This window comes from Bos indicus x Bos taurus, chromosome X, assembly GCF_003369695.1.
Source record: "Bos indicus x Bos taurus breed Angus x Brahman F1 hybrid chromosome X, Bos_hybrid_MaternalHap_v2.0, whole genome shotgun sequence".
Lineage (NCBI taxonomy): Eukaryota > Metazoa > Chordata > Mammalia > Artiodactyla > Bovidae > Bos > Bos indicus x Bos taurus.
This window is the reverse complement of record NC_040105.1, coordinates 141,052,328-141,113,275: the sequence shown is the minus strand read 5'-3', so window position 1 is coordinate 141,113,275 and position 60,948 is coordinate 141,052,328. Positions and strand designations below refer to the sequence as shown.

Below are 60,948 nucleotides of genomic sequence, written 5' to 3'. Positions count from 1 at the left end.
GATAGTAAGTAGAAGGCAGTACCATCTCCATCTTACAAATGGAGAAAGCTAGGCTTAGAGGGGTTGAATAACTTGTCCAAGTTACTTATCACCCTGATGTGTGTCAAGAGCAAGGATGCACATTCTTCTCTGATATACCTGCCATGCTATGCTATGTAGCATTTAAAAAGAAGGAAACATGAATATTAAATACTGTCTGCCATAAAGTGGAAAATCATAGCCGCCAGACTTTTGTTTTTGCAATTGAAGAGGACACAAGAAGCAGTATGTCATACTGAAGGGAGGCTGTAATGGTAGCATGCTTATGGCTTGGCTCTGAATCCCAGATGCATTCAATGGATTAATGGTAGGTGTTATAATGCAGGAATAGTACTCTCCACAGTGCCTGATGGATATCAACTCTAAGATGTACATTTTTTTCACATTTTTGAAAACAGTAGGCCTCTCACAGTTTAACAAGTATTTATCTTACAACTGATAGCATCTTAGATTTGATAAAACAGGTATTGAGGAGTTAATGTTTAGCTATTACTACAAAACATGACCACTTATCCATCAGCAAATATTTATTCAGTGTGAACCGTGTGTCAGGCACTAGAGACTGGAACAGCCTAGTAAACATTGCAGATTCCTGCTTTCATGAAGTTTACCTTCTAGTGGGAAGCATACATGAAATACAGATTAGCAAGTAAAATAGTATGTCAGCTGGTAACGGCTGGTAAGTAATATAAGTGAAACAGACTAAAGGGGATGGGAAGTGGTGTAGGGGGGAACACTGGAGTTATAGAGTGGTCAAGGAATGCTTCCCTTGAAGGTGACATTTGAAGAGACCTAAATGGGACTAGTGGAGAAGGCAATGGCACCCCACTCCAGTACTCTTGCCTGGGAAATCCCATGGACGGAGGAACCTGGTGGGCTGCAGTCCACTGGGTCGCTAAGAGTCAGACACGACTGAGCGTCTTCACTTTCACTTTTCACTTTCACGCATTGGAGAAAGAAATGGCAACCCAATCCAGTGTTCTTGCCTGGAGAATCCCAGGGATGGGGAAGCCTGGTGGGCTGCTGTCTGTGGGGTCGCACAGAGTCGGACACGACTGAAGTGACTTAGCGGCAGCAGCAGCAAATGGGACTAGAGGATGAACCGTGAGGCTAGCTAGGGGATCTTTCCAGGTAGAAGGCGGAGCAAACACAAGGGCCTTGAAGGGAAGACACCCTTGAGGGTCTTTGAGGAGTAGCAAGAGGGCCAGTATGGCTGGAGAGGAGGGAGTACAGGAGAGCAGATAAGGTGGGAGTGGAAGAGTTGCACATTATGGCTGGAAAATAAGTAGGCGAATAAGGGCTTCCCTGTTGGCTCAGCAGTAAAGAACATGCCTGCAATGCAGAAGACGTGGGTTCGATCCCTGATCTGGAAGATCCCTTGGAGAAGGAAATGGCAACCCACTCCAGTATTCTTACCTGGAAAATCCCATGGACAGAGGCACCTGGCAGGCTACAGCCCATGGGGTCACAAGGACTTGGACATGACTGAGCAACCAACAACAAATGTCAATCAGGATTTCTTTTTTAAAAAAATTGTTTATTTAATTGGAGGCTAATTACAATATTGTGGTGGTTTTTGCCATACATCGACATGAATCAGCCACGGGTATACATGTGTTCCCCCCATCCTGAACCCCCCCTCCCACCTCCCTCCCCACCCCATCCCTCTGGGTTGTCCCAGAGCACCAGCTCTGAGTGCCCTGCTTCATGTATCAAACTTGTACTGGTTATCTGTTTTACCTATGGTGATATATATGTTTCAATGCCCTCTCAGAAAGGCTCTAGATAGTACGAGGAACTGCATACTGGGGCTCAGAACCACCCAGCAAGGACTGCCAAGTGTCATGGCTACACTGCACTTAAAGTTAGGGGATGGCTGGGGGGTAGGGATGACATTAATTTAGGTAAAGTGAGGAGACAGATCCATTTAGTCTCTTAAACACACTAATGCACGGTCAGAATGATTCATGGTGCAGAACACTTTGAGGACAGAATGATAATGATACGTGATCAGAATAACTAGATGAAGCTACTCTGAAGAACAGTGACATTCAGGGCTTAACATCTCTAACGAGGTGCAGCACAAACTGGCCTTGGTTTGATCTTTCACAACGCACACTGCCACCACATTCACTCTTGCGTCAACTGGGCTGAACTAAACTCAAGTTATTTTAAGAATACTGAAGAACATTTATAGGGTGACTTCATGCAGGACACAAGAGTATAGAAGTCAGATTTCTGTAACCATTTAATGTAAGGTATATGTTTCTTTTTAATCTATTCTTTCTTAGAAGCCAAGATGCATGGTGGTGAAGAGCACGGTCTTTGAAGGCAGAGAGAACTGGGTTCAAATGTCAGTTTCATCACTTACTCTTTGTGGGACTTTTGTTAAATAACAGCTCAAACCTCAGTTATCTCCTCTGTAAACTGGGAATGATACCACCCAACCTCAGAGAGTTGCTGTGAGGATTAAGTGAATGAAATGCGTGTACACAGTGCACAGCACTGTAACTGCTCAATACAACTATAGCTGCATTTTCCCACTAAAAATGAATTGGGTGCCAAGATTTTTCCTGTTCACGCTCTCTTGAAATAGAGGGACTCAAATTTACACTGCCATCAAAAGACAATAAAAAAGACAATAACAGTAAAGAGAAAGCAAAATGTTTCCTTAGAATTCTAAAGGCAGTTCTAGCACTTACAGTATACACACTGAACTTAAAAAAGATGGACCTCCACGTTGACTTTTTAGATAGAGAGCAACATATATGCAAACACTCTACTTCTTTCAGAGGTTTTGTGAGGTGCAGAGTTATGAAATATATTCAGCTGAGAGAAGACAGACGACCCCCTCCCCTCAGTCCCACAAATGCAAGGTAAGGCCATTTTTTGACTGAATTAAAGCCCATTAAACATTTAACAATCAGAAAATGAAACCCCGTTATTCAGAACTATGGAGAGATCCAAAGTTCAATCCCTTCTCCCACCAAAAATGTCTCAAGTAAAAAGGAATGTGCGCCATTTAATCCAGTCATGTAACATTTGAGCATTAGACTGGGTTATCAGGAATTCAGAGGAATTTTCAGAAAACGGATAGCTCTTCTTCTGCCCCTGTCAGATCCCTGAGGTGTTTATCTTGCTCAGAATGGAACCAATTTCAACAGTGAGTACAGTTTATCAATGCAGATAGATATATATATTAAAAGTACAATTATTATGAAGCTCTTAAATTTGATTTTTATATTTTCAATATCTTCTTGGAATTTTCATGACCATATAGGCCCCCATATTTGAGATGTCTACATTAAAGGTTCTAATGCCTTAATGACTGCCCTGTGTAAATGTGCAGACCTATGAGATTATGTAAGTCCTATTGACAATTCAAGAGACAAAAATTTGAGGAACTCAGTTATACAAACCAATCCAACCTCTAAATACTGAGATCATGGAATAAAAATGAAGTTATCCATAGTAATATAGATTGAATGATCTTTATTATATTTTAATCCACCGATCTAAAATTCACACATATCAGATGAAACAGGAGTGCCACAGTATGCTTTATTTTGTAGGTATTAATTAGTTCACTATATTGATATATCCAAAACTTTAGGTAGCAGCAAGCATCAGTTCTTCCTAAGAAGCTCAGGTGAAAATAATTCTTTATATTCATGAGTTCAAAGCCCCACTATCTGATCCACTGTTGTACTGACATAAAAATGAACCCAGTGAGCAAAGCTTATTGAACACTCAGTTCATAAATTTGGGGCTTCCTGTATTTTATTGGAATTGAAGCAGTTTTTGTTCTAACCATCTGATAATTTTATATTTTAGTTAATCTTAATTCTCAAGAATTAAACATGTTTGCTAATTATCTAAGATAAAACCATGATACTCATTGAAGAATTAATGTTAATCTCCTACCCAACAGGTAGAAAACTTTTAAATGAACCCATACTTCTAAATGTATCTGAATTTTCCAACCCATATACCTGGCAAGGTCACAAGCTGATTTAAATAACCTGGCTTTCAGACAATCATCTCAAAAATATTTATTGAAACGAAGCCACTGTTCTTCATGGTGCCATCACTCAGACTAAATAACAGCTAATCAACTGTTTTCACACACACACAAAAAATTTTTAAATAAAACATTCTTTATATACTTAGCAAATCGAGGAGAGCTCAAGTCTGCAAGTCAGAACTAGAAAGTTCTAAGGGAAGTATAGTTGAGCATTCTGACTTTCTACTCCAGTTTGGAATATATGCTTTTGAGGTGCACATATAAAGATAGTAAAGAAAGATGTTGATGATTTTTTTTTTAATGAAAGTTTCCAGTCCCAATTATTGGCAGAGTTCTGGCATCACTTAATGGCAGCAATACAGTGGACAGCATCTGCACTGTGCTGAGAGGTAGATGGGGATCTTATCCTTGGGTTTAATAACAAACTTTATTTAAGGTTTAAGCCTAATTTTTTAATCCAAGAAAGTTTTTAAAGTGAAGACAGATCTTTGGAAGACGCTTGTTTTTTAGTTACATAGAGAGAAAATAGCTTGATAAACTCGGCATCTGCCTTCATGGGAATCATGCAAATCACATGTGTGCAAAGCTGCACACTAGAGAGATACAGCACTGTGCTTCCAAATCACAGGGTGATTCAACAGCCTGGCCAGTCAAGCAGACACTGGGAGGAGAGGCCTCTAGTATCTGACTCCAGCAGCCAGAGCCATTAGAGGTCCCTACAGGGATACGAGTCTGTTATCAAGATCAACAAATTTACAGAATATTCCTGGTCCAGCTTTGGCCAGGCAGCCATTTGACTGATGATACTTCAGGGCCCACTAGTTTCTAGAGTTAGCACTTGCTGTTGTAAGAAAAAGAAACCAACACATTAAAAATTTATCAATTAGAACTTATTCATACAGGGGACTAGAGAGTGCAGACGGCACACAAAATAAAGCTTCATCTTGTTCTTTTTTAGTGGAGGATGAAGTAACTTTCTGAACAAGGCAAGCCTCCATGGGGGAAAAAAAATTCTAATTCATAACTCTAAAAAAAAAAAAAATTATAACCCAGGGAATTCCCTGGTGGTCCAGTGGTTAAGACCCTGCACTTCCACTGCAGGGGTCAAGGGTTCAATGCCTGGTGGAAGAACTAAGATCGCGCGTGGTGTGTTGTGTAGTATGGCAAAAAATTTTGGTATGAACACCTTAAAAAAAAAGGGGTTGTAGATCTTATTTCAACCTTCAGCATAAATGGTAAGTCTGAGATAGTCAATATATTCCAAACTCTAGTAGGAAAAAAAAAGACGTCCTTGTTAAAATAGAGTAGCCACTAATTGTAATTAAGAAAACAGCCAGACTTTTGCTATTAAATACAATATTGGGAAAACATTCCTTTCTTTCTAACTAGCAGAAAAATCAAGATTTAAATAATCTTGGGAAAACTAAGTCTGATGACAAACCAAATTTTATGTTTGCCACCAATGAAAATGAATTCCATTATGCTCTTGAATTTATTTTCTGAAGCAAGTTAAATTCTCCAACAGCTTTGATTTTGCAAATAATGTCAAAGAGGCAAAATACAAGTAACTGCAACATATAAAATTACCCTTCAATAGCAATGCTTTCATAATTGGAGTCAGAGGCTTAAAATCATTATTTACTAAAAAAGATACTGTAAGCCACAATTTTTCTTTCAATTACACTTTTACAAAGGAACAAAACATAGAAAAATAAAAAACAGAAATTGGTCCTAAGAGTGCTACTCATGCCCAAGTTAGCTAGCAACTCACTGAGGTTAATCTGCATATCCCAAACAATTGCACAGCATTTCCTGGCTTTTAGCCAATGGAAGACATAACTTCTGATAGCCAAAAAATAAAAATAAAAGAACCTACTAGATTTAATTGATTACACAGATTGATAACCAGTACGACTTTTCCTTCTTCCAATCATATAAGAGATAAAGACAACAATTATAAGGAAGCCCAAGGCCACACCCACTGCAACAGGAATAAGAAAGTTGAGGTCAGAGTCAGCAGAACATTCTTCAGCTGTCAGAAAAGAACAGACAGAAAGCAAGGAAAGGAAATTAGTAAGGAATGCAATTAAGCAGAAACAAGCAAACAAGAAACAAGCATTTTGAATGTATACATAGGTTAGTCTTTTAGAGCATTACCCCCATCTTCTATTTTTACTATACCCACCCAAATATTAACATTTCCAACTAACCAATCCTCCTGTATCTCACTGTCACTTCATCTTTAACCACACCTAATTCCTCAGTACAAAACCATAAGTTAAGGGGACAACGGGAAAGGGTCTGAAACAAAGAAGTGTGCTTGCCTAATATGGGAAGACTTTATGCTGAATTGTCTAATAGCACCACGGGAGAAGAGAATAAAACCACCACCTGTGTATTTCCCCACTCCCTTCCTACCTTGCCACAACTGTTGTGAAAATATAAATAAAAATTCTGAATGAGTAATAAAATTCAAGTTAAAAAGATTTACGATCAAGAAAATGCAGTGTAATGTTTTTCATACAAGCATTAGGTAACTGTCAGGTTATATTATTTTTCACTGAGCAGTGGCCTGGAATAAAAGCAGAATCCAGTGGACACCACTGGACCACCAAGAAGGCTGTGCACACACGCAGTGTAGATTCTGAGCTCTGGATTGAGACAGAACTGAGTTTAAATCTTGACTCCTTCAAGTACTAGCTAAAGGACCTTGGTCAAGTAATTTAAACTGAGCTTCACTTTCCTCATCTATAAAAGGGGGATGATACTTACATTATAAGGTATCTAAGGATTAAAAACAATTATATTTCTAAAATATCTGATACACATCAGAAGGTCAACAAGTGTTTACTCCCTTCTCTTCTCCTCCCATGTTTGTGATCTCATCCAAGGAGATTTTAGGCTTTGAAGTAGCGAACAGATCAAAATAGGAGGCATTCAAAAAGCCAACATTACCTTCAAAAATATTTAAGCAAAGTTGGTGTCATATATCATTTATTGGAAGTAATTAGTACAGAAACTCAAAGTGTCCAATGCTGATCTCATAGTTTCAAGTTTAAACCAGTTTTACTATTGAGTGATTAGATTTCATTGGGACTCTTTTAAATAAAAATGGTAATAGTGCTTTTGTTGTCCACTAGATATATAACCTCAGTGAAGTCACTTCTCTTCTTCTGTAAAAATTACGGGGTATAGAGTAAATAGTCTTTAAAAATCCTTTATAAATCTCGTGTACATAACAAATGTGGTATTTGGTGTGATTTATGATCAAACAATAACTTGCTTTTTTACTATAATCTTTTTCTCCTCTTGAATTTTTGTCATGCATAAAAAGTTGCTATCATTCTGAATATATAATATGAATTTCAGCAATAACAATAGCTTTTATTAAAAGGATTTACTGTATTTTACTGAAAGCTTTCTGAGACTGATAGCTGGGTGCCAAAATACTGATTAGTGAGTTATAAAAATTCTGAACAAGTCAATATATACATAGAATGAATTAATAAAATAATCACTTCAATGTGAAATTCTCAAGCTTCCTTTTTACTTGTCTATACATTCAGTATCTGTGCTGCGCTTCTAACATGGAGCATGCTTCGATAGGGGCTGATTCTCTAGTTCATTTTAATGCCAACAGCTTCTCTCTATCCCCCCATCTATGCTCTGCCCCACAGGGGCTGTCTTGGAAAAACTAAGAGCCTAGTTGCTATGCCTCACTGCCTGACTTTTGAGATTGCTGTTAGCTTACATTTCCTAAGTACCAGTCTGATGACAACACTAAATAGATTTTAATGCTCCAGAGATCAACAAGATGAGGTAGAGAAACACAACACAATCTCTCCCAATTAGTTCATAGAATATTTCTATCTTTCAATGCTAATTGGGCATCCAAGGAAGAGAAAAACACTAAAAAAAAAAGGCAAGTGGTTAAACATGTTTGAATCTTTTCAGTCTATACTGCTGAAAAAGAAACATTTTTTTAAAAAGCTCTTAATTCTGAAGCCAGTTTAAGCTCTGTTGTAGTCTCTTGGGTCTGTTTTATACCTAGGGAAAAATCACAAGCCTAAGATCCTGACTTCAGCTTCAAAGAAGTCAGCAAAAGTCACATAAAATGCTGACACCTGAGGACATTCAACCGAAAACCAAGTTTAAGCATATGATGGGCATTTATGCCACATCAACATTTATTTAATTAACTATATGCAAAGGCACTGTGATGAGTTTAAATCAGGATAGTTCTTATACACTGAAAACAGAACACCGGTAGTGAAACAATATTTATTAATTCCATGAAGACACAACTACACATTCAACCTCCATAATGGTCATGTTAATAAGTTTCAGGCATCTTAGGTTAGAATCCAAATTTGGCCAAGGCTTCTTAAGATAGACCTTGAAACACTGCACACCCACGTTCTTTCCAACAAATTTGTCTTCAGGACCAGTTAACACGACGCTTTTTCAGTTTTAAGCTGTTCTATTTACAGTTTTTACTAATAAAGAATGATCTCAAATGCTGGGACTGATTTAAGACTTAAAGTTTTGCTACCTTCACAAAATATTTCAAAACTGCAAAGGAAGAAAATCTTGTTATGTGCATGTATTTTTATATAATCAATCAGAATGCAGGTTTCTAAAATTGCTCATATCCAGCATGATGGCGCTTGAGACCAATAAAGTAAGCCAGCAACACTAGAATAAGCACTCCTGCCAAGGCTGCTCCCACCGCTATGGGCACAAGGAAGTTGTCGTCATCTGCACTGCAGTCTTGAGCTAGATGTGGAGAAAGGACAATTGAGAACAAAAACAGTGACAACATTTCTAATGTGTACACTTTAAGTTAAAATGACAGTTCTTCCCAACACACACATTCGTTTTTCACACCCAGGCAACAAATCACTGGCACTCATTACCAGCAGATGTGATGTCCCACGAAAGTGATTTTCCAAATAACCAAAACATACTTTTAAGTACCGCCCCCCCCAAATGCAGTCATTTTGGATGAGACATAAAACGATCACCTACTTCCCAGATTTCTTAAATGGAAGATAATGGATAAATATATTTAGCCTTTCCTTGATGATCAAGCTGTGAGCTTTCGGAAGCAAACTGTTATGAAGTTGAAGCAGCATAGTGCCAGGTGCCCCACAGATTGGGAAGCAATAATGAAATGAGCCAAATAACCAACTATACAAAGCAGATAGAAGACTCAATGCAGAGCAATACGGGGTCACTTAGTAGTAAGGAAAGGTATCAACCGGCCCAGATTAAATAACTGTTAGCCTCAAGATTTCAGTCTGGTATAGGAGTCAGACAAGAGAATCAGTGGTTACAATTTCAAAATGTCCTGTAACAAGGGCAGGGAACACACATCGAAATTTTTCAGAGGCGCACTCAACTCAGCCTTGTTACCCAAGACATAGTTTGAAAAAGGTGACACGAGAGCCGAGATGTTAAGAATGAGTAGGAATTAGCTGTGCAGGTACCGGGTCAAGGGCATTCCGGGTATAGAAAACAGCATAGACAAAAATACGGACCCATGGATGGTAACAAAACACAGGGCTTTGGGTGAAATGTAAGCAGGCTGGCATAGCTAAAACAATGGATTAAGAAATACTCTTGGAAAAGAGGTGGAAATAGGATGTTAGGACCAGCTTACAAAGGCATTGTATGCTCTAGGTAGTCTGGCCTTATACTGATAGCAAAAAAAAAAATGTGCAGAATTTTAAGCAGGATATTTGTTTCAGAAGTTATGGGAGATGGAAGGCTGGAGGTATTATTAGGAAGCAACTCTACTGCTAGAAGCCAGATGACCAATAATTTGATCCTGAACTCAGTTAGCAATGTGCAGATGTAGAAGGAATAGACTAGAGATCCAACGAGAAGACAGAACTGACCAAATGGATGTAGGCGGTGTGGTAGGAGATAATAGAATGGCTCCCAATTCCACGCTTTGGTAATTAGGTAGATGCTGGTGCCCTTCATGGTGATAAGGAATACAGAGGAATAATATGCATTTCAGTTTTATATGTAATTATTTTGTGAGGGTTAATTTTTTAATCTTTAAAATCTGTGTGTTGGGAGAGGGTAAAGAGGGATCTGTGTAAGAGGGAGACATTCAAGTTTCAGATACCTGCGTCTTAACCAAGTGGTTGATGTACTTAAGTGATAGGTCAAACCAGGGACAGAGGTATTTCTTCAGCAAGGGCAGACGAAGTAAGAGGGTCAGGGACAAAACCCTTTGAAGCATAAAGGAGTAGGGAAAAGTAGGAAAGGTAGGTAGAAAATGGTGCCTCAGAAGCCAAGGAAACAGTTTCCATTATCATAGGAGAATAGTGTCAATTACTAGAGATGCCTGAGAAATGTCCACTGGTTGAAGCAATACAGAGGGTGGGGGCTAGGAGTCATATTGTTGCAGGTTTAAGAGTGAGTGGGAAGTGATTGCTTAGGAGATCAAGAACTTGGGATGAGGAACACAGTATTTGTTATGAGAAGTTTAGAGGGACCAAAGAAAGGTAGACAGCAGGGGGACACGGGGTTAAGAAAGGGTATCTTCAGGGTGGGAGGGACTTAAGTGGTTACACGATCAAGGAAAAAGCCATGAGTTTTTTACAGGTTGAAGATGCCTCCTGGAAGGCAGGAGAAATGCAATTCTAGAAGCACTGACCAGAAGAAAACCTACTGAGACTCTAGAAGAAAGGAACAGTGTAGATGGTGGTATGTTTGCAGAGACATGAAGCAGCTAGTATGTTGAACCACAACTTCTGTTTTCCATTTCTTTGCCTCTTACTGCCCTAATTCTCCTCCTCACTTGCAATTTACCAGGGATTGATAAATCAGATAATTATGCTTATTAGAATTGTGCCCAAAAGAATGAATAGCTGCAAGGCAAATCTGTATTTTCAAGTAAGAAATGTGCCAGCCTTTCACTAGTCTCTGGAGCAATAACTGGGAACAATATGCAATCCTAGAGTTTATGGACTTTGTGACATCAACTTTGGCTGCCAGCTCAATGATCTTTTTCACTTGCTTCTTGGTTTTGTTAACAATCAGGATAGCTAAGATTGCCAGATGTGGCTTTTGTGGATTTATGGTGTTAAGATCACCCAGTGAGCTCCTCCCCTTCAATTTCCCAAATTACCAGCCAGCATATAAACACTTGGGTGACATGTACCATAAAGTATCATGCTTTGGATTTTATATAACTTGGTTTTTAAAAAATTTATTAGTAGATTAATTTATTCTGGAAACAAATTCAAACTCCTCTCTTTCCCAAATTGGGTATTTGACCCAATTTGAAACTAGTGAAATGACTTTAATAAATACTGCCAATAAGGCTTTCATGTAAGACAAATATTCTTAGATCAAAAAAGCAATTCCACTAATACAAAGATCTTTCTAGATGCTGTCATTTACCTAAAATGTTCTCAACTAGTATGTGAAGTATTAATTTATAATAACTATTGATTTTATGAAATCAACCTGCAAAAGTTCTTCAGGTAATGGAAAGATGTTTTGGTAAACAGAAATTTTAATAAAATCACATCTTGAAGAAAAACCTCCTTTTGTAAGTCATTCTGACCTGCTCTATCTGCCTAATGTACACTTGAGACCATACTGAAAATATTTCTGGAGAATGGAAAAGTGGAAGAGTTTAATGATCACAGAAGCAGTGAAGAATTTTAGAGGTAAAATTTCATGGCCATTGAAATCTCAAGGAAAATGTTCATGGAGATTTTAAAAATGCTGTTAATCTTCAATTTTCTGTTAGTTCAGAAATTTGTCAGAGACACTTTTCAGGGTGAGGGTTGAAAAGTCAAGATGTACATTTATAATAAAATAGAAAACAAACACCTCTTTAAAACCAATGAGTCAATTTCTCTTTGGAAGAATCAACATTAAGAAGCACATTCTTATGTGACATTTATCACATATCTTTTAGATATACAGTCAAACCACTTGAAGTTTATTATACGGATCTGAAAAGATACTTGAAGCTACTCTATACTAGTTTCAAAAATATGATAATTATTGATGCAGAAAATTAGGTACTAGGATAAAAGATCAGGAGATAAGTAGGAGAAAGGTGAGCCTAAGACAGTATAATATTATCTACTTAAATAAAAAGAAATAAAAATGCTATAATCCTAAAATTATCTTGATTCTTTTAAGAATTCCTCCTAAAAAGTTGCAATAAACTTCAGACGGTATGTTTTACACTTGATGAAAATATGCTTTTTATCCCTAACAAGTAGCTTATCAGGTTTCTTCTAAAAATACTCAGATGTATATTTTTCTTCACTGAAATGAAAAATTTCACTCAAAGAAATAAAAGTAACAAGACTTGAAAACCCTCAACCCCCAGATGAAAAACCTGAGAGACCCCAACTGAGTAGCCTGACCGAAGGCACATGGCTGCTAGTAGCGTTCAGAGCTGTGATGATTAACTGGTGGTCACAGGCTTAACTGGCTGAGCCAGAGGAAAGCCAGCCAGGCTGCTAAATGGTTGTGTGTGATACACTAAGGTAGACTGGGAAGTCATCTAGAAATTGGAAGTTTCATGCATTTTAAGGTGATCTGAGAGAAAGATTACATACAATCCTGTTTTGGCTTGGATCAATAGCTTGCTTTGTGAGGCTGCAATGTAGATATTAAATATCAGCCTCAATTTAGGTGTTGAGAAAAGTATACAGAGATATTCTGTTGCTTTTACTATAAAATATTCTAAATCATTGGTTTTCTAACTGGCTACACATAAGATTCAACTGGGGAACTTACACACACACATACATACATCCCATACACATCTCATCCCCGACCTGATTTTTACTCTGTAGCCACCCCAACATCAGTAAGGACCTATACACACACACACACACACACACACACGCCACTCTCCCAGACAGTAATACACAGAACATTCTGGAAATAACTTAGTTCTAGGCATTTCTGAAGTTTTTCCTTTTGGAAGAAATTGCCATTATATAGTAGACAAAATCTAGACTTTAGCCAACAGGAAAGAAATGTGAGCAAATTTCCTTAAGAAATAAAAGAATCTTTATTGTTTGTTTTAGAAGCAATATGTTGAGCAAGTGGACAGTCAAATAACCGAAGAGAAATACCATACATCAACTAGTGGTTTAAACATTTGAGGAAAAAAACATGAAAAGCATTTACATGGACCAGATTCTTTATACAAATGCTAACCCATGAGAAACACCCAGAAACCAAATAGAGTGTTAGACCATCAAGATGTAAACCCAGTAAAACAAAACTACAAAAGGTACAAAGAACACGTGGCTATACGAACTAATAGCGTGAATAATAGCATATAAACTGGCCCATGTAAAATACGAAAATAATCAATTAAGTCAGGTTCTCTATAAAACAGTGCTAATTAGAGGTATTTTAATATGAATCAGGTATATAATCTCAAGGTAGAAACTTCTAGAAACATTAACAGCATTAAGCCAGTGCCACTTGCTTGTGCTTCCAATTTTTATTTTTTAAAAAAGCTGCTTTGCTTTGACTCTTGAGAAATATCTAAGGCTCATACTCTTGGAAGCGTTGTCCATTCCTATAAGGGTAACAATCTTACACTAAAACATTATTTAAATAAAATTTTTAAAAAAAATCAGATTTCTATTTAGCCTTTAAAAAGTGCCTTAAGCTGGCAAAGCAGCTCCAAGAAGCTTTCTAGAGAGGGGCTCTAGACATTAGGTGGTGCAGGTGAAATGGACAATTGGTGCCTCTCCCCAGAGCACAAAACTTAACAAAGTACATGAATTGATGATGCTACTGTAATGAACAATAATAACGTAAGCTTTGATTAGCACTGAACTATTTAAATATGAAAGCCACATTAGTAAATGTAGCCATCAATGCAAGCTGGAAAGGAAGAACAGCTTTTTCGTCAACAAAGAGGAGACCAAGACTTTTGGGTTGGGTCCAAGTTCTTTATCTAGGTTCTAGGACATACTGGCATTTCTTCTTTAAGGAAAAGGAAAGATAAAACAAACTACCACCAACACAGAGATTCAAAGACTAAAGAGAAATCTACATAAATCTAGTGACATTAATATTAGCACTGTGCCTAGGGGCCAATTTATGGGTACAAAGAACTAACGCCGCAAATTGGCACTGCCTAGCAATTATCTCTAAAGCATCTGGAAAATGGATTGAAATGCCCAGTTGGAATAGTCTTGTATTTTACCATTTAAAAGGCTGAATTACCCAGGTTTTTTTTTTAAAGAAAGGATTCAACGGTAAGATTAACACCTATTCTAAAATTTTAAAAGCTTTTGTATCTTTTGTCACTACAGCCATATTAAGTACAAGTGTACTCAAAAGGCATTAGAAAAGCATGCATTGCTAAGAATATAATACTATTAGACCCTGTTCACATCTATTGGCATATCTCTCATAGTCAAATATGCAGCAATGCCAAAGCAGCTAAGTTAACCTGCAAACCAAATCACTAAGAAATGCAAAATGAGCAAGTACAAACCCACCACAGAATGTGTTGTCTCAATTTGACTACATACGAGGGTGGGGAGGGAGTTAAGCTCTTTTTCCTAAACTGGGTATTTCTAATCAGAATGTCTAAAGTGACAACAATGGAATACTAATTCAAGGCAATGTAAAACAGAATTTATAATCCATGCGATTTTGCACATTTGTGTGTGTGGGGGGGCGCTATAAAAATGTTTTAAATTCCTTAGTTGGAAAAGCCAAAATCATGTGATTAATTTATAGTTGATCATTTTAGGGGTGTTTTTATCTATTTGAGTTTGAAATCCCCCAATACCACCTGTTTTAAGATCAGCACTGTAAACTATATACACCTTAAGTTGAATAGTATTGCATGTTGGAATTTGTACTTGCTTTTATTATCATGTAGATTAGTGTTACAGAGTCTGATATCCAGCATAACTTTTTCTTCTGCCAATTAGGTAAGCAATCACTATAACGATAATCAAGCCTGAAAGACCAGCACCAACTATAATTGGTATTAGAATGGTGTCATCATCCAGCGAACACTCTTGGGCTGTAGGTGAGAAAAAGTGTGTAACAAAGAATGAGTATAATAAAAAAAGAAATGATGTTCCAAAAGTAAAAGATGTTCATTAAAAAGTCAGAAAATGCTCTTAAAGATCAACTTTAAGTAATTAAGACAGGTCTATTTTTATGATAAAGCTACATAAATTATAGATTGTTCTAGAATCAAAATCCAAAAACTTATTTGTCCTTTCATTCATGTGTTTGTATATATTAGATATATATGCATGTGTACTCATTTATGTAAAACACATACATGTGTCTATATTTCTTTGTTTATATATTCCAAGTGCTTTCCAAAATAGGAGTATTACTTTATCAGAAATGAAGGGAGCCAATCTAGCCAGATTTCTACATAGCCAGTTTAGACTCTTCATGGCAGAGTGATGTCTTTAGGGAAACTGGGAGCAGATTAGGAAGGTTTCATCACGGGATCAGAAGAGCCACACTATAGCCTGTGAACCAAATCTGTCCCAAAGGCTAAAAAAGTGCCTTTTGAACATTTTTAAATGATTGGTGGGGGTGGGGGGCCAAAAACAAAGAAAGAGGATTTTGTGATTCATGTGAATTACATGAAATTCGAGTTTCTAGTATCCACAAGGCAAGTTTTACTGGAAAACAGCCACGTTCACTTGTTTATTGCCTGAGGCTCTTTTTCATGCCTCAACGGCAGAGCTCAATAGTTGTGACAGAGACCATATGGCCTCCAAAGCTGAAACGCTGTGTGAGCCTTTACAAAAAAAGCCTGCAGATTCTCAACTTTGAGGAAACACTTCTAGTGGCTGCTAAAGCCCAGAAACTGAGACTTCTGACTAATTTGAGTGTGTTTACCACATTTATCAATCCAGTCACGGCTCACAGGGGCTATCTTTTCCATTGCTAGAGAGCAGTCTGATTCAGTAAAATCCAATTAACACTCTTACCTTACTGAAAGTCTATTTCCTCCTCCTATACAGTCAAGTATTACCAGTCAAGAACCTAGCTCCACAAATAGATTATACATTCAGTCTCAGTACTAAATGTTGTATACTCCTTTGGGTGATATTTTTAATTCTATGTATATGAAAACCAAAGCGGAAAATAAGAGAAAAAATACAGCTCATCTGTATTTTAGCTGACTAGATTAACAGGCTTGAGCTGACTGCACACTGCAAATAATCTGAAGTTCTAAACACAAATCTGGACTTAAAATTTGAAGGTTATAATGCAGAGGAGGAGTTTGATGAAGACTCAAAAGTAAAACCATGAAAGGATCAAAATAATTGAGAAGGAAATGGTAACCCACTCCAGTAGTCTAGTAGGGAAAATCCCATGGACAGAGGAGCCTGGTGGGCTACAGTTCATGGGGTCGCAGAGAGCCAGACACGACTGAGTGACTGAGCACACAAGCAAAATCTGACAAAGGGGAAAATGAATTCTTGAGACTATGTTTTAATTGTGATCAACCCCTCTAATCACAAGAATGGTAGGGTCAAGAGCCTAATTTATTCTGGCCTAACCAAGGCCGGCTAGGTGTTCAGCACTACTGCAAAACCGCTGAGCAGCTCGCAGCATATTCACTTTCAGATGCAGCTTCCACATTTCTTTCTAAACCACTGAATTCATTGTTGAAAAGGATGGGGATGACTGGTGTGGCTCTGCTCAGCAGAGCTGTGATCCACAAATCATCCATTTTATATAATCGGGTTTAAAAGACGAGTCAATTAAGGAATTTTATGTACTTTTCCCTCTTCATGCAGATTTTAATCTTGTAATGCCAAATGCATCTTTCATAATCGTATAAACACAGTGTAATGAGCCGTTCACAAAGCTTTCACTAAAAATCTGTTAAATACCACCATTAGCCCTGAGTAGACCTTCAAAAAGCCTCATTCACACTGGCACATGCTTTCAAAACTCTCCAGATCATTCTAGCTGGCCAAAACATAGGCCACATCTGAGGCTTTCCTACCGCAATCTTTTGTCTTAATAAAATGAGACCAAACTGCTTTGAGTATGAAAATGTTTCCAGTGAGAAGATGGCCCCAAGAAGGCAGTCAAGATGCTCAAAAACTGCTGTTCCCCAGTGCCATCCTTCCCACAAATGACAACCCATGGAGGAGTGTCTGCGTCTTATGTTCAGTTCAGTTCAGTCGCTCAGTCGTGTCCGACTCTTTGCGACCCCATGAATCGCAGCACGCCAGGCCTCCCTGCCCATCACCAACTCCCGGAGTTCACTCAGACTCACGTCCATCAAGTCGGTGATGCTATCCAGCCATCTCATCCTTTGTTGTCCCCTTCTCCTCCTGCCCCCAATCCCTCCCAGCATCAGTCTTTTCCAATGAGTCAACTCTTCACATGAGGTGGCCAAAGTATTGTAAAGCTCACTTAAGCACCTATCAGTTTTTAGCTTTAAGAATTTTGCTGCAAATGGTTTTGAGATTACAAAACACACCTAATTTGAGCAAAATGATTAGCTAATACAGTCATACTACTTGCTCAAGGGCTACAAGAGTCAAGAGGTGAATTCCTATTTCTCTATTCCAGGGCTTAAATTTCCACAACTCAAAATAAAAGCCACCTAGCAGTCAACCTATGAGCATAAATTATTAATAAAACTTGCTTGACTCTTACCAGTAGAATACTTTCCTTCTGTCACACTGAAAGGCTGAACCCTTAGATCAAAGGTATTTATCTGAAATGCTCCAGACACGGAAACGGTCTGCTCTTTGTTGCACATATAAGAACTTCCCAGGGGAGCATCCCAGTAGCTGAGATTGGTATTTGAAATGCTGTAAACTTTAAAGGAAAAAAAAATGTTAGTAACTTCTTATCCTGTCAATATTTTTTAAAAAGGGGGGAGGGGGAAGACAATCCTGAGGAATTTTCTGTGAAATACGGGAGAGCTCAGGGTACAGGGTCTGCCCACAAAAAGCCATTCTTAAGATCACTAACTAGGTTCCCTATCTCTCTTTGGATGTTGCGACAGTCTAAAACCCAGTCACATTCTTAACTATTATTCACTATGCTTTGAAAATACAAGATATTGCAAAAGATAAAACCGGTTCTAAGTTACGGTCAAAGCCCAATTTTGACATAGAATCTTCTGTTCCATAAAATAAGGCGCTTGTCATTAATTATGGTTTGTATTCTTTCAGTGAAACCTATATTCTTCCCCACCCCCCAGGCCAATGTTTTGCTTACCAGAGCCATTAACCAAAATCATGCTGACATTCACCTCCTTCAGATAGAATCGGTTTTCATTTTTCTGTGTGAAAAAAAGCATCCAGTTAGTCAATGCATTACAGCTGTTTACAGACACAGTTAACATCTACGGAAGAAGAGCAATCTAACACTATTACCCAGAAGATCCAACCAGGGATTAGACCTGGTTCAGTAGCACAAATTGCAAATAAGTCAAGAGACTCAAAATGTGACTGAAACCCTTTTCCTCTTCATTTTTGTTTCCAACTTTGGGACCAGAGATGATGTGCTCACCTGGTTCCCAGACACTCAGCAATTCACTCCCTCCGTTCTGATCTGTCACTTTCCAAGCCCTTACCACCTCTAGCCTGGATCACAACAGCCTCTTCACAGGGCTCCCTGCCTTTCTGCCTGTCCAGCTCTGTTTTTCCTCCAATGCTGTTTTCTTTCTGAAGCATTAATCTGATCAAACGATCCTTCTAATTACTTCACCGCTTACTATGTACAAGGTAACACATCAAAGTGTTCCAGGGAGCCAGCAAAATGGACACATTTGGATCCTGCCCCCATTGTGTTTACACTCTGCCAGAGAAGACAAAGAAAAATAAATAACCATACTACAAAAAAGAAAGTGATAAATTATGAATAAAAGGAGAGGAATTCCAACTAGGGAAGGAGCAAAGGCAACAGAAGGTTAGGGGCAGGCCATCTGAATGGGGTAGGATTCAATTAGGAAAGAAGCACAAATGAGTATTCAAGAAGGGAAGAGCCTGAGTAAAGAAGTCAGAAATGAGCATTACCGCAAGCACACTGGCATCTGAAAACTTTAAGTGCCAAGCACTGTTCCTAAAACTTTACCCAGGAGGCTTCATGGAAGAATTACAACACCCCATTTTGAGATGGGATAACTGATCCATGGAGGGTGTTGAGCAACTTCCACAAGGCTACAGAGTTAGCTGGGATTTGACGCCAGGGAGTCTGGCTGTGGAGCCTGAGGGTTGGTTCCTTGGCCACTCTCCTACCACAGCGGATGTGCACAGGGAACATGGTGACGGAAGCATGAGATTCACGACAAGGGAAAGAAGGAATCATAGAGCTGGATATGCAGGTTACTTTGCACAGCGGGGAGAGGAGGCTTGAGCTGCCCCAGGCATGGAATTTAGATGTTTTCTTGTTGGCAAAACAGAACTACTGCAGTTTCTGAGAAAGAGCTGAGCTTCAAGAAGATTCAGCTGATGCCGAAGTACATTAGGGGAGGGGAGGAGAAGGGGGGGACCAGTTAGGAGGTGGTCTGAAACTAGTTAGGAGGTAAGCAGTAATGGAGGCTGGGATCGGTAGGGAATGAAAACAAGGGGGCAGACTAAGAGAACTTCAGGAGAAAGCACACAGAAGTCTTGACAATGCCACCCCATCTCTCCTTGGTTTGCCATTCAAGGCTCTCCACAATTTGTCCCAAACACTCTTCCAAACTTATCATTCACTGAACACGCTCCATGCCTCATTTTCCACCTGGTCTTGATTGTGCTCCTTTATCCAGGGATATTCTGTACTTTTTCACTTACTCCTCTTATACTCCATGTGTACACATCTGACCCATTCTTGAATGTCCAGCTTTTATGTCATCTCTTCTGTAAAGCCCTCCTGACTCTCCTCCAGCCGGAATTAATGGCTCACTCCTCTATACTTCCATTGTTGTGTTGGGGCACTCAGTCATGTCTGACTCTTTGTGACCCCATGGACTGTAGGGCGCCAGGTTCCTCTGTCCATGGAACTCTCTACGCAAGAATATTGGAAGCAGCCATTCCCTTCTCCAGAGGACCTTCCTGATCCAAGGATCGAACCTGGGACTCTTGTGTCTCCTGCAATTGCAGGCAGATTCTTTACCACTGAATCACCTGGGAAGCCCTCCTTTACTCCCATAGCACTTTGTACTTTCCTCTGGTCTAACACTCACCCCACTTTGAATGCACCTCCTACAGCACAGTCTACTTTTCCACAGAATCAAATCCAAAAGCCAGCATGGCATTCAAGGCCTTCCATAAAAGTGGTGGTTATTTGTACACTGCTATCTTTATCACTTGGGGGCTTCCCCAGTGGCTCCGTGGTAAAGAATCCGCCTGCCAACGCAGGAGATGCAGGCTCGATCCCTGAGTCAGGAAGATCCCGTGGAGAAGGAAACAGCAACTTGCTCCAGTTCTCTTGCCTGGAAAATTCCATGGACAGAGGAGACTGGTGGGCTACAGTTCATGCGGTCACAAAAGTTGGATACAACTGAGCGCATGCACGCACACACCTTGACCAATAAATCATGGGCATCTTAAGAATATAGGCCTTCTTCTTTGTATCCCACCATAGCATCCTGTGTTGTTGTTCAGTCGCCCAGTCGTGTCCAACTCTTCGCGATCCTGTGGACTGCAGCACGTCAGGCCTCCCTGTCCCTCACCACCTCCTGGAGTTCACCCAAGTTCATGTCCATTGCAATAGTGATGCCATCCAGCCATCTCATCCTCTGACACCCTCTTTTCCTTTTGCCCTCAATCTTTCCCAGCATCAGGTCTTTTCCAATGGGGGGGCGGAACACACGCCTTGCCATGGCGAGTGGCTTGGGTAACTCAATTAAGCTACGAGCCTTGCTGTGTAAGGCCATCCAAGACAGATGGGTCATAGGAGAGTTCTGACAAAATGTGATCCACTGGAGGAGTAAATGGCAAACCACCCCAGTATACTTGCCATTAGAACCTCATGAACACTATAAAAAGCATCCTGTACATACACTGAATCAATTATCCTGAGAAGCAACTGCCATGATAAGATTGAAGGTGAGATGGGCCCCACTGAACTCTGGTGACACTGTAGATATTTCTAGACTTTTCAAAGTACCTGTAGCAGGGTTAAAATGTCACTATTTTGAACTACATTTTAGAATAGTCTTCTGGAATTAAGTATTACATATTTCCCCATGAGAGTCAGAAAAAACCATGTTCCCTTTAGGATCCTACCTCAGCTAGAAAGATCAAGCTTAATCACTCAAAAAGGAATGAATCTAAAATATTGCTTCCTTCATTTTTACTGACTAGAATATAATCTCTATGAGGTTAACTTGGGAAGCTTCCTCTACCACATTGAAGATGACAAGCTTAACTATACATTCTTAATAGCAGTTCACTGGTCATATGTGTACTGTAATGGAGAAATTATTTACATATTGGAAAAAGATTTTTATAAATCTTTCTAAAATATAATCATTAATTACTCCACTTACTTTCCATAGAGGAAAAAGGCTTTATACTCAAAATACCAAGTTTAGACAAGAAACAAAGGCATACCTAACTTCTCATATATCAGATGTTGAAGCTATTTCCCCATCCCTAGATATGAGTAATCTGATTTAAAAGCACAACTGTTTTTAGCCACTTATATATTAACTTTTGGTGGGTCAACAGGTTCCCTCATGGGTAGCTAGCCCCACTTCCCCATTCCAATTTGTCATAACCTGTGCACGCACATGCACGCACACACACACACCCTTCAAAAAATTACGAGGGTAACAACTGCTTCTGAGAAGGTGGAAATGAAGGTCCCCAATGATTAATTTCTGCTAGCTAGAAGTCGAACATGCATGAAAACTCCTGTTTAGGGTCCAGCCTTTGATAGGACCATGAACAAAGAAAACCTGGACGCCACCATTATAAACTATCCTGACGCAGTACATGCAGAGCCTTGGACTCACTGAGTACTCAGTAAGTGTTAGCTATCATCATTACTGGTACTCTGACAAGTAGTATAAGCCTGAAAAAGCCTAAATATTATAATACATAAACAGGAGAATTTTCTAACCAATAATGGAAAAAAACTATGGAAAGTACTTTGTCTTTTATAAATAGACTTTATTATTACATATATCTATTTGTACAAATTAGATTTTTTTTTGATATGGGTTAATTTTTACTCCTACCCTAAGGTCTATATAACAGCAGAAGAGGAGAATGAGCCCAGTCCACAGAACATGGAAGTGACCCTGCAGAATTAACAGGAATCAATGGACTACACTGTGTAATTAAGTAGTGTTGAAATGGAAAAGAGAGATAATTATCCCCCTCAACACATAAACATAACACACCCATTCACACAGAGACTTTCAGATGTGTTTCTGAGAGAATGATCCTAATTCTTGATGAACCAGTTACTCACCACAGCAAAGACAAAGTCGAGATACTTGATGTTGCTGCTGCTCAGCCTGAGCAGAGCAGTTTGAGGTTGGCAGCTGCCAGTAGCGTTGGTTGTGTTGGGATTGATATTAAAAACTGAAGCAACCTTTAGGGGAAGAGGAGGGGAGAAAGGCATAGATTAACCATAAAAATCTATAGCAAAACCTTATATTCCAATAAGATCAAGTTCATGGAAAACAAAAACTCCTTTTGTCTCCTGGATACTTAAATGTATGATGTCTTACTTTCAAAGCTGGCACAAGCCCCTCAAGCTGTAACTCAGCAGACTTTAAAAAAAAAAAAAAGGAAGACAAGAGGGAAGCTTCCTCAAACAATGAGCCAAATGAAAAGACATTTTTTATGGTGCACAAGAGCCATTTGTCTAGCTTGTTTAAGTCCTAAGACACTGGAAATGGGATCGGTTTGCCAGAACGCCCTCTGTAGGCCCAATAGAGCTTTGCAAGCAGAAGTGCCATCAGGTACTCCTTTCTGTATTTACCTACCTATACCATTCAGATCATCAAACAGCTGGAGAAACAGTTGCACTGTTCCAAGTTTACAGTGTTAGTCGCTCAGTTGTGTCCGACTCTTTGCAACCCCATGGTCTGACCACAGAATTCTCTAGGCACGAATACTGGAATGGGTTGCTATTCCCTTCTCCAGGGGATCTTCCTGACCCAGGATCAAGCCAGGGTCTCCTGCACTGCAGGCAGATTTTTTTACCATCTGAGCCACCAGGGAAGCCCTCACATAAAAGTGTGAAGGAGTTGTACTTTAAACTAACTGAAACAAAGATCAACTGCTTGGACTTCCCTCGTGGTGCAGTGAATAAGAATCTGCCTGCCAATGCAAGGGACTCAGGTTCCATCCCTGGTCCAGGAAGATCCCACATGCCACAGAGCAAATAAGCCCGTATGCCACAACCACTGAGCCCAGGCTCTAGAGCTGGAGAGTAGCAACTACTGAGGCCCATGTGCCTAGAACCCATGCTCCACAATGGAGAAGCCACCACACTGAGAAGCCTGTGCACAGTAACGATGAGTAGCCCCCACTCACCACAACTAGAGAAAGCGCACCCAAAGCAATGAAGACCCAGCACAGAGAAGAATAAGTAAAAATAAATAAACATTTTAAAAAAGACTACTCTTAAAAAAAAAAAAACTGCTCATATTGTGACCTGCTGACGGGAAAAGAATCTACACCCCAAAGAGTTCCTTAAACTAATAGGTTTCCTGCTGGCCAAGACAATCCTTTGACAGTGACATTAACTCTTTACGGTTGTATTAACTCAAATTAGTTACAACTCTACAAGACAACATCAGATCAGTATTTAAAACTGCATCAGTCTATTACACTACTCTTGGGCTGAAGGCTGGACCCACTACATTGGAAAGGAGATACAGAAAAGAACGTATCAATAAAAACAGGCAACTATACCTTATCATGAGTAATGTTCAGCTGCAGCCCCATGGTAGCCAGAAGACAGGTACCATTGCTATTTACAACTGAATAGGATCCGACCACTGGTTTTGTTGGAGATGGCAGCGTGGTGGGAACGATGGGCACGGCAGTGGTTACAGTTTTATCTTTATCACACAAAAACTCTAAGACATACAAAGGACAAAATAAACTGTTTAATTCATAAGGTCAGGGAAGAGCAACATACTTCTCAAAACAGAAGTCCAAAAGGATTATATTTGGGATAGGGAATGTCTTGAAAGTATTATTAGTATTTTAAACTAAATGAGGCAGAGGTCCTCAAACTGCTGCTTCATATGCAGACAATCTTAAAAAAGTTACGACACAGCACATGGGCTCCAGACACATCCAAATGCTTTATCTACTCACATGTGGCCACACACTCATCTTTTTATACACTTTGTTCCCCCCAAATTATCACCTGCTTCTGAGATGAAAATCAGAGATTTAAGTTTGAAAACAGTTCACCCCTACATTAAAAAAAAAAAAAAGTGTTTTTAACTAAAAAAAAAGTTTAAAAATTACTGAAGGATTTAAATACAAATGAACCTTTTCTCTGTGTTGCCCCTACAGCAAATCATAGGCATTTCAACCTCTTCACAGGAAGTGCTGGTCGTTTTCCAGAACTGGTGGCTGAGAAATTAATGTATTTCCAATAAAGTCATATAAAAGTTACCAAATCAATTTATAAAAGTCAAGATTAGAACACAAATCCAATTTCTCAGCTTTTGTCTGGGATCTTCAAAAGCTTAAAAGGTGAGGATCAAATGCTATTTGAGGATTTGTTCCAACCAAGATTAGGTTTTATCCACGGGGAGCACTAGAGGTAGGTATTTCAGAAGATCATTCCGCCACATGTCCATCAGAAACCTGTAAGTGCAAGTTCTACCAGAATCAGGATTGCTGTTATTTATAAAACTTTACAGTACAATGTAGCTGTCAGTCTTAACATATAAATGCTTCAGATGGTACTTCAACTAAAGCTTCTTGGTATACTGTCATCTTAAGTCAGGACCCAAGTACAGAAACGTCTTACCTGTTGTGCTCACTGTGCCATTCTGGACAAAAGCTTGTACATGAACGTCCCAATAGTGCTGGACAACGTCACGGTTTTCTAAGGTTGACAAACTATTGCATCTAAAGATGTCATTCAATGGAATCTTGAGTGCCACACGGTTATTAACAGTAAAAACTTCTGTAAGACAAGATTTAACAACAGCTATTTCCAAGAAGGTAGGAGGAAAGTGATCATATAAATACACAGAGTTTCACCTTTTCTGTGTGCATGCCCCACCCCACTCCTGAAGTGACAACAGACAAGGCCTGTTCAGGGACTGACCAATTCACTGTGGCTAAAACACAAGGGGTTAAGAGGAAAGGGGTGATGGAATTAGGAAGGAAAGATAAGTTGCAGGTGGTCACACTTTGCAGCATATTCTATGACCTAAGGACAGGTTGGGCATTGTTTTGTTAGCAATAGAAGGTAAGTTTCAGTTTTTAAAGCTGGAAATAACAAACATGTCATTTAAGGAAGACAGCAAAACTGTAGACGTCAGGCAGAGCAGAAAACTTTGTAAGCAAAGTCATTTAAGAGGTAAACTAGCTAGTACGCTAACGACCTGGTTAAGAGGAAAGATGAGGGCTCCCCTGGTGGCTCAGTGGTAGAGAACCCACCTGCCAATGCAGCAGACATGGACTCGATCCCTAATCTGGGAAGATCCCATATGCCGCAGGGCAACTAAGCCCACAGTTATCGAGCCTGTGCTCCAGAGCCCACGTGCTACAACTACCGAAGCCCATGCGCCCTACCATCCATGCTCCACAACAAGAAACCACCTCAATGAGAAGCCAGCACACTAGAGAGAAGCCAACTGGTCACAACTAGAGGAAAACCTGAAAGCAACAAAGATCCAGCACAAAAATAAAGAAAGAAAGAAAAGTATAAAAAAGCAGGGGAGATGAGGAGGAGTTGCCTAAACCAAGACAGTGAGGGGCAGTAAGAAGAGAGCATGCGTGCGCGCTCAGTCACGGCTGACTCTTTGTGACTCCACGGACTGTAGCCTGCCAGTTCCTTCTGTCCATGGGATTTCCCAGCCAAGAATTCTGGACTGAGTTGCCATTTCCTCCTCCAGGGGATCTTCCCGACCCAGGGATTGAACCCACATCTCTTGCACTGGCAGGCGGGTTCATTACCACACGGAGCCACCAGGGAAGCCCAAGAAGAGAACAGAGAGGCAAATTGCAAACACTTATCTAAGGTAGAAGCAACATGACTTAGCGACAAAACAAACAAGAGAGATGGAATAATCAAGGATTATTTTTGTGCTACAATCCCAAAGTAAGTGAAAGTAACTAAAATGAGTTTTTGAAACCTCTTCCTGGATAGAATTTAGAGACTATTCCATTTAGGAAAATCTCACAATATGAAAGCAACAAGTTACCGCCTTTCTGTGCAGTTATTATAATGCCTATAGTGAAATGCCAAAGGGAAAAAAAATTTAAACCAATGAACCACAACAGTTTCCTCCAAAACCATTTTTCACTGTTAACTAAGTGAACAGATGTCTGAACTGGCTGTACATAGACAGACCTCAAAATACAAATGAGTGCAAAAACAAGTCATAGACACACCGGAGTTACGTTATAAAACTGTCATTTTTAAAATGATGCATTGTGTCTGAACACATATTGACATATATATTAGTCAAATACAAACATATAGACAGGAAGGCTACACTCCTAACTCCCAAGAGTGATCCCCTCTTGGGAGGCAGGGAGGAAAATGGCTCTGAGGAGTGGGTACAAAGGAAACCTCTAGACTACCTGGTAAGGTTTTTTATTTCTTGAAATAAAACAATGAGGCAAATATGGAAAAAACGACATTAGTTCTGGGTAATGGGTTTATGTGTGGTTCTGTTATTTCCTGTACTCTTTTCTATTTCTACACTGTAATTTTAAAAAATTTTTCATTTATTTAACACCAAATACATTTTGTATTGGGGTATAGGTGATTAAGTGAAGGGACTTAGCCATACATATACATTGTGGCTTAGACAGTACAGAATCTGCCTGCAATGAGGGAGACCTGGGTTCGATCCCTGGGCTCGGAAGATCCCTGGAGGAAAGTGTGGCAACCCACTCCAGTATTCTTGCCTGGAGAATCCCCATGGACAGAGGAGCCTGGCGGGTTACAGTCCATGGGGTTGCAGAGAGTCAGACACGAGTGGGCGGCAAAGCACATTCTCCCCCCAACCTCCCATCCAAGTTGGCACATAACACTGAGCAGAGTACACTGTATTTTAATCATGAAAAAGAAAAATTTAAAGGAAACAGCAGGAGGTAATTCCCTGTGGTTAGGACTCCGGTCTTTCACTGCCAAGGATGCGGGTTTAATTGCTGGTTGGGAACTAAACTCCGAGAAACTGTGGCACAGCCAAAAACAATAAACAACTTCAAAGTCACTTCAATTACCAGATGCCTAAAAATAGGATGCTAAATTATTTCAAAAAACTATCAACAGTTTGTTTAAGGGAGTCATTTAAAATCTCAAATAGTTTCAAATAGTTTCAGTACAGCAAAAAAAAATGTTGTTGATGCTGTTTAGTAGCTCAGTCACGTCCCACTCTTTGCGACCTCATGGACTGTGTCCCGCCAGGCTCTTCTGTCCATGGGATTTCCCAGGCAAGAATACAGGAGTGGGTAACCATTCTCTTCTCCAGGGGATCTTCCTGATCCAAGGCTTGAACCCACATCTCCCACTTGGCAGGAGGATTCTTTACCATCTGAGCCACCTGGGAGGCCCACGGCCAAAAATAAATAAATAAATGAATGGGGAGAGAGATCGGTGTTAACGTTTCAAAGTCCACAGTCTTCCCACTAAATCTGTCAGATTAACCCCCATCTGCTTTTACTGCCGGAGAAGGCAATGGCACCCCACTCCAGTACTCTTGCCTGGAAAATCCCATGGACAGAGGAGCCTAGTAGGCTGCAGTCCATGGGGTCACTAAGAGTCAGACACGACTGAGCGACTTCACTTTCACTTTTCACTTTCATGCATTGGAGAAGGAAATGGCAACCCACTCCAGTGTTCTTGCCTGGAGAATCCCAGGGACGGGGGAGCCTGGTGGCTGCCATCTATGGGGTCACACAGAGTCGGACACGATTGAAGCGACTTAGCAGCAGCAGCAGCAGCTTTTACTGCCACCCCACCTTGGTCCAGGTACTTATTATATCATCCGTTGAGCTCTGTAACAGTCTCTTAAGCTAGTATCTCTGCCTGTAGTCTCCTCACTTCCCGATTAATCCTGCAGAACATTCTTTATAAACTACTGTCTCTTACTTTTGTTACATCATTCTCCTGCTTAAAAATCTAAAATGGCTCCCCAGTGCCTACCCCATCAAGCTAAAAGCAGTTCCTTGGCTTCCAAAGCCCCCTATTAATTTAGACTCACTGCACCTGGCCAACATGATTTTCCTTCTACTATGTATAGCCTCTATTTAACTGGGCGGCTCTCCAAACACTACTGCACATACTGTGCTTGCCCCTGCTGGAAATACTCTGCTCAAAATTCTCCGCTTACTCAAAATCTACCATTAGGCGAAGTTTCAGCTCAGGCCCTCCTCCTCTACACCAAGCTTTCTCACTCCTCCAATGCATGACGTCCTCTGCTTGTCATCAGGCCCTCTTGTCCACAGGTATCCACTGATTAGCTCAGGGACTATGTACCATAGGTAAAGTTCACTCTGTACGTTGAGAAGTCAGAAAAGATTTATGAACCCTCCACCCCAAAAACACAAACAATAACAAAACCACACAGATCTCAATGTTCTTTCCAATTTTTCCATGTATACTTGGGAAAACAACTTCACTCACTTTGTCTCTCCAACTAGTTCTTAAGCTCCTTGAAAGTTAGGGCCAAATCCTAATCCTAGTTCTGAAAGACAATATACAGCAGAAAGCTAAATATACAAAATATCCAATAACAAACTTGCTTCAGTTATCCTCTCAAACTAAGAGATCAGTAAAAAACAAAAAAAAAAAACAACAAAAAAAAACTAGGATTTGATTTCTGAGTCTCAGTTAGTGATACTGCCCATGTTTTACATGAGCTCACTCACTTCTGGGTCTTTAAAAATATAATCTTTTGATACTCCATAAATCCAAATGAATTACTCATCCCCCAGACCAGGCAACTGAAGCCCATCTACTTGTGTTTCTGGGGTCAGGATGAAATACTATCTGTGAGAAATGCTAAGCTACTAGGAACACCATGTTAATATCCCAATCTCAGTGGAAGGGGAAGAAAGGAGAGAATTATATTCCTAGCAAGACTAAAATCTCCATTATCCATGCCTTCAAAATATTTTAATAACACATTTCACTTCTAGTAAGTTACCAGAGCGGCTTTCCTGGTAGCTCAGTTGGTAAAGAATCCACCTGCAATGCAGGAGACCTCAGTTCGATTCCTGCGTCAGGAAGATCCCCTAGAGAAGAGAAAGGCTACCCACCCCAGTATTCTTGGGATTCCCTGGTGGCTCAGCTGGTAAAGACTATGCCTGCAATGCAGGAGACCCGGGTTCAATCCCTGGGGTTGGGAAGATCCCCTGCAGAAGAGAAAGGCTACCCAACTCCAGTATTCTGGAGTTACCAGAATGGTCTAATTCCCAATGCCTTCCCAAGTTCATTTTGACCTAAAATTGTCTCAAAATAGCAGCAAATGCTGACTTTAGTCACCTTACCTTTTTTTTTTAACAACTCTTTTCCCTTACGTTTTTTACTTTACAGTCAAAATCCTATATAAACGGTAACAAGATTCGAAGATGAAGTTTTTCTGATGGTCTCAGGTTACTAAACTTGTACCCATTTAAAATAGTTATCAGTAAAGGATTTTCTCATTCATTCAACACTTACTGACTGCCCACTATTGAATGAAGTAAATAACAGTAGTCATGTGCCACGGACACATAAGTTCAACAGACTTTGGTTCAAACACCAGCTTACCACTTACTAGCCTGTGTGACCTTTGGGAAAGATATCTCATCTCATCGGGCCTGTAAAGCTGAGATAAAATCTACTTCCCAGGGTTGCTGTAAGGCTTAAAAGTGAGATGCTGCTGGCAACATACTTAGAGTACTACATGGTACACAGTAAAGCATCAAGCAATGACATCAAACATCCTCACTGTATCAAATACTATGCTGTGCAAGAAAATCCAAAGACATGACATTTCCATTCCAATTAGGGAGACAGACATGCATAAGCACGGCTTTTAAATTATTTACATTGTTCATTATTAATGAAGAGCAAGAGAACACAAACACAATCCAATTCTTAAGGTTACCTTTTTCCTTCGCATCAGGAAATGTTTTGTTATCATTAGTGTTGTAGGAAAATGAGATGGTGTCGACTAAATAAGTAGATGGAGATGCTGCCTCTTTTGTAAAATTCACAATCCAGGAAAAACCGGACCCAAACTGCACTGCTATTTTAGGACCATTCTGGTCGTCCCCACAAAAGCTTCCATTGTAGGTTGCAGCACCAAGGTCTGAAATGGGTACAGTTTTCTAAAAGAAAAAGACACCTGGGGCTTAGTCCCAAACAGGCAGCAATGAGAACAAGCATTTCCACCGTGAGTGCCACTATGAAGTTGACATCACACCCCACTAGCCAGCCTGGCCCGTCTATGCTGACGGGTTTCCGATTCTTTACCTACACACCAGTCCCTCTGGACAAATTCATGTATGTCTAAAAACAAAAGGAAAACCAGTCTGAAGTTCAGCTATTGACTTAAAAAAAATATATATATCAGGCTGTAAGCAGGCAGGATCTCAACGAAAAGAAATAAGGCAAAAAGGATTGAGAGGATAAACCCACCTCCACCCAAAGGTGACTTTAATAGCAAGCTATTTAAAAGAGCTTCGATGTTAGTACATGTTGAAAATTATAGAAATAGTTAAACCTGAAACACCATAGTCTTCAGATCATTTTCCCTTAACTAATTCCAAAAAACCTCCAAAGAACTGATGAATTAAAATATTCATTCCTAAATAAATAAAAAAGTTCACTTCAAAACTAAATAGAATACCTTCAAGTGTACATGCTAAATAGCTCCACAAAATGTACATGGTGTCAGTTAACATGAAATCAAATTTGTATAAATGAATGCAAAGGATTAAAAAAAGAGAATATAATTAAATTCCTACTATAAAACCCAAAGAAAAATAAAAACACTTACATTATGCTTGTCTGTGGTCTCATAGCGTATTGTGAAATTCATCTGCCATTTTGCATAAAGGCAAGTGGCGTTTGATGAATCTGTCAAATTAAGTTCCAATGCATAAGACGAGACAGCGCCTAGATTAAAAACAATAAGATTTTTAAATTGGACTACAGAAACATATATAAAATAAAAGTAAGCTCTATTCATCCCTAAAGTTCAACCTAATAATCATTTCCACACTCGGTGCCTTGCTAGTTTTAGGCAATTATTACTTATTAAGACTTTTATTTTTTTAGGTAAATGAGGTGATGGGGAAATGTGGAAGGGGTGTTTTCTCAAACCAGCTGGTGGAACCTTCTCTATAAAAATAATGATAGCTCTGATTTCTGCGATCTTGGTGCTTTAAATCCTGTCAAACTACATGACCTATGACACTGAGAAGTCTTGGCAAACCCTTTTATTCTGATGTAAAAATGTGGGCCAGGTCTAAGCATGTGTATCACGTGATCAAAGGAAGAGTATTACAAAGGTTGTTAGATCCACAAGCAAAAAGTTAATTTTTATAAACACAATGTTTATCATTTCAGTTTCATTTTAAAACCCAATCGATTAGAAAGCCTAATTCATCTTTTGACGTGGACTCAAAAGTCCCTTCCTCCATTCTCAACCTGCTACCTCTTTTTTAGCAGAGAAACCTTTCAGGGACAGAAAAGCTTTGGGGATTTTCAGCTACCTCGACTCTGATCTTCTACACTAGGTTAAATGGGGGACATCACCTATTACATTGAAGAGCCCAAAGACTCAAAACACGATATGCCAGAAAACACACCAGCAGCATAAATGAGGGACCACCATGTAAGGATTTTCTTCATTGTCTCACCAAGGGGTGCACTGTTTCCTGTTGAGATAGGTGTACAGCCTGAATGATACCCAAGCATGCCAGCGTCACCTACAAGTGGGGACACGCTCTAAACTAGAGAGAATCGAGTCCCGAGAGGAATACCAAGAAGGCGTGCCTCAGCAACAGCTTTCAAGCTGTACACAAAGCCCGCGTCATGCTCTGGAGACCAAGCTGCCTCGCCAAGCCTGAATCTGATACGCCTAAGCTCGTGGTCACTGACAATACCTAAATGTACTGGCTACAGGCTCCAAAAGACCTGTGAGGCCTAAGTAGGTTTTACAGCCATTCTTTTCTCAGAACAATCTGGAATGGAGCTACCATCACTGATCCAAGGCTACCCTGCAGTAGTGGTGAGAACTGCAGCTCAGAATTCTGATCAGCTGGAAGCCTGCTTTCCATACACATTCTCTTGGTCTGTTTAAAGTCCCCCATTTTAACACATTCTCCTTGTATTCAAAGTATTCAGGACTTCCCTAGGGGTGCAGCGGCTAAGAATCTGCCTGCCAATGCAGGGGACATGGGTTTGGTCCCTGGTCTGGAAAGATCCCACATGCTGCAGGACCACTAAGCCCGTGTGCCACAATTACGGAAGCCTGCAAGCCCTAGGACCGGTGCTCCGCAACCAGAGAAGCCACCACAATGAGAAGCCCGAGCGCCGCAACTCGAGAGTAGCCCCCACTCATTGCAACTAGAAGCCCACGCAAAGCAAAAAAGACCCAGACAGCCAAAAATAAATTTTTTTTTAAATTCTTTGTTGATTCTGAATAAACTCATTAAAAAAAAAACACCAAAACATTCAAAAGAAACAACCAAAAAAGCCTGCCGTGTGTTAATCATTTTCTTTCCAAAGAAATCAGAGTAGCAAACAAAAGTACGTGAAAAAGCACTCAGTATCAAAGGATCAGTATCAAGGGTGGAGGACTCGGCTCTCTGGAACAGAAAGCAAAGGCAGTTGTCTGTATTTGCCGCTACACTAACATCAAAACGACAGAGGATGAGATGGTTGGACGGCATCACCGACTCGATGGACGTTAGTCCATCTGTATGTCCATCGAGTCGGAGAAGCTCCAGGAGTTGGTGATGGATGTTTTGGAACTGTCGAGTTTGAGGTCACAGGCATTGAGTAAAAGTGGCCCCTGGGCAGCTGGGGGTGGAAGAAGCCCTCTGAAAGCACAGTTCTCCCAGGGTGCTGGGTTGTGAAGTCAGAGAACAGAATGTGCTGGGCCCTTGGGTAGGTGGGTAGGCTGTTTTGATGTTAGTTTTGATGTCAGTTGCTCAGTTGTGTCCAACTCTTTGTGATCCCATGGACTGCAGCACACCACGCTTCTCTGTCCATCACCAAACTCGTTCCCCACTTCTCAGCCTCACTGGCTTGAAAGGAAAGGCAGCACCCTGTCCAGACACTCAGGCTCAAAAGGTTTTGGGAATTGGCTTCTCCTTCATTCTCTTTGTTGAGTCCTATTGATTTTTTTCCCTTCCAATTCCCTCTGAAATCCAATCTCTGCCTTTAGTTTCTACTCCAAACCCACCAGCATACCCCTAACTTACTACAGATGCGTCCTAGCAGCCCCTAGAGGTGCTGTCAGATTCATGGTCCTTAAACGCCTCTCCCTCTCAGGATACTGTCTTGTTCAAAACCTTTTACGGGCTCCAAAATACCCATGCTAGAATTTAATTCCTCTGCCTGACTTTCAAAGTAATCTTTAATCTTGCCCCACCCTATTCCTCAACTTCTCTCAAGGCCGTGTTCCCAGAACACACCCTGCCATCCGGCTGAACTCGTTCCACTGGACCCATTTACCGCGCTCCAGTCAACCTCTGTCCCAGGCTTCTACCGTTCCTACCATCTGAAACAGACTTGTTTCCCTGGGACGGGATTTCACTATTTCTGGCTGTCCCCAAATCTACAACACCCCCGCCCTTTTTTAAAAACAATTTCTGGCCAATCCCACCTCCCCCCACTGTAACAGCTGAAAATGCGCAGGGGCCAGCCAGCAGGGCATGTTGCTGCTTAATGCCTGGCGGCGGCAGTGCAGCTCAGTGGCATGAGTTGGGACACTGAACTTGGCTTCAATTCTGAGTAATCCACTGTACCTTTCTCACAACGTGAGTTTTTTTTTAATGTGTGATGTGTAACATACATACCGAAAAGTGTATACAGCATACATACAGAAGGGATTGCAAGTGCTTGAAGCATTTTCACAAACTGAACCCACTTGTGTCAGGACGCAGAACATTCCAAGTGCTCCCCCGAAAGTTCCCTCGCTTCCCCTTCCAGTTACCAATTCCCTTCCAAGGGCAGCCAACAACCTGACTTCTAACAAACAGCACAGTTTACTTTTGCCTGTTGTTCAACCTGATGTAAATGAAATCATTCACTATACTTTCTGTTGTATCTGGCTTCTTTTATGCAACATTATGTCTTTCGAGATTCACCCACGGTGTTGAGCGTAGTTGCCGTTTGTCATTTCTAATTCTGTATGTACAGCCTTCCTGCATTAGGTCAGTACTCCACTGCATGTCTATGCTACTGCTTATGGACATTGGGCGAGTTTCCAGTTTGGTTCTTTTACAAATGGACGCATCAGTGAACACAGGTGTGTGTGGTGTGTCTATTGGGTGTATGTTTAGGAATGAAACTGCAGGGTCTAAGTGTATGCACATGTCCCAATATCTTTTTAAGAAATTCCTTTTCTGCTTAAAAATTGATGAGATTTAATTTCTGTTGTTTAGAATTAAGAACCCAGACTGATAGGCTGTCCGTTTTTCAGCCACCATTCTCTCCTTAAAGATTTCCTGACTGTAACAGCCCTCAAGGAGCAGTCACAGTGCGTATTGCCACACTTCCATATACTTTATACTACCCTGAATTATTCACTTACTTTATGCCTGTTAATCCTGTCTCCTCTATTACTGTAAGCTCCAAAACAACAGTTTTCAACTGTAACTTCACAAGAAACTGAGGTGCCAGGGTGAATTATAGTATACAGCAAATAAGTTGTTAGCTAATACAAAAAGTACCAAAGACCGTGAATGAATGATACACACGAATAGATTCAAGATTCGCTTTTGATAAGGTCTCTGCTACTCATTTGAATTCTAATATTCTCCCTTAGGCAGATGATCTTATCTATGCACAGCCCCTAGGAGTGTGTCTTTTTTATGAATGTCATCCATCACAGGTGTCAGGGAAGGGGAGACTATATCTATTACTTCCATCTCCCCCCATCCCTAGTAGTGCTGAATATATTACATTGTCAATAAATACTGATTGATTATATCCAGGTGAAAATACCATGCAATCAGGACCTGGAACACAGCTTAATCTAATTACAGGAAGTCTAAGCCTTCACCTCTTCCAAATCATGAACCCAACCCATCAGTCTTCTGGATACTCCCCTCAACCCCCATGTCGGTTTTCTCCACAATACATTTTGACATGGATTTAAGCTAGGAATACTGCTTTTCCCAGAAGTTTATAGATGAAACATTTACATTTTGGTTAAAAAAAATCTTCAGCAAGCCACTTGCATCCTATCGAAGTGTCTGATTTTAGACTAGCCAGCCATTTTTGTCAAAGACTTTATGACACTAAAAAACACAGCTGAATATATCCTGGAGTGTGTAATTATAGACCTGAGTTTACTCTCCAAAGGGGCTGGGGGGGAGAGGCAAAATCAACTTTCCCAAATGCAAATATCCTCTTGTTTCCAAAGAAATCATTTATAGGTTCTTTTAGGACTCAGAACTCTGGTCTCTAAGCATGACACACAGCAAAATGTGGCTAGGTTTTCCTACGTCTTTTTGATCCAAAGTGTGGTTGAAAAATATACATTTGTAAACAATATGGGGGTGGGGGGGGGGAACATTATAACAGTAGTAAAACAAAACCAATGAAAAACAATTATCTAAGAGGCAATAGTATAATGAGACAATTAAAGAGACCCATCACTGGAGCTGAAGAGCTAGAATTCAAATCAGGCAGTCCAATTTAAACACTGGTTGTGACATTCTGGGCAAGTCAACCTTGCTAAGAATTGTACAGTGTATTTCTCTAACACATTCTTCGAAAGCACGAGAGCCCTTCAGAGCGAAAAGACCTTTGCCATGCAAGTTAAGAGATTCCAACTTAAAAGTTTTTTTTTTTCCCTTCTAAGAAGCACAGCACCTAAAGGGATCCCTTCCCAAATTTTCAGTTTGTCTACTTTCATTGTATTAAGTGATGGACTCTTGTCCTCAAACTCTGATATCAATTCAGAATGAGGTTGAGCAAAGGATCTTAAAAACAAAAACACGAAAAAAAACCAGGACATAGGCATACAGTATCTATTTACACTTTGTTTTCAACTCATAGGTTTGTTGAGTCAACCAAGTCAAATCAACTGTTCCTCAGTTCCTAATGTAAGTAACAATTACCACGTGGTAGTTCCTGATACTCTGGATTTCTGGTAAATCTCTTAAAAATTTAAAAAAAAAAAAGATTTCAAGCTATGAAATATTGTTTTAAGGTCAGAGAGTGGGTAAGGAAATAAAAGATTTCCATTCAACTAATGGAAAGTGCTTATTGCTGAGTGGTGTTGGGCAGACCTCCAGAATTCTTTTTCAATGCAAGGCAGGATACCAACAAGTACTTATAAAGTACACTTTGGGAGCTGACAGGATCTCTGATCACTTTAATCTGAAATTATGATCGAAATGCTTTCATCACTACAGGAGGAAGAGCAGTCTTCTTGCACCAAGGATCACTGAATTCAGCTATAATACTGTGAAATAATCCTTCATCACAAATTCCACTCAAGGATCCAGTGGAAGAAAGCTGCACTCACGGGAAATACGTGAATATCTATAAATCCTATCAGATGTGATAACCAATGACCAACAGATGAATAATAAGCCTGTCCTTTCGAGTATCTTTATTAAAACCAGAATAGTTTCAGAAGAACAGTGAACCAAAGTTATCAGTGGTAAGGCTACAGAAAAATCTCACTTTTCAATCACCTCCGAGAGAGATAAACTGGTTCTTTGTGAAAATTTTATTTATTCTCCTCATCCAGGATGTTCTGGTTCCCCAGGTGAACCTTCACTACTGTTTAGGTTTATGTGAAGGGATATAGGTAAGATGGGGCTTCCCTGGTGGCCTAGCGGTAAAGAATCCTGCCAACACAGGAGACCCGTGTTCAATCCCAGGGTTGGAAAGATACCCTGGAGCTGGAGGAAAAAATGGCAACCCACTCCAGCATTCTTATCTGGAAATCCCCTGGACAGAGGAGCCTGGCAGGCTACAATCCATGGGTCAAAAAGAGTCAGACACAACTTAGCGAGTGAACAACAGGTAAGATACCAGCATTATTATATGGGATTATACTTTAATCAGTTGGTTTATAATCATCTGTACAGCTTAGCACTGATCTTAAAGTTCTCCATCTTGCAAAACCCAATGTAAGGTTCACAGAAGAAAAAGGTAACCAACTTAATCTAGTTCACCGATGTCTCCCCAGCGCTCACCAACGAAGACCTTCAACAAAAGCCTACTGAGTTAACCCCGTGCCCCCAGGCCCTGTGCCAGGGAGGCAATGGGAAGTTAACGGTACAGCAGACAGTCTCCACACAGAGACTAAATAAATCCACAGAGATTTGCCTAGTGAGGTGGGGGGGCTAGGGGGAAGGGGAATAAAAGGGTGGAAAACAGGCTAGCCTAACAACCTAGGCATTTGGGCAAGATAAGACTGACTCCTATTCCTCCAAGTAAGTCACGTGGGCTGGCCTCCTTCAAGTCTCTGTTCAAATGTCACCCAACAATGAAGGCCTTCTGACCACAAATGTCAAAGAGGGTCAACCCCACCACTCCCTCCCTACCGGCTCTTTCTTCTTCCTCATATCCTGCCTCATTGCCTTCACCTGCTTATGGCACTCTGCAATTCTGTTCTTGACCTGAGGGGCTGTCTTCCCCCACTAAGAGGTAAGCTCCCTGAGAGCAGGAACCTTTCGCCTAGTGGCTTCCATCAACAACTGTGGGAAGGAGCGACTGCTCTACCAGTAAAGTACACACTTGGGAAATTTCTATCAGGTTTTCCCCCACCCAGAATAGCCTCCACCGTATAAAAACTAGAAGTCAGATTAGTTATGGGAATCAGTAACCACAGAACTCTGAAATCTATAATGTCACAGGGGAAACATAAGCAATGATGCTAGGAAAAGTTTTTCATCCACTACTCTAACGCCTCTAGGTAGCTTTTCTTCAGACGCTCTCTGCTGCTGCTGCTGAGTCGCTTCAGTCGTGTCCGACTCTGTGCGACCCCATAGACAGTAGCCCACCAGGCTCCCCCGTCCCTGGGATTCTCCAGGCAAGAACGCTGGAGTGGGTTGCCATTTCCTTCTCCAATGCATGAAAGTGAGAAGTGAAAGTGAAGTCGCTCAGTCATGTCCAACTCTTAGCGACCCCATGGACTTCAGCCCACCAGGCTCCTCCGTCCATGGGATTCTCCAGGCAAGAGTAGGCAGGTCTAATTCATTCCAATAAATACTAGCATAATTTAATCTTTGTGAAAAAGGCCAACACACAGGCTCTAAGAATTCCTTTCTATACTTACTCTAAAGCCATCTATTTTTAAAGAGCTACCTGGTAGAGCTGGGAGAGAGTTATAAAATTACCAAGTGAAACCAGTGCACTACCAGTTCATAAGGTCATAAATCCAGGAACAAATCCTCCTCCCTGGGACCCTCTGCAGTGCTCAGGAACAGCCTGAATTTCACAGCAGATACTTCACTGACTTTCCAAAAAACTATTATTGGTATCCATTTTGATACATAAAGGTAAGGTGCAAAATCCACCAAGCAACTGAAGAATTGCTAAATTCTTAAACACACACAGGAGTCTGAAAATCTTCCAAGAGGATGTTAGTCCCAAACAATAAATGGCAAACTAGCAGATGAGCTGATGGCTTTTTTAACGTGCTTCTTTTCGCCTGTTTATTTTCTGCAATGAGCAAGCACTGGTTTTGTAAAAAGAACACACAAAAAAGCTTTCATTAAAAGGAAAAAAAATGACAAGCAAGCCAACAAGACAATGAATTTTTCCCCCTTTCTCTGCACAATAAAAGTGTTGTTTGTGCTGATCCAATTGGCAGAGAACTACTGATTACCAGATGCCTTGGTCAGATGTGTTCTAGTCACTGATAAGGTGCTTCTCACTGTAAACAATCCTCTCACAGGGTCATCTGGCCTCCCCAAGTGCTTCACAGGGGAGTCAAGGCGGCACATTACATTTGAGCAAAGCTCCACGGCCCCTTTCAAAAGGGCTAGAGGCTTTCCTGCACTAAATGCACAGCTAGATTCCCTTCTGGCATCAGGGCCCCTTTACTCTCTTATCCACTGAGGACCTCAAAGGGCTTTGTTTATGTGACTTATATCCACTGCTACTTGCTGTACTACAAATTAAAACTAAAAAAGGGACTAAAACACATCAGACCCATGAGAGTGGTGATGTCATCACACATTCTACAGCTTCTGGAAAACTCCACCGTACTGAGGAGAGGATAAGTGTGAAAAAGACAAATATCTTAATTTCAGTCTGGAGATAGTTTTCATCTGACAGGAACTTCCCCCTAACTCCACCCTCAAAGATCCTTAAGAATCACTAGATGATCCAGACCCCTTCCAACTCCATGGCTCTGGAGCCAGATTCATCATCTTTTGGCACTACTGACATTCTGAGATGGGTAATTCTTTATGGGGGCGGGGGTGGGGGAGTGCTGTCCTGTGCCTTGTGGGATGTTTAGACACACCACTGGCCTCTTCCCACTAGATGCCAAAAGCAATCCCCAGTGATGACAACCCAAAATGTCTCCAGACATTGCTAAATGCCCCCTGGGTGAGAATCCCCCATTCCACGTGTGGACTTCATTCTTCTACTGAAATGTGAATTACAAAATGTGTGCCTCTCACTGCCCCTCCCGGGCCCCTACTGTATCTACTTCTTCTCTATTCCCACCTGAGTCTGCGCCTTCCGGTCTTTTATTAGGTCACAAATGGCAAGGGTCAGGTAGTAACAAGCTCAGAATTTATCAGGACAGGAAGAAACATTCTGGCCAAAGTTCACCTCTCAGGTATTTAAAGGCCTCGGGGACCTAAAGCTTGCGGGTGGAAGGGTGGGGGTGGGGGTGGAGGTGGGGCGCGGGGCGCTCAGAGCGCCAGCAGCCAGGACCTAGCAAAAACCCGATCCTTAGAAAATGACCTGCCCTCCTTCTCCGAAAACCAGGCGGTAACAGGCCAGTTGTGTGAGAGAGAAGAAAAGGAGCTTCTGAACGCAAAGTGGCAGCATAAAAGACTCAGATACACCACCCCCAAAACCTCAGTATATGGGTACCTTTTTTTAATCAGTCTAGCTGGAAGGAAGTAACAAAACTGGTTTAAAAAAAGATAAACAACTATGTCCTCAGCACCTCCAAGTCAGATATTCACTCCCCACCGAAGTTTGTATTCATCCCTTTTAGTCTCCAGAGGTTGGGTACAAGTTTTCTCGTCTGGAAATTGCCCCAGCCACCTTAGCTCCCCCTTCCCCATCAACACTCCAAGTACCAAACCCCAATTTATGATCTCTTGAATCACCCTTCCTCCACAGCGTTAAACTTCTACCCCACCAAGCCTCTCACTGCCCCTCAGAATCTCCCCCTATCTGCCCCCCCTCCTTAACCCAAGCTTCTCCACGCAGGCAGTCCCCTTCCCTCCTCAGTTTTCTCTCCCGCCCCACAGGTTCCCACCATCTTCAAAACTCTTCCTTGATCCTAGGACCAGGACTCTAATTGTCCGTGCCACCCCAGAATCCGCACGTACCGCCCTCCCACGCTCACCTCTCCTTAGCATCTCCCCCAAGTTACTCTTTCCACCTCTGCTGCTCTTCCCTACCTACTCCCTCGGCGTCCACCCGGACCCCTTGCTCTTTTTTATTCTCATGGGCCCTTGTCCCTCGCCATCCCTCGGTCGGGCCTTCGCTAGGTCACTGCTCATCACCTCGGGCCAGCGCCAACGCCCAGTGTCTGTCGTTCAGCCTCTCAACCCCCTCCCCCCCGGACCAGTCTTTCAGGTTACTGCCTCTGAACTGGGAGCCCCGGGCCCAGGATCAGGGACTAAGCAGAAGGGCCCGACAACTCACCCAGGACGAGGCAGAGGAGAAGGAACCCAGAGCCCGGAACCGGGGCGAGGCGGAAGCACACCATGATCCCGGAGAGCAGGCGGCGGCGACAAGAGCAGCGACAGCAGGGAAAAGGCTCGCGGAAACCTGATAGGAGGGCCGATGACCACCGACCACAACGCTGCAAAAGCCAGGACTCGGCGCTTTCAGCGCGGGTCATAAGACCAGGGGCGGGGCTCTTTCTTGCCCTCAGCCAATCAGCGCGCTTGAAAGCGGCCCTAGGGGTGGTGACGCTTGGGCCCAGTGGGCGGGGTGACCACGCCCTGGCTTTTTGGTTCACAGTCATTTTTATGCTCCTAAGAGATGCGCGCGGACGGCCCTTTCTGAGGTTTTTAAAGAGAGACGAACTTTTTTGGGGGGTGTAGATAGTATAGATTATTTCAGTTCTGACTCCTTGAGAATACTTTTGCTGGAGTTAAAATGGTTGCTAGGTATTGCAACGTTATACCTACAGAAATAAAACATGATTATTCTCCAAACACTGTTGCCTATGCAGCTCATGTCATTAAAAGGACAAGGGAGCTAGAGGGTGATATGGAGTCAGTGAACGCCAGAGCAGGCCTTGAAGTTCACCTAGTTACAACACCCTGTTTTTCAGATGGGGAAACTGAACTCAGAAAGAGGAAGAGTCTTATTTAAATATAGAAAGAAAGACAATGAGGAAGAGAGAAATAGGACAAGGGAAGAAAGGATCATCCATATTCCGAGCACACAGAAAGAGACACCATTATCTACCTGTCCATCCAACAAGCTGTTTTTCCTGTATCTATACACATGTAAATATTCTTTAATTAGAATTCACTCTAAACACATTATTTGGTATAGTTGACAATTGAACAGATGAAACCTAAACTCTTCAACAAATGAAAGCATTCAAAAACTATAAAGATCTCAAATTGGGACAAAGTGTTGATTCTCAAATGTTAGTTTCCAAAAGTGTCATCTGGGGATTTTTAAAAACAAGCAGAATCCTCACGTCATTCCCCAGAGATTCTGAAACAGTAGGTCTGTGGCACTCCTAGGAATCAGTTCTTTTGTTTTAACAAGAACTCCAAGTGATTCTGATTCCTATGGTTCCCAGACTACATTTCAAGTATCAGAAAATAGAGCTTCAAAATCATCTAGTCCCAGGAGATCTTAATCTGGTTCCAATGGATGAACTAGGGGTCGGGGATAGGTGTCTGTGAATCCCCCAAAATTACAGGCAAAATTTACATATGTGTATTTTTCTGAGGAAGTTGGTAGTTTTTACTATTTCTTAAGTAGGACTGGAGAAGGCAATGGCACCCCACTCCAGTACTCTTGCCTGGAAAATCCCATGGACTGAGGAGCCTGGTAGGCTGTAGTCCATGGGATCGCTGAGAGTCGGACACGACTGAGCGACTTCACTTTCACTTTTCACTTTCATGCATTGGAGGAGGAAATGGCAACCCACTCCAGTGTTCTTGCCTGGAGAATCCCAGGGACAGGGGAGCCTGGTGGGCTACCGTCTATGGGGTCGCACAGAGTCGGGCACGACTGAAGCGACTTAGCAGCTTAGCAAGTAGGACCTATGACTTCTCACCCTAACACCCACCCCTGCTCCAATATTAAGATCTATTCCCCCACTGTCCTTCGCTTGAATGTGATTAATTCCTGAAAGTGAGAACACTGAATGTGTTCTGTCATGAGTGAAACTGACTGCCCCATTGATAAGGCTGGGAAGCAGCTCTGTCCTGGATAACCTGCAGCTGAGTTGAGCGCTCAGAAGTGCGCCCCCCCCCCCATTATTTTTATTTATTTATTTTGGCTGTGCCACATGGCATGCAGGCATGCAGAATCTTAGTTCCCCGACCAGGTATCGAACCCGTGAGCCCTGCAGTGGAAGCATGGAATCTTAACTCCTGGACCTCCAGGGAAGCATACTGCCCCCCACCCCACCCGGCTCAATCCTTAATGAAGGGACTCTGTCCCTTCTTCCTCAACTATAAACTGCCTAAATTTCATGTTCAGCGAAATGCTAAGAAGAGATAAAACAGCATAGTGGAAAGAACAGTGGGCGGACATTCAGAAGAGCTGGGCGTGAGATACCTCTGACTGACATCATGACCTTCACTTCATCTCTTTGAGCTTCTACATCCATAAAATAGAAATGTGTGACTAGAGCTGTTTCTCAGCGCCGGCTGCACTCTGGGATCACTGGTAGGGCTTAAAAACTAGAGATGCCCCTCGGTCCCACCCCTTGAGATTCTCTGATTCAGTAGATAAGGCCTGGGGCCTGGGCACTGTATTTTTCTTAGAACTCCCCAAGACAGTATTAATCGGCCAGAGATGAACTGTCAGGTAATCCCAGCTTTACAAGTCTAGGATTCTATGAAAGTAAATGCTCATTTATATAAGATATAAGAAAACAAAGTGCCCCATTGAGTCAAGAATTCCGTTTAACCAATTGTACTGAACTTCTTGCAGATGTCAATCAAATGAAAAAATGGAACAGAGAGAGATATCAGCGGCCTTACAAGCTAAATCCGCCACCCACCCCCCACCCCGCCCCCATCACCACCATTCTCGCAAAACAAACGCTGGTTTCTTGACCGGGACAGCCTTCTTCAGGAGACAGAACGGTGTTTGTGTTTTGTTGTTGTTGTTGGAGGATGGCGGGTGGGGGATTGGTGAGTAAAGGTTGGGTTATTTTGTCAGAGGACACAGGCTCAAAATTCTCAAACCTTTGTTTAATTTAACAACTTAATTTAATGTAACAACTCAAACGCAGTTGTTGAATGTCTCCGCGCTCGGAGATGCCGCGAGAACTACTCGCTTTTTTCTGCACTGTCTCCCATCACCTAGCCAGTTGAAGGAACTTGCCCCTGACTCTTCTGCAGGAGAGGCGGATTCCTAAGTGGGACTGGGGTCGGTGGTTTGAAGAACTTTATGAGATTCCCCTGGCATCTGAGCTTCCCAGCTGTGGACTTGATTGTTGTTGCCAGGAAAGGGGGCGCTTTCACATGCACTTCCTCTCTTAGGGGACCCCGTGCCCACCTGCCTGCGCAAAACTCCTCAGTCCCCTTCCCCCACCCCTATCCCCAGCCCCACACCACCCCAGGTAGATTCTGACTCTTTCTGAGCAGCTTTGAGAGCAAGGAATCGCTGGTAAACACTTCCCCGAAAAGTGGACACACCGAAGGGTGGAAGAGACAATGACACTCTAAGATCTGGTAAATGATGACAATGAAATGTATCGGTCCGAGGGAGGAAATGAACATCAATATATAGATTTAGAATAGAAAAATGATAAAGCTTATTAAATGAATGAATGAGCAGCCCTGAGGCTCTAATCTCATCTCCCTGCCATCTGTTGACTAAAGAAAAACACCGTCTAAAAGTTAGGTTTTATTCGAGAAACTTACTGGTCTATAGCCCATGAGACAGCCTCTCAAATAGCGCTGAGGAACTGTTCCAAAGAGGTAAGGCAGGAGCCAGGAGTTTTTGCTGGAAAAGAAACAAGTAATTGAACATCAAAAAAAATTACTGCTAATCACAGAAAACATCTCAAGTTAATGATTTTACTGCTTTTCTCTGCATGGGAAGATGCAAGAATCTAGGCTCATTGAAATTATTCCTTAGATATGCATCTTAAGGATTTAGGAGCAGTATCCTGTTTTTCTCCATCCTGAATCCCTTTGGGCAGGTGCACTGCAGTGGCTGATGGCTTGATGGGGTGGGGGGGGGGGACATTCTTTGTTTAGTGAAATGGCGGGCAACATATTTTTGCCTCCAAATCATGTAATTATTTTATTTGCATTCTTTCTCTGCCATTTTTCCCCTTTCCTTACCCCCCTTTTTTTTTTAAGTTTCTACTCCACTCCTCTTTTCCTTTCCCCTCCAAACTGTGACAAGATGGTCATCACTCAGCCCCAACAGAGAGGTCACAGTGGACTCAAAGGGCTGCCAACCTCAACCTAAAGTGCACTGGGCGAGTGGAAGCAGGCCATTGGAGTTATTCGTTTCTGCAGCAGCATTCTTCTCCACCTGCCCGCCAAAGAGCTGGTCTAACCTGCTGCTGCTGCTGCTAAGTCGCTTCAGTCGTGTCCGACTCTGAGCGACCCCATAGACAGCAGCCCACCAGGCTCCCCCGTCCCTGGGATTCTCCAGGCAAGAACACTGGAGTGGCTTGCCATTTCCTTCTCCAATGCATGAAAGTGAAAAGTGAAAGTGAAAGTGAAGTCGTGTCCGACTCTTAGCGACCCCATGGACTGTAGCCCACCAGGCTCCTCCGTCCATGGGGTTTTTCAGGCAAGAGTACTGGAGTGGGGTGCCATTGCCTTCTCCTGCTAATGGCTCTCAACTTGGAGAGTGTATCACAATCACCAAAAAGTCTTTTGAAAACACAGATTACTGGGCCCCACTGTGGAGTTCGAGCAAGTCTGGGGTGGGGCCTGAGAATCTGCATTTCTGGCAACTTCTCATGTGGTTCTGATGCTGCTGATCCAGAAACCAAACAGACGTCACCTGTCCTCTGGGGAATGGGGTTAAAGGTGGAAGAGAAGGGACTTCTGTTAACTCCTGCAGTATTTCAATTTTTATAGTAATCAGATTGTTTTTGTAACGATGGTTTTTAAATTAGTGAGTGCAAATCATTTTTAAAAATCAAATAATTTTTTAACTTATAAAACTGAAAAGAAGTGCACTTTCACCTTCCCCTGGACTCTAGCCCCACTCCTCAAAGTAATAACTGGTAAGAATCCATTTTTTTAAACTCTCAGGAAAAAATGATGCACGTACCTGCATATATATTTACATTTTAAATTTTTCATAATTACAAGCATACTCTTCATATTGTTTAGTGACTTGCTTTTCTCACTTAGTGGCATATTTTGAAGATGGTCCTTAAAAGTCATATATCTTGACCTCATTCTTCTAATTAGCTTTCACTGTGTAGCTGTATCTCGATGTATAAAAACCCAAAAATTGTTAAACCCGTTCCCCCAAACAAATCCCAAGATCTGTCTGCAGCACCACCCTGTGGTTAGCATAGGAATTGCATCACAAGAAAGTGAAAGTCTCTCAATCCCGTCCGATTCTTTGCGACCCCATGGACTATACAGTCCATGGAATTCTCCAGGCCACAAAACTGGAGTGGTAGCTGTTCCCTTCTCCAGGGGGTCTTCCCAACCCAGGGATTGAACCTGGGTCTCCTGCACCGCAAGCAGATTCTTTACCGTCTGAGCTACCAGGGAAGCCCACCATGAATAATAAGGGAATTTGAATAAATCATTTAGGGTTATGTGTTTTCATAAGCCTAAGTTTTATGCTGTTTTCCAAAGTGGAAACTTGTCATGAGCTAAGCATTGCTAGTGTGGCCAGAGCGGAATGGGGTCCACCGTTGTGATGCTGAAGTGGATTTTTGGCACCCTTTTCAGCCATCAGATTATCATGCAAACTTGGGAAGGTCAGTCCATGCTCTGTGTGCATCTGGTCTTCCCCTTCACACACCCGCTCCTGACTTGGAGGAGAAGGAACATACTCAGCTGGTGGCAGGAAGTTGCTTCTTAGAAGAGGGCCAACTTTAAATACGAATCAGTCTCTTGTGTACGTCACCTTCATTATTTAGAGAGGGCTGGGATAGTGTAGTGGTTGAGTGCTGGCTCTGGCATTGGACTGCCACGATTTGAGTCCTTCCTCTGCTATTTACTAACTGTGTGACCTCTGGGCCTCAGTTCCCACATCCCTAAAATGGAGGTAATGATAGGAATATTTATCACGTAGGATTATGGTAAGGATTGCATGAGGTACGGGGAAAACGCGGACGTGTAGTGCACTCAACAAACACTGCTGTCACTGTTATTAGTGGTAGCGATTGTCGCATTCCTTTCTCTGCCAGTGTGTCACAGACCTAAAGAAGTTGGCAGTGGTGCTCACTGCTTGAGGGAGGGCCATTGCTTTCCTTCATATTTAAATGTTTTTTTTAATATTTATTAATTTGGCTGCACCAGGTCTTGGTTGCTGCATGTAGGATCTTTAGCTGTGGCATGTGGGATCTAGATCTCTGACCACGGATGGAACCCAGGCCCCCTGCCTGGGGATCCTGGAGTCTTTGCCACTGAACCACCAGGGAAGTCCCTAAAATTCTTTCTATATAAATGAACACATAGCCAGTGAAGAACATTTCTGACATACCGCTAAACACAAAGAAGAAAATTAAATAACCTGTGATCTGACTTCTGCCTAGAACATTCCTTCTCCTCCTACCTCCTGCAACACTAGTCTGGCTTCTGCTTCTCTTTCAGGTGACATGAGTCTCTCCCAAGTAATCATTAACCAGTCAAGGCTGAATTAAGGGGGTTCCACTGACTGCTTCCCTAAAACCCTGCACTTCCCTCATCATAACATCCAGCACGCTCTAATTGACTGTTCACTGGCCTAGACTCCACAGGAGCCTTCAGGCTTCTTTAGGGCAGAAGACATGGCCATTTTTTCCACCAATCTTATGTTCGTAGTAAGTGCTCAGTAAATGCTTGTTGAATTCACAAATGAATGGCAGATCTAAGAATAGGCTCTGGCTTTTGGAGATCGCAGGACCTAGGTGGTGAGCTGGTGGAATGGTCTCCCCAGCAGGGTATTTCCCAAGTTTCTTCCATCTGCATCACGTCAGGGAAAGTGGCCACATACATGCCTTCTTTCCACTAGGCCAGCCAGCTGACTGTGAACTCACTTCTTACTTCCCCTTCTACCACTTTCTCATTTTCTCTTTGTCTATATGTCTCTATGTTGCACTCTCTTTTTTTTTATCTGAGTCTCTCTCTCTTTCTCACACACACACTCATACATTCCTCGCTTAGCTCTTCACTGGAATCTCCAGATTCTCTTTGCACTCAGTAGATTATGAAGGAGAGGGAACCCAGAACATCAGGACCCATGGAACTGTGAGATGGTGTGCTGCTCAAGCAATCATGTCATCTCACTCCCTTCCTTTGCAGTCAGGGTTTGGAGGAGAGGGTTCAGAACCAGAGATTCTTACCACCCCCCTCTGTTATGACACTGTTGATGGTGACAGTCACCCGGGGCTTCAAGTGTAACCGAGAAGGCTGCTGCCAGCTCTTTGGCATAAGATGGCAGCCCCTAACTGCAGGCTCCTGATGGTGAACGACAGTCATTTAAAATCATAAGAGCTCTTGTCTGCTTCAACCCCTTCATTTTGCCCAGGGAGGTCGAGTTACTTGGCCAAATAGGCAGCAGAGCTGAGAGAAGAAGTCTTAGCTCTGTATTTCTTGCCTAGTGCTCTATTCTCCGTTGGCTCAAACTCTGTGCTCTAAAAGGCCCCCTTCGTTAAATTTTCATGTCAGTGAGAAAGGCCAGGAAAATGCTGAGGGCCCTGTTCAGTTCCAGAATTTATTACATGGAGACTTTAGCACTCTTGTGAATTGAAATATGTAAGTTTCCTAGCAACTTCATTCTTTTTTTATTATTAATTTTTATTGGAGCATAGTTGCCTTACAATGCTGTGTTAGTTTCTGCTATACAGCAAAGTGAATCAGCTATAAGTATATATATACCCCCTCTTTTTTTACATTTCCTTCCCATTTAGGTCACCACAGAGCATTGAGTAGAGTTCCCTGTGCTATACAGTAGGTTCTTTTTTTTTTTCTTTTACAGTAGGTTCTTGTTGTCTGTTTTATACATGTGTGTGTTAGTCACTCAATCATGTCTGACTCTTTGTGACCCCATGGTCTGTCCATGGAATTCTCTAGGCAAGAATACTGGAATGGATTGCCATTCCCTTCTCCAGGGGATCTTCCCCACCCAGGGATCGAACCCGGGTCTCTTGCATTGTAGGCAGATTCTTTACCGTCTGCGCCACTAGGGAAGCCAATGTTTTATACATAGTTGTGTATATATGTCCGTTCCAATCTCCCGATTCATCCCACCACCCACCCCTCCGCAACTTCACCCTTCCAGATGTTATTTATTCCTTTTTCTGGCTGACTGTTCATTGAAGTCCTTGCTGCTTTTACAATGGGCTTTGAGGAACAGTCCATCTGGCCAACTCCTTCATTAGGGATGTAATAGGAGTCAAGAAAAATGAGTTCACTTCACTTGATTTCATCCGTTTCCTTCCATCCGTATTTCCCCACCCTTTCTCCCCAGACTTAGTGATTTCTGTGAGCCAGGATGGCTTCCAGGGGTAGGCATATCCACCTGAAGCCCTGCGAACCAGAATGGTGATACTGACCATCTAGAGGCATCCAGCACAGGGCTAGCACCTAATACTCGCTCATGCTCCTCAACATAAAACCCAGGAAAGCTGCTTCCTGAGCCCAGTTTGGCCGCTACTCGTTCTGTGGCCTGTTCAGGCACCTTATCTCTTTGGCCCACTTAATCACACTTTCCTCTGCTGCTTAGGGTTTGAACAACAACAGAGTTTCCCAAAGTGCATTCCAGGGAGTCCACAGGCTCAGAGGACATATCTCAGAGTAGGCATGCTGGATGTCCTACCCACACCAACAGGAATGGCTCCAGTTTTCTCTTTTAGATGGTGGAGTTTGTGGGAAACTTTTGAACAAAGGGCTCCCTGGCTAAAAAATTTATAGGAAACATTGGACTGGAAAATCACCATGATCACTCTCAGCTATAAAAGTCTACAGTCCTAGGTTCTGGGACCTCCCTGGTGGTCCAGTGGCTAAGACTCCAAGCTCCCAATGCAGGGGGCCCAGGTTCGATCCCTGGTCAGGGAACTATTAATAGATCGCATGTGCTACAATTACGAGTTCATATTACTGCAACTGAGACGCAGTGCAGCCAAATAAATAAATAAAACCCAGGGTTCTTTCTGGGTTTCCAAGATAAGCCTGTCTGATAATGAAGGATTCTGGTATCTTTTGTTCTAAAAAGAACAGTGGAAACGAGAAGACTTGAAGAGCACACCCATGGCAGGCCTCTAGGGTCACCTCTAAGCTGGTGACACCAAAAAAAATACTAACAGCTGCACATCCTATATGCCAAGGACTGTTGTAAGCCTTTATCATATGTAATTCTCACAACAACTCTATGAAGTAGGTAATGTCTCTGTTTTACAGATAAGGAAACAGAAGCACAAAAAGGCTAAATAACTTGCCTGTCTTTGTCAGCTCAGGCTCCTGTAACAAATCACCATGGACTGGGTGGCGTAAGCAACAAATATTTCTTTCTCATAATTCTGGAGGCTGGGAAGTCCAAGATCAAGGTGCTGGCAGATTCAGTGTCTGGTGACAGTCAGAGCTGGCTGACAGCTACCTTTTTTCTGTGCCCTCCCATGGTAGAGACATCATCTGTCTAATGTTTCTCTTCATAAGGCACTAATCCCATTCATGAAAGCTCCACCCTCATGACCTAATAACCTCCCATAGGCTCTACCTCCGAACATCGTTACATTGGGCATTAATGCGTCAACATATGAATTTAGTGGGGGACACAGACATTAAATCATAGCACTGCCTATGACAACGTATCTATTAAGTGCAAAACCTAGCAGTCTTCCCTGATGGTTCAGTCAGTAAAGAATCTGCCAGCAGTGCAGGAGACCCAAGTTCAATTCCTGGGTTGGGAAGATTCCCTAGAGAAAAAAATAGCAACCCACTGCAGTGTTCTTGCCTGGAACATCCCATGGACAGAGGAGCCTGACAGGCCTCAGTCCACGGAGTCATAAAGAGTTGGACACAACTGAGCAACTAAACCACCACCAGCACTAGCTGTCTAGCTCCAGTGTCGCTGTTTCTATCAATTACACTGCTGTGCAAAATCTCTAACACTAGGTCCTATTTCTGATCTTTGAAAATCCATTTGCCCATTGGTCATACCCATTTACACAGCTCATGGTCACCGCAAACTTCATTTCTCCTAAACCAAATTAATCATTTCTCTTGTTCCTCAGTCCCTTTGTCCTCACAAAGATTTCTAGACATGGTTTTTATTTTTTAATGCAATTTTAAAAATTTATTTATTTTTTGGCAGCGCTGCAAGGCACAGGATCTCAGTTCCCCAACAATGGGTTGAATTTGTGCCCCCTTTCCCCGACAGCAGAGGCATGGAGTGGAGTCTTAACCACAAAGGAAGTCCCTACACATTCTTTTTAATATCTTGACATTATCTTTAATCCAGCTCCTCCATACCCCAAACTAGCCACTCACCAAATTCTGTTGATGTTTCTTTCACTATTTCTCTTGAATCCATCCTTAGCTTTCTATTCCCACCCTAGACCAGGCCCTCATTGCCTAGATGGTCTCCCTGACTCCAGCCGTTCCTGCACACAAATGTCACGTTGATCTCCTTCAAAGACTGCTCTTATCATATACTCTTCCTCCTCAAAACCCTTTACTAGCTCTCTTTCCAACTATATTAACCCTAGATTTTTCTGCTTGGCTTTTAAGGCATTCAAAATTTACTTCCTCTCTACCAAGCCAATCTTATCTATACGTTATACATTATCTGCTCTGGCTGGTTGGTCTCCTTATTGCTGCATAAGTTTTCATTGACATCGCACCTGTCACAGGCACGGCCTATTGCCTACCAAAGAGTCATTCCCCCTAGTTCCTAAGTGACAGAATCTTGATTATGTTACAGGTGACAATATGCACATCTCCAAGAGGTGAATCACAATCGCTCTAAATCATTGATATAAGCCTTTGCTAACGATGGATATAGGGATAATTAAGTAACCTAGTTCTGGCTAATGAGACACGAGGAGGACTCTGAGGGCACTTCTGGGAGAGCCCTTTCTTCTTCCAAAATGAGATAAATGTGGAAAAGGACTCCATCAACCTCTTGAGTTAAGTAGTAGACTTAGGATATGACGTCTGGTGCTGTGGCAGCTATCTTGGAACCATGAGGGGAGACATCTGAGGATGTCAGAGCAAAAAGAACAAAATATTGATGATATGGTTGAGTTGCTGTACAAATCCTGGAACTGTCCACTCCCCAACTTCTTGTTAAATGGGATAATAAAAGTCCAAATGACCTTAAGTCACTGTTGGAGAACTTTGTTGCCTGGCACTTGAAGTCATCTGAACTTATAATACCCTGCATCCAGGAAGCTGTCCATGTGTCCCACCAACAATCCAAATCCTGAAATGTTTGCGGGATGCAGCTCAAATCCTCCTTCTCTGCTGAGCTTCTAAACTAGCATTTAACATATGTTCTGCAGTTTGGTACTTCATTGCGATGAGGTGTTGTATAGCTGCTCTTCACTCTTTTTCCAGGCTCTTTTTTTTTTGGCTGCACCACATGGGTTGTAGGATCTTATTTCCCCTACCAGGAATTAAACTCATGCCCCTGGCATTAGAAGTGCGGAGTCGTAACCATTGGACCACCAGGAAAGTCCCTCCTAGGTTCATTTTGATTCTACAGCTAGACTGAGTCCCTTGAGGAGCGTACCTTCTGCTAGAGTGTTTATCCCCAGCACTGCCCACAGTGCTTGACAGGGTGCTGTAATCATCAACCTTCCTTGTCTGAATAATAATGGTGTCTGTAAACTACTGGAATGTTTAGTGTTGAATAAGAGGCACCTTGTATATCTCCTCACAGAGACAAGTTCTTTTTTTACTCCAGCACAAGTAATTCAAAGTCCAAAGTAAGCGGGTGACATTTTATGAGCTCAAAGGGTTTTTGTTTTGAGATTTCACAAGTTTTTAAATATTATTTAACCCTGAAATCTATCTTGTGGAATGAAACAGATTCACAGACATAAAGAGACTAGTGGCTCCCAATGGAGAGAGGGATGGGGCGGGGCAGGGATGATGGGGAGTTTGGGAGTAGCAGATGCAAGCTAGTATATATAGGATGGATAAACAACAAGATCCTACCGTATGGCACAGAAGTATATTCAGTATCCTGTGATAAATCATCGTGGACAAGAATATGCAAAAGAATGGATATACATGTATAATTGAAACACTGTGCTGGACAGCAGAAATTAACACAATATTGTAAATCAACTATACTTCAATACAACTTTTTAAAAAAGAAAAAAGAACTTTAGGTATACAAGTTTGTATATAAAACATAGATTTTAACCTGAAGACGTGAAAAAAACTATACTGTGGAACATATAAATCAGTGTTTCTCAGTCAGCTGTACTTCAAAAAAATCAGTGTTTCTCAACAATGACTGCACATTAGAATCACTTCAGGAACTTTCCAGTTCAGTTCAGTTCAGTCGTTCAGTCATGTCTGACTATTTGCAACCCCATGGACTGCATCACACCAGGCTTCCCTGTCCATAACCAACTCCCAGAGCTTGCTCAAACTCATGTCCATTGAGTCAGTGATGCCATCCAACCATCTCATCCTCTGGCGCCCCCTTCTTCACCTGCCTTCAATCTTTCCCAGCATCGGGGTCTTTTCCAATGAGTCAGTTCTTTGCAGCAGGTGGCCAAAGTATTGGACTTTCAGCTTCAACATCAGTCCTTCCAATGAATATTCAGGACTGATTTTCTTTAGGATTGCCTGGTTTCTCCTTTCAGTCCAAGGGACTCTCAAAGGTCTTCTCCAACACCACAGTTCAAAAGCATCAATTCTTTGGCACTCAGCTTTCTTTATAGTCCAACTCTCACATCCATACATAACTACCTGAAAAACCAGGAACTTTTAAAAACATATAAATGCCAGGGTCCCTCCTGAGAGATTCTGACTTCATACCAGGTGTGATCTGTATAGCAGAGGTTTTAAGAGGTCTCTGGTGGCTCAGCTGGTAAAGAATCCATCTGCAATGCAGGAGAGACCCCTGTCTCCTGAGTCAGGAAGATCCCCTGGAGAAGGGAAAGGCAACCCACTCCAGTACTCTGGCCTGGAGAATTCCATGGAGTCCATGGTGTCATGAAGAGTCAGACACTGAGAGACTTTCAATTTCTGCATGATTATCTTGTATGGCTTGGGTTCAGAACCACTGCTCTAGATCACTTCGTGGAAGTCCTAAAGCAGGGTTCTTAAACTCTAGTGTCCATAAGAATATTCTGTGCTTAATGTCGAATGATAATTTCTGAGCCTCACTACCAGAGAATCTAAGAGTCTGGTTGGGCCCCAGGGACCTGCATTTTTAGAAAATAGCCAGGTTATTCAGGTGTACTAGGTCTGTGGGATACACTTTGAGAAACTCTGTTCTAAATGAAAATATATCTAGGAAAGTCTGTGGTCAATTTACTTGCTTAAAAACATACTTTTGGCAGAAAATGAATCTGTAGCTGTTATAAGCCAGATACGGGAAAAGCAATTATGGTTCTCTGCCCTAAAGAAAAGAAAAAAAAAAGATTTGTTCATTGTTAAACTAATGACTCACAATGAAGGACAACGTTAATTTCCAATGCATTAGAATTGACTGTAAGTATGGAAAAGAAAAAAAATGTTTTTTAAATGATATAAACATTTTCCCTAAAATTAAGTGGTCATAAACTTTGCAAAGAGCGCGGGTGCGGGGAGAAATATCAATAACCTGAGATATGCAGATGACACCACCCTTATGGCAGAAAGTAAAGAGGAACTAAAAAGCCTTTTGATGAAAGTGAAAGTGGAGAGTGAAAAAGTTGGCTTAAAGCTGAACATTCAGAAAACAAAGATCATGGCATCCGGTCCCATCACTTCATGGGAAATAGGTGGGGAAACAGTGGAAACAGTGTCAGACTTTATTTTGGGGGGCTCCAAAATCACTGCAGATGGTGACTGCAGCCATGAAATTAAAAGGCGCTTACTCCTTGGGAGAAAAGTTATTACCAACCTACATAGCATATTCAAAACAGAGACGCTACTTTGCCAACAAAGGTCCGTCTAGTCAAGGCTATGGTTCTTCCTGTGGTCATGTATGGATGTGAGAGTTGGACTGCAAAGAAAGCTGAGCGCCGAAGAATTGATGCTTTTGAACTGTGGTGTTGGAGAAGACTCTTGAGAGTCCCTTGGACTGCAAGGAGATCCAACCAGTCCATTCTGAAGGAGATCAGCCCTGGGATTTCTTTGGAAGGAATGATGCTAAAGCTGAAACTCCAGTAGTTTGGCCACCTCATGCAAAGAGTTGACTCATTGGAAAAGACTCTGATGCTGGGAGGGATTGTGAGCAGGAGGAGAAGGGGATGACAGAGGATGAGATGGCTGGATGGCATCATGGACTCGACGGACATGAGTTTGAGTGAACCCGGAGTTGGTGATGGACAGGGAGGCCTGGCGTGCCATGATTCATGGGGTCGGAAAGAGTCGGACACGACTGAGCGACTGAACTGAACTGACTGAAACTTTGCAAATGATCCCAGTCTAGGAGATTGAGCTATTCTGATGACTGAGATTGAAATGAATCAATATTTCTAACAAGGTGCCTTTTATTCAGCGCTGAACATTCCAATAGTTTACAGATACCATTAGTGTTCAGACAAGGAAGGTAGATGACTGCAGCACCCTGTTGAGCACTGCGGGCAGTGCTAAGGATAAACACCCTAGTAGCAGGGACGGCGGGGCCTGGTGGGCTGCTGTCTATGGGGCTGCACAGAGTCGGACACGACTGAAGTGACTTAGCAGCAGCAGCAGCAGCAGGTACGCTCCTCAAGGGACTTGGTCTAGGCTGAAATAATGGGTCCAAACCAGTGAGGTGAAATTAAACAGAGATACTTTACTTTTCATATGTTTGTTTTTAATCTGTTTCACAAATACAGGATGGAAGAGACCCTACTTGGTGAACACTTACATGAAAAAGATCTGCAGGTTCTTATTACAGACAAACTCAATGTGAGTCAACAGTGTGAGTCAAAAAAAAAAAAATAAATAAAAAGCATCAAGTGCAAGCTTGGATCACTTAGGTAGAAAACTTGAGTCAAAGGTGATAATATTCCAGTGCCCTTTGCCCTGGAGCCATAGATCCAGTCCCTGGTGCTCTAGTGGCAAAGACTCCATGCTCTCAATGCAGGGGGACAGGTTCGATTGCTAGTTAGGAAACTAGATCCCACATACCCCACCTAAGACCTGGCACAGCCAAAAAAAAAAAAAGATTTCTGTTCTGGGTACCACAGTTTCAGGACATTAAACTAGAGAGCCTCCAAGAAAGGGAGACCAGAATGGAAAGGAACTGAGAAATCTCCCCTTGGGGACTTGCTCAGGCTGGAGAATCGAAGTCCTAACAGGGCAGCTGTCTCTAAAGTCCTACAGGATGAGCACAAGGAAGAGGGCGGGCAGTGTCCTGTGGAACTCTGGAGAGAAACTAGGAAGAGTAGCTTGAAGTCACAAGGAGCCAGAATTCAGGTCAGTAGGAAGGAAGACTTTCTAACAATAAGACCTTAAAAAGAAATAACTCATAGTGACTTGTTCAGAGTCACGGGAAGTGTTTACAAAGAAGCTGAAGGAGTATTTATCCAGGCAATGTAAGAATGCATTTCAGCATTAAAAGAAAAGTTAGGTAAAATGACTTTAGGCACTATCATCTTGGATCCCACAGCTTCCTGAAATTCCTTGTGCCTCAGTTGTTGTTAGAGGAGGGAATTTACAAATGTATGAAAATACAAAAGACAGTGATGTTATGTGATAAGGAATGCTGGCAGCCTGTAGAAACTAGAAAAGGCAGGAGAGACCTCCCTGGTGGCCCAGGGGTTAAGACTCCTTGCTTCCACTGCAGGGGGCACAGGTTCCACCCCTGGTAAAGGAACTAAGATCCTGAATGCTTCACAGAGCAGGCAAAAACATTAATAAACTAAAATACTTTTTTTTAAAAAAGAAAAGGCAAGGAAACTAATCTCCCCTTGAGTCTCCTGAAGGAACCCAGCCCTGCTGACATCTCGATTTTTGGACTTCTGACCTCCAGAACTGTACGATAAGTTTGTGTTGTTTGAAGTCACCAAGTCTGTGGTGATCCATTAAAGCAGGAACAGAAAACTCATACAACAGCCCCTATATTAGCTTGTTGTTTGGCCGCTAAATCGTGTCCAACTCTTTTGCACCCCTATGGACTGTAGCCCTCCAGGCTTTTCTGTCCACGGAATTCTCCAGAAAAGAATACCGAAACGGGTTGTCATGCCCTCCTCCTGGGGATCTTCCTGACCCAGGGATCGAACCCATATCTCCTGCCTTGCAGGCGAATTCTTAACCACTGTGCCACCTGGGAAGCCTGTATTACCTCAAACAAACCAAATAAATGAGAACTCAGAAACTTCATGAGCAGGGAGTACAACACACCACCCTGAAATGTACCACTGTGGCAAACCCCAACAGATTTAGGAAAAGGTCTTCCCCTCCCCCTTAACTCCCTGGAAGAATTGAGGTAGGCAGCCTGCACCAGGAAGAGAGCTATTAACAGAGAGAACTTTTATTATATCAGAAAGACTTCCTTCACTGTCCTGGCAAACATTTGTTTACCAAACATTTCCTCTTCCCATCTCCCTGTGAATGGTTTTCCTTTCCTTTGAAGCCCCAGAGCCCTACCCCCTTCTCAGCTTTGGAATGTTCAGAAACCTCAAGTACCTGACTGCTGCTGACTCCTCATTTTCTCTGTGGGGCTTCTGTATATATGTAAGTAAACGTAATTTAAATTGTTTTTCTCCTGTTAACTTGTCTTATGTCAACTCAGCGAAAGAATCGAGAAGGGAAGAGAAATTTTCTGCCCTTACACTTACTTGACCTGGGAGTGGCTATTTGCATTTCAAAGGATGCCTCAGTTCACAGGATGATTTTACCACAGGGCTATTTCAAATAGTTTGCTCAATTGAAAATGTTGGACTTGAATGTCTCAAAATGGAGGATTAAGTGAACCGTGTCACATTCATACAAGGGATTATCCAAGGATCATTAAAAGTTATGTTCTTCATACAGTGGGGAAATGCAAGCCTTGTTACGAGGGAACATAAATTGGAAACAAAATTCCATCATTATAATGATTTTTTAATCCATAGTAAAAAGCCTGGAAGGAGAGACATCAAATTATTAACAGGGATTGTTTGAATGTTGAGATTGTAAACAACTTCCTTTTTGTCTTTTGAGTTGTCTGATTGTCCATATTTTCTATAATAAGTGTAGTATTTTTATCACAGAGATTAAAGTAAACCTTTAAAAGCAAAAATCAAGGTTTGAGTTCTAAAAATTCAATTTGCAAAACTTTTCAGAATTGTCACTGGTGGGGTGTGCCTGTGGAGGGGGGTCGGAATTTCAGGACATCCGTTTATCGTCTTCAGCTAATTCCCCTATTTGCTTAAAAATAAATCTATAATAATTCAGTAACTATGGGAGAGGAACCGGGGGAAAAAATCAACACCTTTTAATATATTTTCAAGAAAATGCGTGGCAGTTGCTTCCGTGGAAAATGAGGGAGGAAACTATGTTAAGTGATTATTTAAAACCCCTATCTCATCATTTTACCGGCTTGAAATGAATTGGTGAAAGGAATTTAACCCTTGAGTTATTTGTTCTTTGTACCGAATGGGAGAATTCCCTGTAGAAATTCAAAACTGGCAGGTAGGACTATATCAAAAAAAGGTGAAGGCGGTGACGACAAACCAATACATTAAAGGAGGCGGTTTGGAGAAATCGCTGAGTCAAGAGTCGGGCAGTCACGTGAAGTTTTTAATAAAAACGAAACTTAAGAAGTGGTTGGCTCTCTTCCTACTCCACCCCCTCTTGGTGGTGTTACACGAGCGGGGAGCGTGGGATTCTATGCTTTGGATCTCGGCGGGCACGCCGAGGGCCGGAGCGGGAAGGGTGGCAGAAGGAGGGGGATCTGGGCCAGCTAGGCGCGCCTCTGGACACGTGGGTCAGCGTTTCGGGTGGAACACATCGATCTGGGCGAAACATTGGCTTTTTGTGTCTCCTGCGTTTGGTACCTTCGGAGGGCCGGCTGCAGCTGTGGGCGGCCGTGCTTGCTGCCAGCGGTCAAGGCGACCTTGCTCAGCAAAGCGACAATTGTACTTTGAGCTAGTGACTCCGGAGGCTTTGTCGCTTTCCAGGCATTCCTCCAGGACCATTCTACCTTTGGAGGCCTTTAAACGCAGTTTGTTTTTGCAGTGTGATACTGCTTTAGTCTTGGCTTTGGCGCCAAGAGTAGCCTGTAATTCTTAGCAGGTAATCACGACCTCTCGGAGAAAAGAACAATAAAGTACGGTTCTAAAGTTGGTGCTTTCAGAAGTTCGCTGACAGTAGGTGCTTTGACGTCTTTTTCTGGCGCACTTAGTCACCTGGTATTTTTTATGGCTGCAAGAATCTGCACCAAAGCCTGCTGCCTCTGCTGGGTTGGCTACACGTGACTTAGAAAGACACCACAACTGGTTTGTAAATGTGCCTGTGTCAAAGCCCATCAAACAGTACATTTTTAACTATGTATACTTTTTTCTTTGATTTGGTTTGGTTTCTGGCTCTGCAGTTCAGTTGGTAAAAAAAAAATCCGACTGCAATGCAGGAGCCCTGGGTTTGAGCCCTGGTTCGGGAAGATCCCATGGAGACGGGAATGGCAACCCATTCCAGTATTCTTGCCTGAAGAATTCCATGGACAGAAGAACCTAGTGAACCACAGTCCATGGGGTCACAAAGGGTCAGACACAACTGAGCGACTTTCACTGTGGCATGGCATGTGGGATCTTACCAGGGATTGAACCCATTTCCTCCACCCCTGGAGTAGGAAATGGCAACCCACTCCAGTACCCTTGCCTGGAAAATTCCGTGGACAGAGGAACGGTCCATGGGGTCGCAAAGAGCCACAGAGGACTGAGAACACATACACACACCCTTGCAGTGGAAGCATGGGGTCTTAACAGTGGCCAAAACACCAAATGTATGTAGTTTGAAAGTGAAAGTACCTCAGTGCAGTGGACTCTTTGCCGTTGAATGTCAAGTGTGTTTCAGTAAAGCTGTTTAAAAGAAACACAGTGGATTAACTAATAAATGCTAAGCAATACTATATAAGTATGGGCATACCTTGGAGATATAGGGGGTTCAGTTCCAGACCAGGGCAACACAGTGAGGGACATGAATGCTTTGGTTTCCCAGTTCATATTAAAGTTCTGTTTACATTATATTGTAGTCTCTTAAGTGTGCAGCCGCATTGTCTGAAAAAAACAATGTACATACATTATTTAAAATTACTTTGTTGCTAAAAAATGCTAACCATCATCAGAACTTTCAGCAAGTTGTAATGTCTTTCAGCAAGAGGTAATGTCTTTGCTGCTGGAGGGTCTTCCTTCCATGTTGATGACTGCTGACTGATCAGGGTGGTGTTTGCCGAAGCCTGGGGTGGCTGTGGCAATTTCTTAAAATAAGACAAAAATGAAGTTTGCCAAGTCAATGGACTCTTCCTGTCATGAATGATTCTGTATTGCAGGTAATGTATTGTACAGCATGTAATATACTGATAGCATTTTACCCACATGTTCTAATGAGGTGGATGAAATTGGAGCCTATTATACAGAGTGAAGTAAGCCAGAAGGAAAAACACCAATACAGTATAATAACGCATATATATGGAATTTAGAAAGATGGTAACAATAACCCTGTGTACGAGACAGCAAAAGAGACACTGATGTATAGAACAGTCTTATGGACTCTATGGGAGAAGGAGAGGGTGGGAAGATTTGGGAGAGTGGCATTGAAACGTAAAAAATCATGTATGAAACGAGTTGCCAGTCCAGGTTCGATGCACGACACTGGATGCTTGGGGCTAGTGCACTGGGACTAGTGCACTGGGAC

The 60,948-nt window shown here is 42.0% G+C and overlaps 1 protein-coding gene across 3 annotated transcripts; it reads right to left on the bottom strand.

The window, feature by feature from the left end:
- Positions 1-3,514: 3,514 nt before the first annotated feature.
- On the bottom strand, positions 3,515-41,483 carry LAMP2 (lysosomal associated membrane protein 2). 3 transcript variants are annotated; one of them, XM_027535039.1, is made up of 9 exons: positions 41,267-41,483; positions 31,230-31,348; positions 30,336-30,558; positions 25,031-25,189; positions 23,953-24,119; positions 22,499-22,621; positions 18,308-18,371; positions 17,738-17,902; positions 3,515-6,095 (listed from the first exon to the last, which is right to left on the bottom strand). In XM_027535039.1, exons 1-9 carry the CDS (start codon positions 41,463-41,465, stop codon positions 5,953-5,955), a joined length of 1,362 nt encoding a protein of 453 aa, XP_027390840.1. In that variant the 5' UTR covers positions 41,466-41,483; the 3' UTR covers positions 3,515-5,952. The 3 variants fall into 3 exon arrangements, with proteins under 3 accessions (XP_027390840.1, XP_027390841.1, XP_027390843.1); XM_027535040.1 differs by lacking the exon at positions 3,515-6,095 and adding an exon at positions 8,326-8,839; XM_027535042.1 differs by lacking the exon at positions 3,515-6,095 and adding an exon at positions 13,101-15,113.
- Positions 41,484-60,948: the final 19,465 nt, after the last annotated feature.

Coding starts and splice junctions, on each gene's coding strand:
- LAMP2 (XM_027535039.1), bottom strand. CDS start 41,465: ATGACCCGCGCTGAAAGCGCCGAGTCCTGGCTTTTGCAGCGTTGTGGT. Junction 24,120..25,030: donor TGGCACAGTGAGCACAACAG/GTAAGACGTTTC, acceptor TGTATGTCTTAG/AGTTTTTGTGTGATAAAGAT. Junction 22,622..23,952: donor TGAACATTACTCATGATAAG/GTATAGTTGCCT, acceptor CTTCCCCTAAAG/GTTGCTTCAGTTTTTAATAT.